Source organism: Caloenas nicobarica, chromosome 1, assembly GCF_036013445.1.
Source record: "Caloenas nicobarica isolate bCalNic1 chromosome 1, bCalNic1.hap1, whole genome shotgun sequence".
NCBI lineage: Eukaryota > Metazoa > Chordata > Aves > Columbiformes > Columbidae > Caloenas > Caloenas nicobarica.
Genome location: NC_088245.1, coordinates 48,956,702 through 49,028,790, shown reverse-complemented (window position 1 = coordinate 49,028,790; position 72,089 = coordinate 48,956,702). Strand labels below are relative to the sequence as shown.

At 37.2% G+C, this 72,089-nt stretch overlaps 1 protein-coding gene across 1 annotated transcript; it reads right to left on the bottom strand.

The window, feature by feature from the left end:
* Positions 1 to 12,719: 12,719 nt before the first annotated feature.
* Positions 12,720 to 52,291, bottom strand: DCN (decorin). The gene is made up of 8 exons (XM_065646712.1): positions 52,109 to 52,291; positions 47,840 to 48,072; positions 31,195 to 31,307; positions 20,976 to 21,189; positions 20,674 to 20,787; positions 19,336 to 19,429; positions 15,300 to 15,438; positions 12,720 to 14,243 (listed from the first exon to the last, which is right to left on the bottom strand). The coding sequence occupies exons 2-8, from the start codon at positions 48,042 to 48,044 to the stop codon at positions 14,049 to 14,051; spliced, it is 1,074 nt and encodes a 357-aa protein (XP_065502784.1). The 5' UTR covers positions 48,045 to 48,072; positions 52,109 to 52,291; the 3' UTR covers positions 12,720 to 14,048.
* Between the last annotated feature and the right edge of the window lie 19,798 nt (positions 52,292 to 72,089).

Here is a 72,089-nt window from a genome sequence, read left to right as displayed (position 1 = left end):
ATTTCATGGGCACCATAGAGCAAGACACTTAATTATAGAGGGGCAGTGTAGTGTTTATGCATGATGTTCTCCATATCTCTTAAACAGTGAATATATAGCCTGTTGCCCTATATATAGTGAATAAACAAAAATATTGTATTGGCTCAAATCTCCAGTAATATTTATACAAATGTTTTTGTGAAGTCTTGCGTTTTAAAAATATTACTTAAGGCTGACTCATATGAAATGAGTTCCACTAAAAACAATTCAGTTCTGGATTCTGAAGGATGTAGGTGCTTATTATTATTTCATCTGAAAACTTCCATTCCTTCAAACTGAAATTTTATTTGTTCAGTGTCTACAGTGCACTTACATGTTAAATGGAAAGTGTTAGAGCACATACTATAACCATTACAAAATTTGTGGTAATCCAAATTCTTTTTTTTTCCTGTCTCCTAAAAAGGAAATAACAGCTTTGGAAATTTACAAAAATGGTAATAGTGGTACGACCTATTAGCAGACCGCAACAGATATTTTAGTTGAGCATGGATCTTTGTTTTTGTCGTTCTGAAAAATTGCTCACTGCTTCGCTTCAAACTTGACAGCATCTATGTTCCAGTACTATTAGCCTCCTCCTCATTGTTTTTCAGACTGTTTTTGTACTAGACTGCACTTAATTTCATTCAAATTGTGAATGGGAAAATTCCTTTCAGTTCATTTGAAGATTCATCACACCTCTTTTATGTTAAGAACTGCATAGATGAAAGCAAGATGCTGTTTTTAAAACAGATTCCTGTACATATGTACTGTTCTTTGTGTTGCAGCATTTAAAATGTGCAAATCTATATATAAAAGAAAGCCAGGTGGCCCTGGAACATGAACCAAGTCAAATTATTCCTAATGTAAAGAATGCAATAGGATCTCAAGGAGCTGCTGAATTTGTGGGAAAGTTGTGGTTACAGGTAAAAATTATAGTAGCAGCTTTGTATTTTAAACAGTACAGATAATTTATAGGAAGAGAAAGAGATGGCCTTGGAAAACCTGGCTAGCTCTCTACCTATTGTTTGCACATCTGATGCTGTATCAATGTAGACCTCCTTTGAAAATCATTGGGTACTAAACATCTTCCCCTAATCTAAGCATAAGCAATGCCTGTCTGCTTTAAGAACACTACTTTATGGTCAGAAAGGATGTTATAACACACCATCTACCCTGACCTGCTGTATAACACAAACCATCAAACTTTGTCTTGTTACTTCTGTACTTAGTTCAACAAAACGCCTTTGACAACATATGCTCCAAACAACATATAACCCCGATCTAAGACTTAAAAAGTTTGGGAGTTTTCTAGTTTGGTGTAAAATTCTGACAATTTTTGCCCAGGACAAAAAAACAAACATTTTGTTTCAGGACCTGGCAGGTTATGACAGACACTCAACACTTTCCCATCTGTGGGCAGAGGGTTGCATCTTGGGGCAGCAGCTGACATGATTCAGACTGTCAGTTGAGTAGGGTTTATTTATCACAGTTTTCATCCTTGTGTCTGCTAATGTTTACTTGCTGGCAGCACCCAGAAGTCGAGGTCTGGTTCCCAGGCTCATAGGAAGGAGCGTCTGTTCAGTTAGCACAGACCCAGGATATCCACACTCAGTACATTTATCTTCTTCTGTTTCCACTTGAAGCACAAACATCAGGAAACTTTAGGCTTAATGAACACAACAGGGTTGCCAGCTGGTACAGGAACAGAAGCTCACAGGGCGGATGGTGAGGTCCTGAGGAGCTCGCTGCTTCTGTTTGTGCATGCAGGTGCAGTGGGCAGAGGCTGCTGGGACAGTCTGCTCTGGGAGACCTTGGTGCAGATGGGAACTGCTGCTTCCTGCAAAGCCAGTTTACTGCATCATGCTTCTCCATGAGATACTATCTCCCTGAGAGCTCCTATAACTGCAACCATTTGCCTAAAGTAATCCAGCAGTATGGTGCTATATGGTTTAGTTTTAGGTAGTCCTGTGGAGAGCTGGGAGTTGGACTTGATGATCCTTATGGGTCCCTTCCAACCCAAGATATTCTATGATTCTACATAGAAAGCAGCAGTTTGGTGTGCAGCCACATACCCCTTAGCTTTGAACATGATACCCAGACAGCCAGGACATAGCATTTGCCTTCTGCCCGTTGATGCAACCCTCTGCTGGAACACATCTACTTGGTGATAAATTGTCTTTGCCATGAAGACAGGACATTTTGGGAGCCGCTTAATGCGCAGTTTTTTAAAGTACTGTTCATTGTCATTTTTAAAATGAAACACCTTGGAATAATCTACTGCTACTACTAGAAGACCCTGTTATCCGCCAAGTTTACAACCTCATGAGCAAGTAAAGGCTTGCTAGATAATATCTATTATATCATTAGTTATCTGTTAGTATCTATTCTGACATTATTTGTCACTTAATTCATTACCAACTGAATGCTGTATCAGATTTTTGCATTCTTTTTCCTGGGACTCATGGCAAGTTAATAACCCTGAGGTATAGTATTTACCCATTTGTAGTCCATGAACTTAACAACGCACCGGTATTCTGGTGTTACCAGGTTCATTAAAATGGACTGTTAATGAACCAAAGATCTCTTGCATGCCTTCCAAAGACACTTCAGTACAAATTATTATGACAAGCCAAACTGAAAGTGTTTATCACTAATAAATATTATTTCATTTTTTCCTTTCAGAAAGAAGATGGTATTCCTCATATGATAAAAGTTCATCAGTCTGATGAAAGTAACTCAGTCTAATACTCCGCAAATGCAGAGAAACAATGTTTACTTACTTTTTTTTAACACATTTTATTTCTACCTGTTTTCTTGTGCCTGTTCACTTGTGGTTCTGTAACATTACTGGAATTTATTTTCCTCTTCATAAAGTTCAGCTTCTTCCAACTATTTTCAACCATGCTATCTGTGGATCCGTCACTGACATCTTCAGTGCAATTGAGTTTTGCTTTTGCCTTATTATTCATCTGCACAGAGACACTATTATGTATACTTTATGTTTCCTCATTCTCCATGTCTCATACTTTGTTGGTTTTTTTTTTTTCCCCACTTCTAATTGTGTTTGACTTTTCTATTGAAACAAATGAGCTTATGGGTAAAATCGGCCTTTTTTGGCTGTAAAATCAGGGAGGAAAAGGTATGTGAGGACAATCTCTTAAACTCTTTTTAAGTATAATTATATTTTTCTTCTAATTTTTTCCTCCCAGACAAATTTTCTCATCCTTTTCCTGTTTGGGGACACTGAGCTCCTCTGAAATACTGGCTGGAAATATGTTTTGACCATATTAAATTGTCAGCTTTGGCAACCACCAGATTCCAGTCCAGTGATTAACTTGTCTCTATTCATCATGAGAAGGTCCAGAGTGGATTTACCTCGTGTTGTATGTAATACCTTTTGTCTTAGGAATTGTGCAGTCTTGAGAAACTCTACCGATGCTTTATTATGGGCTGCATGACACTGCTAGTAGCATCTCACAAAATTAAATCTCCCATTAGAAAAGTTGTCTATTTCATAAGTTACTACATCTTATATCTTTTTAAGATTACCTTCACATTCTCTGTCAGATGCAGACCACCTTTTTATAAATGGTCTCAGGTTCTGTACCTCAAACTTTGGTCCTTAGAGACAGAAAAAATAGGTGTCTACATGCATGCTAGTAGTCCAAACACTTCTCATGGTCAACGGGGATCTAGTAAAAATAGTTATAGATCCTAGGGAGTGATTGAACTTTCTAACACAGACACAGTAACAGTATTCAGTTACCTAAATGTAGGCAACTGGTATCATTTGAGATGCTCTAAGGTATGTAGCTCATGTGTATGGATGATGAGAAAGGACTTAAAGACCTGTTCACTTTTCAACTGGCAGTTGATGACAAAGCACAGTACTCCACAGTGCCTAATAAGGCATCTGCATTTAGGCAATTGACTGTTGTCAAGGGGCGTCATTCAAATGGTGATAGAAAGACATCTACTGCTGTTTGACATGTCCTGGACTGTCCAGTACATCCAAGTGGGGCTGACTGCTATGACTCATGATCTTGAGGAGACCCATTCTGTCTTGAAGTAGCGGCAAGAGGCCAAGCACATCTAAACAATCTAGAATGACATTTAACACTTATGTTTTGATACCTGAACTGTGTCCTTGGAGCTCCTGTCCAAGAGATAACCAGTCTCCTAAGTGAGGTAATATCCTCACTTTGTGTAAACTGTCTGAAAGGTATTTTCTCCAACAATTTTCTCTGTAGACTTCTTGTAGCTGAGTATTCACCACAATGTCTGCAAAGAAATGTCACAGAAATAGTGCCAAGCAAAATGAGATGTAGAAGCCTAGAAACAGTCATGATCTATTTTCTCACAGGTATTTTCCATTTTCTTACTACCTCTAAAAAACATAATAACAAACAAGCCAAAATAAGGAGTTCTTCTTTGAAAAGTGAAATAAAAATTTAGAAAACAGATCTCTGCTTCCATTAGATCATCACCTGGGTCCTCACTGAACAGTTTTCTTTTGTTTTAGTCAAGCAAAGCTTTTCAATTGAATTCATATATAATTGTATAAGCTATAGACATTGGAAAGGACAGAAACGGTTTAAGAGATTTTGCATCACATGCTTTCATAGGCTTATTTTGAACTGATACAAGAGTGTTTAAGATCTGATTTGCTCTCCATCCACCCAAGAACGGACAAGCTGCACCAACATTTCCCTCATCCTGTGAATGAATACACTGCTTTCCAAGTATTCTTGTTCATCTTCCATAGATATTAGACCTCTGCCTACTTAGCCTGACTCTTTTTTTCTCTACCTTTTTTTTGTTTTTTGGACTTCAGTAAGCACCTAGTGATTGTCTTTGGATAATTATGTATCTGTATATTCATACACATGTATGGCTGTCTGACAAATGGCAAACTGATTTGGACCAAAAACTGGAATCAACATCTATCCCTTTAGCTTCCTTGTAGTATTTTTCATGTTTTCTTCATATTTAAAATTACTTTTGCTTATATAGATACGTTATGCTACAAAACAGAGTAGCATTTTCAAAGATGTTGCACCTTTTTAGAATAGCAATATTAAGCTAACCTAGAAGGAATTTCTTTCCTTCTCTCTTCAAATGCTGGATTGTAATTTCTTTTGGATTGTAGGTATGGAAAGTAAAACATTGCAATCAAATACGGTAATTCCCCCAAACTCTCAGATCAAAACTCCATGTTATCAGCAGTTCAAAGATATAAAAAGCCGGAGACAGACTTTAACATGAAGGGCTGAAGAGAGCATTCCAGCTGCCTGAGAACTAAAAATAGGAAAGCATTCAGATAGCAAGCAGGTAAAAGCATTCTCAATATTTGGGTAGATCAATGCAAAATATGAATGTTGCTGTACTTAATAGATAAGCAAATGGATGACTTCCCCTTTAGGCTCTACCTGCACTAGTAAATCGCATAGTGGCCTTGACACTAGCAAGTCATCTTTTATAGTATAAATTTATTAAAAATGGCTTTTTCATTATTCTGGCCTGAACTGAACAATTCCTGGCCTTGGTTTAGGACTTACCACTCTCAACGGACAGTTTAAATGAAGCCATCCTGTTTTGTGGGGTAAGATAGACTTACAGGAGAGATGGGGCTAAGTCATGCTAGTTGGTACAGAGCTGTAAAATGACATGATTTCACTTAATAATACAGATGCAGCTTTAGAGTCTGGAATATAACCTGAGCCATCAATAAGAAAATAGACATTCATGTCCTAAGGTCTGCTGACATTAGCTGATCAACCATGTGACTTTTATCAAATTATAATTTCAGTATTTTCACCGTTTTCTTGAAATGTATGTGTATTTGCATGTGTGTGCATATGTCACTCTTGCTTTACACTGAAGTTTTTAAGAATATACATGGATTATTTTTCATTTTCAAAAAAGAAATATGTTCCAGAAATAAGCTCTGATTCCAAGCTTTAGCAGAGTAATAATTTTTAAGTGGAAAAGCTGGTTTCGCTTGGAACTGCTGACACAAACTTAGCTATAGCAGTACTGGTGAGCAACACTGTAATTTAGGTCATGTTCCTATCCCATAGATAACTTTGATAATATGGCTAGCCAGTTGTGGTATAGCAAAATCCATTGCCCCTTTTCTGATCTCTTGAAAGCGGAATGAGACCTTTTTTTTCCAGAGCTGAGCACCACACATTTGTAATAACTTTGCTCATGAGTGGAAGGCATTTACTTTGTGTTTCAGCTGCTAAATATTTGCATTTATTTTGGAACTTTTAGCACAATAATTGAATAACTCTTAGAATACCTGATGTCAGAAAACAATATAAACAGGGCAATCACATTAGAAAGATCCATACCTTTTATAAAAGAGTTTTGGTGAGGCTTTCCTGCTTTTCTCCTATCCTGTTGAGGTTTACTCTTCCCCCTTTCTGGGACTAAGAGAGTTTTTTGAGACTGGCAAATGTTGATGAATGAGCAAGGCTGGTTCTGAGCATATGTGTGAGCCTACATCCTCATGTCTTCTCTGTCCGGACCCATCAGAGATTTGTGCTGTCTCACACTGGTGACTTTTCTATGGAACCGACATGAGCGTCATTCTTTCAAGTAAGTGGAGAATAGATGCACAGGTGATAGCCCACAACATTTTGATTCAAGGCACAGTGAAAGGAAAATGTGTTGTGGGTATGTTCTGCCTGGTTTTCTACCTCAAATTATTTTACTGACTTGATATCTGAGCTTGACCTTGGACCTGCCTCATCAACAAGGATCTGTTACTGGATGGTTGACCAGCCCTGGTTGCAGCCACTGAACCAGCTCTGCTCTTCTTCATTAGGTGCTGTGGGACTGTGCACTTTTCTCATGAGGTTGCTGCCTTGCCTTGCGTAACTACTGGCTCCCAACATTCCTTCTCTTGCACAGCTGTCCTCTCTTGCTGAACACTTACAATAAGCTCAGGGAAAAGACAAGGCTCTGATCTTAAATATAGCTGTCTAGGTGGGCAGAGGTTCTGGAAGAGCATGGTCATGATGGCAAGAGCCTCCTGGTGTACTTGGGGCCCTGGTACTGTGTATGGAATCACAGAATAGTTTGGGTTAGATGCGACCTTTAAAGATCATCTAGTCCACCCCCCTTGCCAAGAGCAGGGACCTCTTTCACTAGATACGGTTGCTCAAAGCACCGTCCAGCCTGGTCTTGAACACTTCCAATGATGGAGCATCCACAACTTCTCTGGGAAACATGTTCCAACGTCTCATTACCCTTAACACAAAGAATGTCATGCTTATATACAACCTAAATCTACCCTCTTTCGGTTTAAAACTGTTGCCCCTTGTCCCTGGCAAAAAGTCTCTCTCAGTCTTTCTTGTAAGCCTTCTTTATATGTATTATATATATAGATATGTTTTATATAAATATGTGTGTGTTTTATATATATCTATATATAGAATATCCTCTAGAATCACTGTAACAGGTCCATGTCTTGTGCTGGGAACTCCAAAACTGGATGTATAACTCCAGGTGTGGAGCGCCTTGACATGCTGGCCATGCTTCTTTTGATGCAGCCCAGGATACGATGGGCCTTCTGGGCTGCAAGTACATGTTGCTGGCTCATATCCAATTAATTTTCCACCGATATCCCCAAGTTCTTCTCTGCAGGGCTGCTCTCAATCCATTCATCACTTAACCTGTACTGACACTGGGTTTGCCTCCACCTTCATGAGGTTCACATTTTATACATTCATGTACTACCACACATGCTCTCATGCCAGCCTAGAAGATGTCTGTGAGGTTGCCAAGTGGCTAGAAATTGCTTTTATCTCCTCTCTCTCATTTGAACTGGGAGACAGGGTGGAGAGGGGTGGGAGGCATCCTTAGCTTCCTTTTCTGTAGGGCAGAGCTTGGGTAAATGGTACTCGTCTTCTCTGACTCTTATTGCTGCTGTCTTTTTCTTTCTCAGCTCTGCAGAATAATCTAAAATCATTGTGCAGTTGTATTTTTCCATAGTGTGAGCACATTCCTTCTGCCTAAGATGTAGGGAACACAACAAACCTGTGGGTCAGTATTCTGACAAGAAAGTTCAAAGGACATATTACCGTATCAGAGTTAATTTAGTCCTTTGATAGCAATAAGAAGCCTAACTACTTAACTCTTTCTATAACAATCAAATTATCTGCATCTGTTGAACAGAAATTCACAGTCTTCTCTATCTCCCTGTAGCCTACATGTGCAGCGACTCCTACTATATACCAAAAATTACTGAGATGTCTTTAAAGAACTTGGTGTTGGAAATGAGCAGTAAAGGATAGAAGAGGGAAAAAAAATACCCAAAAGGTTAATCTTTTTGTTTAATTTTGTTGATGTCATGATGAAACATTAAATCGCCTGAGGTTTACGGTCTCTCAGTCGCTCTCCATTAGCCAACACTTCAAAGACAGTGCTTTGTTTCAAGGATTCATTGCAACATATCCACTTTCTCTTTCCACATGAGAATGATGTGTATGGACCAACCTCTGAAGGATTATTCTCAGAAGTGAATAAGCGTTTTGAAGCATTTCATTTCCCTAGAGTTTCTAACATAGCCAAACATTATTTAGAATTATTGTGTCTTTCATGTTAAGATTATTTTATGCATTCTGAAATTCCGTTTTTTTTCCTGCACTCTAGAATTTGGTTTATTTTTCATAATCTTTTGATTCTTGCAAAGATTCAATACCTTGAAATTAAAAGATGAAAGAATGCATCAGCAGGATACTATGTGATTAGCTTAATTGGTTCTGAGTTTTCCTGTTGAAAGGGCTTTCTAACATGCAGTTAGTAGCACACACATGGTCCCATTTTTCCATGCCTTTATACTGGGATTTGGACACTTTCAAAAAGTTGCTGTGTGGAGAAGCACTAGCCTAATTCGTCTCAATTAAAGTCTTCATCTGGAAGCAATAATATAAGTTGTTCAAATCTGAAGTTTGGAAAAATAGTAGCAAAATCCTTAAAGCTTTTTCATTCAAATATAATATGCAGTTTAATATATTAGTTGAAAATGAATAAAAGGCATAAGTATGATTTATTACAAATCGTATACTTCGAAACTATAGAGTCAATAACATAAAGAATTGGGAAAAAAATGGAACCTTGAGTGATTTCCTGTCAGCTATGAAAATAGAAAGTTTTGTACATTGTGACCATTTGGACAGACTAAGCATATTCTACTGCCCATTCTGCCAAATGCTAGGAGCAACAAATCTACCCATTAATATTTGTGCATATAAGTAAAATAATATGCCATTTATCACCAGATATCGTTACTTGCAGGTGTTCATCTTCTCTCCATTTGGGTATGAGCCAAAGACAGTACCTGGGACAATTTTTTGGATGAAGCTTTTCTGGATGGAGATGGTTTAGATAATTTACTGTTTGTTTGTTTAAAAATTACCCTTTGTATTTAGACAGTGGATAGCATATTTGGTTTAATTTCTCTTCAAAACTAAGTGTCCATCTGTAGATTTCAGTTCTTCTGACTGAAAACACTGGAACTATTCATGTGAGTAAATGCAGATACAAGGCCTACAACATTTGCCATTTTCCAATAACTTCACTATGTTGCTTGCTGCAACCATACATGTGGATTCAGAAACATGACTATTACTATCACTGCTTTTCATCACACTGCAGAGTCTCTGATTTTGTTATTAGTTCCCTTTTTTTTTAATATTATGTTATAATATTAAAAATCTATATGATTAGAGCAATACCATTTTTTCATAGTTTTGTCTACTCTTTCTCCCACAGATATAAGTTAAGTCCCAGTTTAAGCAGGCAGTAACAGAGCATTAGCATTCTTCTGGTCTGGGGACTGAAAACACCCACACGGAGGTAATCTCCCAAGCTTTCAAGTGGCATAATGTACACAATGAGCAAGAGAACAGCCTGACAAAGCAGTTTCGAAGAAACCACAACTTTGTATCTCAGAAAGTTTGGAGTTTAAGAGGCAGGGAGAGGATGATCCTCAGGCACTTATGGTACAATAACAGCCTTGGACTTCCAGAGCAGGAAGCAGAGCAGGAGACCAAGGGCTGGTTTATGTCACTTTAAATGTATCCATTGATGAGTCTAGCCGATTGTTTGTGTTGAGTTTAATTCAAGCACTAAAACAGTTCTTGTGCCTTTTCAGGACATGCACAGATACTTTGTTCTATTACAGCTGGAGCTGCTGGAGCACTGTCAGGGTGATGTTTTATGCTAAATTTTATCAACTATTTTTAGTTCCACTGTTTCAGTTTGAAGTTGATGCACTTCATATTGAACATCTCACAGTTCATGTGTCCCCTTCAGTGCTGTGCAAACTTGTCACTAACATGAGCCTTGATTTCTTTTTCTTTTTACTGAATATATTACTTCCAACTAAACTAGCACTGACTAAACCCCTTCGGTGTTTTAAAATTTGGAATGGAAAAAATGCAACCACTTAGCAATGGCTTGGTAATGACCATGGAAAATAAGGCCATTTCTTTTGAGGGGAAAAAAAAAAAAAAAAAGAAAAAAACCCAACAAACAAACAAACAAACAAACCCACCAGAAATGTTGGTCAGTCCATGTAGCAAAACTGATTTCAGACCAATGTGTACATTCAGAGAGGATGAGCAAAAACACATTCATGTGCAAAGAGTATTTGAATGTACAAAATGGTTATTGATTTCACAGGTATGGACTTTGATTTAAAAGAAAAAAATAATCAAACAGCAGAGTAACTATGTGAATTTGTGTAGGCTCCTTTCATAAAGCCTCAGAAACATCTTCCCTTCTGGTTTTCGCAGTTTTGTTACTGTCCCTCTGTGACACTAGATGGCACTTCAGAGTAGTGGTAGAATCAGAAAGTCTTTTGTAATCTTTTTTAGTTATTTTGCATACAAGATATAGAGGCATTAAAATAATGCGAGCACTGAACAAAAGCAAATTTTCTCAGCTTTCTGCTAATTTTTGTATATAACTCTAAAGTAGCTAGTACTGTCTGTTTAAAAGAAGTAGCAAGCATAAGCAGAAAAAAATTATAACAAAGTGGTTCACAGGTAAGTCAAAAAAGCCAGATTGTGGGCCAAAGAGCAGTTTTTAGAGGATTTGAGAAGTAGTCTGAGAAGGGAACTGAAAAAATCTGTAGGCTTGGAATTCAGAGTAACATGTTATTGCCAGAGATTTAAGAGATGATCCTTTCATGGAAATAAAATTAGATTTGAAGACATTTATACATCACCAATCAGGTATATGATGACAGTCCTTAACCTGGTGGACTTTAAGAGAAACCATCCAGCTCCCTTCTGGCCTTAAGAGTCAAGCATGTATGAAGGAACTAATTGATTTGTAGTCAAGTTCTGAAAAATAACATCCTTTAGCAATATGTCTTTCTGCTAAAAAAAAAAAAGATACTACAAAGGACCTTTCCTTTCTTTTCTTTTCTTTTCCTTTCCTTTCCTTTCCTTTCTTTCCTTTCCTTTCTTTTCCTTTCCATTCCATTCCATTCCATTCCATTCCATTCCTTCTTTATTATTTTCTTTTTCCTTTTAAGTGGAAGATCCATCATTCTGTATTTATATGAAAAGCAGTCTTAAAAGCATTGGGCTTCCCACTGCTTTGAAGTCTTCACAGAATCTATGTGTGGCTAGGGTCTTGTCAGTCCGACATTGTAGGTATGGCTGCACAATTTATGGAAAACCAACAGTGTGTTTACCTTTTGAATTTGTCATGATCTTGCTGTGTTCTCGTGTTATAGGATTTGCTTATTCTGCTTTATCGCATAGGGCTGGGAATCAGGAAAGTCCTATTATCTTTGCAGCCCTCAGTTGTTAGAAGAGAACGTATTTAATGAGGAACAGCTTGTGCTTTACCACAGAGGGCAGCAATCTTGGTATGGGACATACCATAGGTGTTATAGAGGAGGACCAGGCTCAGATATTTTCTTCTGGACTTAAAGTTGCTTCTGGTTTGAAAGAAAAGCCTTAGTATGGAGAGATCTTAAAGCCACGGAGGTAGAAATGGGAAGGTAGTATATATCTTTAACGAAGTGTTAGATAATAAGTAATTGTTATTATTTATTCTATAAGTCTCTTCCTGTAAATTGTATCTGTATCTGATAACCTGAATCGTGTACATACAAACCCTGTGGAGCTGTTCAAGCTAAGGCAATGCCTTTGTTCTCTATTGAAATGCTAGTGCTTAGCTTTCTGCACGAAGTCTCTCTCTGAATAACAGCAGATATCTAACCAAGAACCAAAAAAATTTAACTGGTGATTTTCTCAGGGATTTCCCTCCAGTGACAGAAGGATATCACGTGCTGTTAGATTTATTCAAAAATAACACTCAGAAAATCTGAAATCCAGAAGAAAAACCAGATGCAAATGGGGGAAATCATTGGCTACTATATGAAGATAGCTAACAAGAGTGCAAACACGCTTATTCTATGTAATGGTTTTAGTGATTCACAATAGTTTCTAATTATTTACCACCTGAATAAATGACAACTCTAAAGAGAATATATTCATTTTCTAGAAAAAATACCTATGAGTGTTAGGCATGAAAAAGTTTCTTGAAGTAAGAGAATTTCACACGTAGTGACCATGTCAAAGATTTTCAGTTTTCAAGACTTAATAATAATTAAAGTTCTGACACACTGTGTTATGCTACCAAAACAGAAAATAAAGACAAACACTTTGGAGTTTGCCTGTGTTACATTATCCTTTAATATAAATGACATATAAGTTTTAAAAATTAGAGAGATTGACCTTGGAGTATTAAGAGGCTGCAGAAGATCCTTTTAAGGTGACATTTTTATTGAATATATGTTTAGCTTTGCAGATTGACAGTAGAAATGTGCAGCCTACCTTTGATGTGCCCATTGTTATGGGCTGATGAATCCCAGTTTGCAGAGGGCTTCAAATCAGTCTAAGAAGATACTTCTAGGAATGGTGTCCCAGCAATGTCCAGCTAGGCCTTGCAGTTATTTCACTTCATATTTTGCTATACCTATTATTTTGCTTATAATCTAAATGCCACAAATTCATCAGATGGGGAGCCTGCATATCTCTACTTGACAATTAAAAACATAGTTTAAAAAAACCAAAAACAGTAAAGGATGCTGACAAAGGTACCATGTAGAACAACTGAACAGTGAACTGCTATTATTTTTGGTTTAGAGATATACATGGATTTATGCCAATGACTAATACCATACTCTGCAAGGCAGTCTCACTGAAGTAATTAAAACTGCTCTCGTGACTAAGGTGAGAGGGTTTTGCCCTAGAGAAATGTAGTCATTGAGCTCCAGACATAGGTTACAAGTTTCGTACTGCAGACTACTCATTATTTTGTTCAATAGGATTATGTTAGGCTAATCCTGAATAGCATTGCTCTAGAAGAATGGCAAACTTAAGAGAAGTATGTGTACAATATGAATTTATCTTATTTTTCCCAAAATAATGACATTAGCAACAACTTTATTTGCCTCTGCTAAATAGATACATTCAGAATTAGCTAAGTGTTATAGCACATATTTTTAAACCTCCAGGGCCTGAAATAAATTTAAAGGAGGTAACTCTCACCTTCTCAAGTCTCAAGATGATTTGAGAGTCCTTTTTCCCTCTAGTATTCTTTTTTCTTTTTTTTTTTTTTGGTGTGGCTATAAAATTAACCGCAATTGCTATCTTTTTTTTTTTTTTTTAATATCATAGCTTGACAAATATTTACTCCGAATCTCATATACACTGGAATCTGAAAACCTGTAGCATTCAGCAAACTGAAAAATACCACAGAAAGCATGCTGGAAAAGAAGGCTGAAATAAGTCAGTTTAAAGCACAGTTGGCAATTCTTTTTGGTATGCTTGATCTTGTACATCTGTAATGATTAATTTATTCTAAATCAATGGATCATCTCCACTTTAAAGTGAAGCTTCTGGTATTTGGCATTATTTGTTAGCAACAATTTTTTGAACAGGCCTATTACAACAGGTACTTTAGCTGAAACAGAACCAAACGCCATCTTTAGACATCTATTTATAATTTCCAATCTGTACTGCAGAGCGTTCATGGATACATCGGAAAGCAGAGGGCTGGATTTCCCAGTACTGCACAGGGTTGCTGAAGAGACTCACACCAGAATAGCTTGCCTTTTTGGTATTGTAGCCAAGAGGGCAAAAGTCGTTGATACCGATGGAAGCAATTTTGTTGTTGTGAAGATAAACCACCTGAAAAGCGTAGAAGTGCAGAAGTGAGAATTAGAGCTGCCATGGCACATAAGATAAATAACTTGATGTCAAATGCTTGGTATGTATTGTGCAATGTTTTACAGAGTAAATACCATTTTTTCCAAACAAATGCTTGATTATGCTTTCCTTTTGAAATACCTAGAGTATAACCAGTTAAAAGTAATTTCTACAGAAACAGAAGAAACTGCAAAGCATTCTAAGAACATTACTATGATTTGATCATACTGTAACAAAAAAAGGAGTCAAAGATGTGGCATTATTAATACAGTGCTGTGGTTCAGAAGCATGTGCTGTGTACAAAGAATGTATTTGGTGCTAATTTGCTTCTCTACAGCTCTAATGCTTTTGCTCTCATGAGTGCAACTGTACAGGACTCAGAACCAAAGAAATCACTAAGAGTGATTTAAAATAGCTGATGAATATTACGTTGCTCCAGAATCACTATTTCTGACAATTTTTCCTAAGCTACATGCAAGTGGTGATTTACATTTGGGAATCTCCATTCTTTGGGAGCTTTCTGTCCTGTAAAGTCTTAGTCCAAGTGCAGAAAGATTTTAATTAGTTCCAAGAAGCCATATTTCTAGTTATCCAGCCACACAGACCTCAAAATACTGCATGTTGTGTCTCTTTGCCCTCCTAAAAGCATAGCTTTGTGAGTTACCAAAGGGACTCTTCTTGGGAAAGGTTGCAAAATGTATGTCAGAGTAGAAGTGAAAAAAAAAAATCAACACAAAAAATGTTATTTGAAAGCATTTTATAAGTAAAGAGGAAATTAATGTAGACAAATATACCCATATTTGTTGCATCCCCTCAGACGCACAGACATACAAATGCACACCTCCAGATCTATACACCTCCATAGCCACACTCACACAAAAATCTAAATGTGTCTTCCTGTTGTATGTAACTTTTCCATGCCTGTTCAACAGTTTTGCACAAATACTGTATATGTTTCTGTTCAAGAGTGAATAACCACACAAATACCAATCAGAATCTTTCAACTATTGCTCTTTGAGACAGTATGATAAACTTTACCTGGATATATTTGTGTTCGCCCAGCCCACCAGGTACTCTAAGAAGTTCGTTGTTGTTCAAATGGAGCTCTCTCAGATGAGGTACATTGTTAAGAGAGCCATTTTCAACTGAAGAAATACTGTTGAAGCTAAGACCCAATCTGAAAGAAAAAAAAAAAGAAAAGTTAAACTTTCTCACATAATCATCTTCCTTGGGTTGATTACTTCTACACACTACTGTATAGAACAGACCAGGCTAATTTTCAGAATTATATGTGAGGTACAGAGTCACCACAGAGAACTAGTCTAGATAAACATATTTAAATATAAATTTAATGTCTGATGTGAATTATCATAATTGTCATTATGTCATTCAATTTACGATCATGGTACTGCATAGTTTCATGAGCTATATGACTAATCCCACTGTAAATATGTACTGTGTATCTCCATAGGCACCAATCTTCCTTTAAAAGCTGAATAAGAGGTTCTTGCAGGACTTCAGGAGCACTGGCTGTAACTTTCTTTGTCAAACTGCATAACCCAGGGTGACCAGAACTGTTAAGCTTAAACCTTCACTACACCCTTCTAACATACTTATGTAGTTAGAGCCATGTTACAAACTGGAATCAAGAGCTGAGTCATATGTAATCATCTGTTCAGCAGGACACAGAAGTGGGTTGTACACATTTCTCCTGGGTTCCAGTCCACAGCTTTCACCACAAAATCATCCTTCCTGCTTTATATATCCACATGCTAGGTTTACTAGCACAATTTATGCCTGGTTTGTAAAATCTGGTCCTATCTGTGGATATCTGTATTAATACTATTTCAGTTTGTGAGTACAAAACTATGAAATTTTTTGAAGAGACTCTCATAATTTGCAATGTTCTGTGTTGCAGTAAGGAATTCAGTGATAACTCTACAGGAGTTGTCATCATAAGGAGTCTTGTCCTTTGAGAAAATTATTTCTATAAAGGCTAAACCTACTTGATCTAGGTTGCTTTATTTTTTTTTCCTTAAGCAATCATTTTTTTTCCCATATCTTTGGTAAATTTGGTGAATTTTTTCATTTAAAAGTTATCAGAACAAAACTCCTTATGACTACAAGATTTAGTAAAGCTTGGGGGATTTGAGCCTAAAGAGCAATTTGTTCTGAAGATATACAGAACGTCTACAAAGCATTTCAGTAATGGGTGCTTATAGTGAATATCTTTAAAAGAATTGGGTTAAAAAAAAGTTGGCTAAAGGCTATAAATTCTTGGCTGACACATATCTAAATATATGCTCACTAAATACACAGGTCTATAAGCAGATGTGTCACACCTAGGGAGATTAGCATGAAAAAAGCAGGTTTGACTTCCATGTTGGTCTGTTGAAGCAAAAGTAACCCCTTTACACACCATAAGGATGGACAAGATCAACTCTGGATTAGCTCATGCAGAGAAACTCTTTTAGGGAAAGAGTAAAATTGGAGGAGTCTGTAGAAAAGTGGCTCTAACTCTCACAAGCAGTGAAATCATATATAATTACATCTCATCTAAATGTGTTACAAACAAACTCTCAGTCACTTGGGGTCATGTTTACAAATGAAATAAGACAACATTAGTGTGTAAAATACAGAACGATAGAGAGTGTTAGGAAATAATATGGTCTTTGTCTCCTTTTTCCCATGGGAACTCAAAAAGTAAGAATTTGAAAAATCACTCTTGCCTAGTATATTGACATACTATTTCCTTTTCTATTAGTGAATACATAATCTATTTCCAGTGTTTTAGCTGATCTAGTTAGTGTTCTAAACCATTGAATAACATCATCAAAAATGTATCTAAAAGTTGAAGAAATTCTCAAATGTTTTTTTCACCTTCTTTTGCCTCCAACATCCCTGCTTGCCCATTCCCGCTTTTTTTTGTTACATGCTCTTTAACAAACTTCATGCTGCTCAAGATCATCGTTATTCAGGGCTCGATGTGACTTCCACTGTATGGAGCTAGATCTTTTCAGTAAACTTTAACAGGATATAAACTTTAGCAATATCAGTTGTGTAGTGTGTATATCCTCCTGTGGTGCTCATTCCTGCATGAAACCAGTGAAGCCTTTTTTTGGTTTACATTAATAAGTTGTTGTTTTCCATGGTAGCCTTATATGAAGACTTAAGAGCAATTTTACAAGGAAAGCAGACAAACAAAAAAGACAAATATTGGCATTTTGCTAGAACTCAAAATTCAGAAGAGAATGAGCAGTAGATCTACACCAATCTCACAGTTCAAAACACCTTAACACAGTCAGGAGAATGACCTGTTTCTCAAAGTCTAACTGTGCTTTAAGGCATCTATATTAGACTGTTGAGCATGTGTTGACATGACCCAGGAGGAGAGTGTGGTCTGACCCCGCATTGATGTTCCTGAAGTCTTAGATGTGTAAATAAAAGCTATGTTTTGGTACATTTTTTATGTGACATAAATGGCATGCTGCCCCTTAGATTTATCCCATATGCTATCTTGGACCTCTTCCGTAGCTCCTTCCTTTCTTCATCTGCCTACTCTGTAACGTCCAACGCCCTCCTTTTTCACCAAATCTGTGTTCTACCTTATTTTTCAATTTTACAAAAGAGGATTTCTGAGTATGCTTAAGTTGTTTGCTTAAGCACAGGCCAGAGAGCGGTTTGAAACTTCGTGCCTGCCTCTCACATTTCCACACCAATGGAGTATCCTGTTTCTCTGTACAGTACAACCACAATGGAAGCAGCCCAAGGTTGGATATTTTTAGTAGTCCATCAGCACTTGCTGCATAAAACTTTATGTCTTAAGAAGGACTCCCAACAGTTTTATCCATGTGATGTCACCTATAGTGTTTTCTAAATATTAATGTGAAAAAGCAGAAAAACTGGGTCATCTACAGGACAGCTGACATACCCCCACACACACACTTCACCTCCCCAGTAAAGTAATTTACTCTTTACCTGAGTAGTTATGATTTTGTTTTAGTTTTGGAAGTTTTCTTTATCATTTCTCTGGAGGATGTTACATTTTATACTAAGTCTGTATCATTAATAATAATGGCTTCATAATCCCCTAACCCATAATTATGGTATTTTTATTTTTTCATGAAAATCGAGGAGAAGACTTTTATTCAGTGGGGATTAGTCCGTGATCAAATATGAACATCAAATATGAACATCAAATATGAACTGAAGTGCCAAGCTCTAGAATGGTGTTCTAAGCCTTATCACCTGAAATTGCCAGATTCAAAATATGTATTAATTTACTATATATTCATTTCACTGAATTGCTGCCCAAGCTACTATAAACAGTGGTAAATTTAACTACCGTTGTTTAGTAATCTTTCTTTTATTTCCATTTTCTTCCTTCATTATGACAAGCAGAATGATTAAGATGAAGATCCAGGAATTAAATCCATCAATCTGACTAATAATCTTTTAGATCAATATTCCTTCTATTTTCTTACAAAAGTTTGAAAGTATCATAATATTAATATACTTTGTATTAAAGGCCCATGTTACCATTTCAACGTTATCTAATGTGAACTAATTCACAAATGATTCTGTATGCCTATAACTACTCTTCAAGAATTCTCCTTACATGTTTCTACAGTTAGAGAAACTTATTCAACGATATATTCACATATTAGGAAGGTACAAGCACCCTGAAAAAATGACCCTTTTTTCATTTATACTGTATCATTATGGTTTTTTTGTCATGTTCTTGGACTCATTGCAGACTTGCCTTTCTTGAGAAACAGAGGAAACACTGTTGCAAGAATTTTTGGTTCCCACATGCTTTCTTCCTCAGTTTCCAGAGGAAATCACATCAGCAATGCAGTCTCCCAAGAAAACTGCATAAACCAAAGATGGAAATAAAATGAAAGGAGCATGACATAAAATGCCTAATCGCTCTTTTTATCTTTTTTTTTTTTTTTAATCAAAAAAACAATTGTCCTGGGCATACATCACTCATCATTGAAAACAGCTGGAAAGTGTTGTTTGTGATTACAATTTCAACTAATATTTTATGTGAAAAGAAGAAATGAACTCTTACTTTGCCAAGTTGGTCAGTCCAGACAGAGCATCAGCATCAATTTTGCTGATTTTGTTGCCATCAAGGTGAAGTTCAGTAAGGGATGGAGGAAGGCCTGAAAGAGAGAACACCATAAAATTACTATTGATAAAACTGGGTTATTATCCTTCTTTAACGGACTTGTGTTATACTGAGAGTCTTTGTCAGTTAAAAAAAAAATAAAAAAGATTTTTTTATTAGACATGGCCAAGAACAATTCATTAAATGAAACAAAGAACTTTCACAATCAGGGAAACTGAAAACATCTAGTAAAAATTTGTTTAGCATGAAATATGACCAAGTTCCTAAGGTCATTACAGAACAGTTAATTCTTAAAAAATAGCTACATTAAATTCTTCCAAGATATGAATTCTACCCTTCATGATTATGTAAATAGGACATATATAATAGTGTAAGAGAAAAAGCTTTCATTTTAGCCAGACTATTCACATACATAAATCTACAAACCTTTGATGCCTAGATATTGAAGAAATAACAGCAGCAGAAAATGAGATTATAAAGATGAGGTAAAATAATTTTAATGTTATTTAAGGTAAGGCACATACTAGTTTGTAAATCCTGTTCATCATGGAAAAAAATTTTGAACCAATTATTTTAGCTATCCGAGGTACCTCAAAGGAACATCCAAAACAGGAAATGGGGGAAGAAAGAAATAACAACTAGTATTAACTTTCAAAAACTTTTCAGCTATTTCAAAACAAACTGCTCACTAAAGTATGAATAAATTGAATATAATTTCCTCTGGATTAGAACCATTCTGTTTTGTTTTGCTTTGTTTCAATGGGTTATATTGAAGTTGTTCTTATTTTGTCACAATTTGCAATCAAGTGCTTTTAAAAATAGCAACTATTTCTGTTTTGGGTAGAAATAGTATTTTTGGCTCCAAACTCACAGACCTGTGCAGGCTGATTTTATGCTTGTGGAACTTTAGTTCTACATGAGTTTCATGCAAATTCTACATGAGTTTACATGTGTATAATGTTGGTCAGGTTCACAAACCAGGGTTGGAGAGTGAAAACATTCTCCCACTTCATATTTCAGTGATGAGAGAAGAAAAGCAAAATAACATAAAATGGCTTACTTTTGACAGTGCACCTCTTGTGGAGCTTCTCATAATAGAAAACCAAGATTTTTCAAACTCACAAAACTCAGCAGACCAAAAAATGAAGTAGTCAAGTAATAGATACTCTAAGGATTGCCTCAAAAGATTTCCATAATATTTTTTTTTTCTTCCAGAAGACTAGAAGTCACTATACTTTACCTGTGCAAATCTCTTGAAATATTCATTGAATTTCTTACCTTTTGGGATGCTAGTAATGTTGGTGTCTGCGATACGGATGTAGGAGAGCCTCTTCATCCCCTGAAAAGCTCCATTTTCAATGCCTGTACTCTTGATTGGATTGGTGCCTAGTTCTGCCAACAAAACATGATCGTGAGCTGTGCTGCAGTGTAGCTAACTTTATCCTTCAGGTCAAAGCTAATTTGGAGGTACAATTTATTGGAGCATTCCTTGGCTTTCTACATAAAATCACTGATTGAACTAAAAACAACATCTTGAAAAAACACTGAGTGGATTTTGTTATAATTTCTCATGCTCGTACCTAAGACAATCACTTGATTCAGTCCATTAAAGACAGCTTTCCTCAACTTGGTGATCTCATTCTCATGAGCTCGTATCTCCTGAAGAGACTTCGGCATGTTTTCTGGGAGTTCCTTCAGGTTGTTCTTGGACAGGTAAAGTCTTTCCAGTTTCTTCAGAGGAGCAAAAGCCAGTGGGCTTATTTTGCTGATTTTGTTGTTAACAAGGATCAATGCCTGTGGAGTAATAATGAAGGACATCTCAGATGACCACTAGGGAAATTATTTTATGAATGAAAAATTAAAAAGTACCTATTCTTTCCTAGTGTCTTTTGATGTCTTGTGATGGTCAATTTAATGAGCTGAAGAAGATGTAATGCAGTACTAAAACATATAGATTAAGAAACTCTGAAAGATAAACAAGGCCTACATTACAAATACAAGTGTTATTTCATTGCTGGCATATATGCAACTTCTGTTAATGTCCATAATTTATATCGAAGAATAAGTACAACCCTTCAACTTGAAAGTTGAGAAGAAAAAGTCATTCACATAAACCCAACATTATTCCCCCCCGCCCTGGTTTTGTTTATTCTGAGGATACTTTTCTACCTAACCCATCATCACACAAACATCCTCACCATTTTTGCTGAACAGAAAGTGCTATGACTCAATACAAGGAAGGCACAACCTAGCTTAAAAAAATATGTATGTCATCACCTCTTTGCTGTTAGTCTTACAGACTGAACTTACTGTAAAGTAATAGCCTCATTTTTGCAGAGATATAAGTTATTTTTTTGGTATGCATAACTTGGTATGGATGGGGAGCAATCTGAGGCATCATACTCTAAGACCTGCAGTTGGGGATCATGGACCAAATTCATTCTACCTACTGTGTAGGTGCCTAGTCTAGTTCCCACTCAGTGTAACTCTAAGCAAATTACCTCTCTATACTGTCAGGAGAAAAAGGCATCCATAGAAGCTCTGTTACCTGTAGTAGGTGGTCTCCGCACTCCTCTGAACTTTTAGATTATTGCTGACTCTCTTTTTGATTAGCCAACCATGACAAGAAAGGAGAAGAAAGTCCCATTACTGCCAGAACAGTAATGCAGGCAATGGAAAGGATTTAAAATATAATACATATGAGAATGAATCTATCATTCCATCTGTTTGCTATCTACTTATCAGGCTACTTGTGCAGCGGCTTGGGTCAAATGGGCTGTGTAAATATAGATATCAATATCTATTTATATTTATGACTAGAGAACAGCTATATAACATCTTTGTTCACTAACTCCACTATGCTGTTTTCAGAAACAGAATACAACAGTTGCTGCTAAACCACAGATTTTTTATTTTGCATATAGTATATTTAACATTCAGTGTATTTTAATACACTTTTAATATTTTCAGAATTATACTGTATTCTGTTTCTTGGAGGAAAATTGAACATCCAGCTCCTTCCACAATCAGTTAAGTATTAAAAGAATGCCAAGAAATATACCAGCGTTTGTGATAGTACCTCTCTATCATGAAAACCAAAAAAGAGGTGAGAAGACAGTTTAAAATGGTATTTGATGGCTGTTTTTTCCCTAATGGACTCCTCTTGCAGCTCATCCTGAGCAATGCAAGCAGTGTGTTCTGTACGTGGTTTCAACTGAGTACACATAAAGCTGAGCATATCTGGTTTTAATTTTCTATGCTAGCTAGCAATAACACATTTGCAAGAGGAGGTAGAAAAGGTCACTCATAGTTCAGCAGAGTATTTCCCTAACAATAAGCCTCTCCCAAAATAAATATATTGGTCAGTGGAAACCATGGCCCCAATTCTCTTTTATTTGAGCCTGACTTATAAGAACTGCCATAAGAACACAGGGGGTACACATGGGGTGTGGTTTCCTAAGAGTCACCCATGCCAGAATTGTGATACAGATGTAGATTCTGCCTGTAGCGTAATACAGCTACCTGCCCAATATTAGGACACAGGAAACAATTCAGTTATCATGAGGAGTACATCTTGAATTATGCAGATGAATCTCTTTCATTATTTCAATCATAATAACTACATAACTGAATATGTTACTGATAATTACTACTTTTTTTTTTAATTTTACCATGGTGGTTTTTTGGTTTTTTTTCATAGATATCCAAGTCAATATTCAGTGAGTTTACACTCACCAGCACTTGAAATTTTTATCCTGCATCCTGTTTTGCACTACTTTGTCACTTATTTCAGCTAAAAGTCTGCCTTTTCTTTTTCTTTTTTATTTGATTTGTTTTAAATTCGTTGTCTTTTAGATAAAGAATGTTTTGGTTTTGATTATCACAGCTGATGATCTGATGTGAAATATTTCTTGCTGGAAACAGATAGGTATACATTGAGCTAGGCCCTGTTATATAAATATTCTCTGAGTAGCTGATGTTAAGAGGACTGTTACAGCTCTTCAGAGCAGAACTGATAGTCCTGACCAAAATCAGAAATTATCTAGGTATGTAGGATTAATCTGTTCTGCTTTCTCAACGCTTTCTGCTGAACATGATCATGTTATCTTGGGGAAACACACAGAAATTAGTTTTATTCAAACATTCAGAAAGTCTCTCACTTAGAAATGATATTATCTATCAAAGGTATGTTTAAAAATACTGATTTCACAGCGGGAACATATATATGGTAGTGTGAGATGGGAAGGTATCACAAGCCTGTAGTTTTCCACTTTTTTTGGTACCAGAATATCATTTCCCACTTGCACTCTGCTTTGCAAGTCCTTACTCCAAGTATTTTAAACCTGCATTATTTTTCCACACTGTTGTGCAGCTGTGAAGAAGGAAAAATAAATCCACACATCAGAATCTGCAAGAGAAGTTTTACTGTCTCCCAGAGCAACAGCAAATGATGAGGATAACACACCAGCACAGCACCTGGCAAGCCATACCCCTGGGTTCCTTCCCCACTTCACAATAACTCTATTATACACAAGGCTTAAAGAATGAGGTTATTAGCTGTGGAGCACTGCTGTTTACTTTCCTCAGAATGTGCCCCGTATGGTTTGCATGTAACAAAAGTTAAAACAAAACAAAATAAAATACTCCAGGGAATTTAGAGTCAGTGCAAACAGGAACTAGAGGAGAAAAACCTAGGGAAAACATCTGCAGGCAGTGCAATTGAGGAAGGGATGTTAGGCAAAAGCATGCCACATGGGCTAAGTATCCTGAATAAAGCCCAGATGGTGTGATAGGGCATTATATTCACCTTGTACATATAAAAATCTTGTACTGGGAAAAATAATGGTCAGCCTGACAGTGCTGAAAGTGTTGAGCCCTTGGCCACAGATAGCACTTGTAATGCTGCTAGTGTGAAATTATTTGGCATATTGAAGAAACATGGCAGCCTAGAACAGAGCCTAGGAATTGATACTTTTGTTCAAAAATCTTTCTTCCATGCTTCAATATTTGGTGGAGAAAAAGATATTTCTTTTAAAACAAACATGCTCCCCACACTCAAAAAAAAAAAAAAAAGAAAAGCATATCATCAATTCCAAGCCTGAGCACACAAATGCATGTTTCAGCATAGTTTGGTATGGATGCTAAGATATTTGAGGAAGGAAGGAAGGAAGGGAGGAAGGGAGGAAGGGAGGAAGGGAGGAAGGGAGGAAGGGAGGAAGGGAGGAAGGAAGGACGGACAAAATGAAGAGGTACAAATACATGAAGTATTAAAGTCATCGCTTAGTCAGGTTTACATGGTTCATAGCAATTTCCTGTGGGTAAGAGAAAAATTAGCTTCCGTCTTCATTTTCCTGAGATAAAGCCTTTTTTCTCTTTCATATATAACATGTAATCTTTGTGCTGTGAACATTGACTGTGTTATAGTATGGTACAGTGGTAATACCCATGGACCACCTTATAATGACCAGCAGTTTAAGCGGTGCTCAGAGAAGAAAAAAAAATCCAGGCTTTGTTACAAAAATGACTTACTTTTTACTGAAACACCTCTGATATTAGTGTAGTAAGGAAAAAGAAAGAATCACTGTATGACAAGAATAGATGCTGGCTCAGATGAAGTCAGTGAGAGTCTGGCCTTTTAGCTCCCTCTGGCCTGGTTTCTACCTCAAGTATTTATTCCCAAAACAAAAAGGAAGATTCACAATTCAGGAAAATTTTAGGACACTTGTTGGCAGCCTTTTGTCAAAATACACCCTGACAAACTGCAGAGGGAGTGTGTGGCAATCATGTAGGAACTAGCATAGGGTTGTTCTTCCTGGGGTTACCAAAACTTAAAATTTTTGCCCTGCCTGGGAGTGGAGAGCAGGGGATTTTATTTTTTTGGTGTAATTTCATTATGTGGGAATCTCAGGGGATTATTCTAAGGGGTTTTCATCCCTATTTCTGTTCTTCTTAGTTTAGAATAGTTGAAGTGAGAGCATTGCCAAAATCAGAAGTGAACTGTAAAATGATAAGCAAATTGCTGAGACGTAATACACAGTGATATATCTGTTTTGTCAGCTGGGGATGGTACTCTTACCTAACATCAAATCTTTAATGATGCATGCCTCCTTCAGGCTTTTAACTGAAAAGTCAATCTGCTGACTCAATGGAATTTCTTTAATTTCCTGGGTTATGTATTGCATTATTACCTGGTTTTTTATTACAGTTCTGCTAGAAACAGTAATGCCTTAGGAACTGTAAGCTCAGGAGTCAGGCATCCAAATAAAAATAAAAATAAATGGGGTCCTTTTTGTTTGCTTTATTGTTTTAGTTGTTAAGTCATACTTACGATCTGGACATACAGTCCAGCTTTTCTGACAAACTATTAGGAGTAGATGTACAATTATGAAAAAGAAAAAAAAAAAAAAAAAGAAGAAACACACAAGGACACACAAAACAAAAAAACAAAAAAAACCCCACCACACCAAAAATGTAAAACAGAACTTGACTTTCTTCTCCAATTTTGTTATATCAGGAGACAGAATTCTACAAAACAATAATAATTTTGAAATTAATTTAAAAAATCATAAACATTGGTAAACTTGAAGAAACCAAGGGCCCCTGAATCCAAGGAGGTCTCTGAACAGAATTCCAGATGTTATGTCTCCTGAAGGGCCCCTGATCTACAGTTAAGGCAGGAAAAGGATAAAAAGTACATAAAAAACATGATGGTGCACTTATTCTGTGTTTGTTGTTACTTAAACCCTTTGGTAGGGTTTGGTAGTAACCCTGTCCAACCTAGGATTGAGTGGACATAGCTATGAAAGGCAAGGAAAAAGGGATGGCAGAAAGAAGAGGGAAGAGATGAATGAACTGTGAAAGAAGGAGATGGCGAGGCACTGAAACAACAGCCTGCAGTATAAACGAAAGAAGACTGTGGAAACAGTTTGATCACATCTACAGCACCTTGTTGAATAATCTCTCAAAGCCAAGGAGCCTGCTGCAGATCTGGTTGGCATGGAGTCTCAGCTCTCACTGATAAGTATTGTGTAACGTGACCTGCACAGATGACCAGGGAACAGCTAGCTCTACATTTTCCTCTTCCAACAAAAAGTAATCTGAATGCTTTGAAGTTCTAGAGAATCTTTCAACCCTGTCCTTCCCTACTGAGGCAATCATTTTGGTCATTCATTTTAGCAGAATTTACTTGTTTATTTTTTTGTTGTATTCTATAAAATTGCTTTTTTTTTTTAATTAGCTTAGCATGCTGACTCTCTCCACAGTTTTGATGACCTCAGAGTATTTTCTTGTTTTTCTCACATGAAAAGACCTTTATCCTCTGCACATTAAAAATGTTTTGTATGCATGTGATGTGTTTATCTTTGTTTGTTTCGGTGGAAAATCTCATTGAGTGTTAAGCACAATGCAAAGGAGACTGTGAGGAAATAACATCTCTCTAGGGGAGTGCTGTATTTCAGAAAGATTAACTTTTTTCTTTCTGAATATTTGTTAGAAATTTACAGCTTTACCAAGTGGAAACAAAAAATTTAAAAAATAGTATTTCTCAGTCCTGTTAAGAATGTCTGCCACTGATGATAGTGGGAATTCAGTTCAGAGGTAAAAACTGGACAGTGTGCCAGCAGCTATGGATTCTTTATTCTGTGAATTGCAGAGCATTATGTTTACTTAAGTTCTCTTTTAATCATGCCTGGGAAAGGGAAAGTGAAGCTGCAATGAGTCATCAGAAGACTGTTCTTTCATTAAAATGTTTTGATCTGTTAGGAGTTTTTCTGTATCCCTGGAAGATGTTCTTAGGCTTTTCTTCAGTTAATCTGGGCTCTTGTCCTTCCATAGGGAGCTTTCTTTTGATTAAAAAAAAAAAAAGAGTGCATGAAACTTTTCTAATGTAATACATTACTTTTCCACTTGATATTACTACAAAAAGTATTTCAGTTTATTTACCTGTACATTTAGCGTTGATAAAACCTTAATGTGGATGTGGTCATAACCTTAAGTCCAAGTTTAAATCTTTTCTCTCATTATGCTGACCTCTTCTTTCAGTACTACAACTGGTTCTAGCACTGTTGTATGCACAACCGTGGCTTTGCGTAGCTCTGCCAGATTAAATTAAGCAATGTTCCATTTGATTTCAGGCCAGTAGCACATTCGTCTTCTTTTGCTGTACTAACACTGTGCCATTGAAAAATTCCTATCGGAAAAGTATGCAGTCACTATTCTGGTTTTTTTGTGCTGTTCTTACAGTGATCTAATACACAGTAGTTTCTTTTTACCTCTTTTTTCTGAGTGCCAGGCCTTATGCTGGTTTGCTTTGGCTTTGCCACACAGCTTGCAACTCCATGTGCTGTTTTTGTGGACTCTTCCTTCTCTGTGCATGAGAGAAGGACTGCTACTCATGTAGTATTTTGGACGCTTTATTGTGTCCATGGGGTCAAAGTACTGTACTCTATCCAGAAGTGTCAGTCTGACTGGAAAATTCTGACAGTTTCATAGACGATTTTTTTTTCCTGGCTTTTCCAATTGCACCTCACTGATTTTTTTTGCCACAGTTCGGAATCATAAGCAAATCTTTTACATAGTATAATAAAGTTTTCTGAAACCGCAAAATGCAGTCCTCAGCCCTAAAAAAAGATTGTCTTAATTTTTTTCCCTACTATCCCAAGTCCTCTGGTAAAATAACTTATCTTTCATTTTTAAATAGTGTGAAGTCTCACTGGGTTTTTATAGTACACCATTAACAGTTTAGCCACTTCTTCCTGGATAAATTTGAAACTATAAAAATATCCAGTGCACCAAAACTGTTGACTCTGGTGTTTTCTGGCAGACATCTATTATTTGCAGATAAATATACCCTTAGCAGCATCCTTTTCTAATTTCTTGCTATATTTCCACAGCTGCAAATTTAAACTTCTCTACTTCTCTACTTCCATACTCAGGAAAATTTTCTGATATAATGAATATTTTTGTAGGTACTAATTTTTTTTTTAGGCACTATTTTTCACTGAGAGCATAAGCAGTTACATTTGTGCTGAAAAAGAAGCCATAGGCAGGTTATAGGTAGATCCTTTCTTTTCTCCTTATTTCACCTGCTTTTTATTACAAGTTGAACTTCAGGTTCAGCCCAACTTCTTCAGGAAAATCTCTTCTGAAACTATCATACCCGTGACTGGTGATGTCTATGGGAATTAGGAAGGAATTTAAAAGCAATATTCAAAAGGAATAAACTGAATATACTGTCATTTTTTTTTCAAGATCTATGAAAATTGGGATTTAATGATTTTTTTTTTTCCTGTAAGTGACCACTTCGTGCAAGAGATTAACTGCATTTGCTGATAATTTTAGATTTTGGAACAATAATACTGGTAATTTATGTAAATCTTCCTTTTTTTAGTAGAGTATAAGAAGGTTTAGTAAAGTCTAAGAAATAAAGAAACTTTTGAATATCACATTGTCAAGTGTAATGCTAACACAAACCATGTTTATCAGGGAATATTATTAAAAAGCATATACATGATTATATATATATCACACACATATATCTCTTTAAATCAAAAGTGTCAATGGACCTGTGTCAAAAACAAAGCTTTTGGGTTATATTTATCTGAAAAAATATTCCCCTTTGACTCTGAACAATATTTAATCGCAAGGTGGGGAACGGGAATCATTCCCAGATATTACACAAGAAGAAGAATGATGCCTGCTGAGAGTGAAGATGGTGCCTAGTTACATAAATGTACTGCATGACTAAATTATTATTTTGGGGAGGAGATGAGAAGATAATTTTTTGTTCTTGAGTAAATCCAGGAAAACTGCATTGTTTTGAAGGTCGTTTGTTATAACTTATGTTACTGCTGTCTCTCTTCTGTATGATTTCCACTCATCCCTAAGCATGTACTTGGTACATTTAAGACTAAGAAAAACAAATAAACTCTTCCCTGAAGAGTTGCCTATTTAGTTCACTATTAAATTATATCTGCTGTAACCAAAGAAAGAAAAAAAAATCATAGAGTTAACCTTAATGACATGTCATAGTTCACAACAGCTTACCTCACAGCAGGATGTATAACAGAGACCTGAGCTGAGCGCCAAGTAGGTAGAAGTCACTGAGGCCAGTGATTCTAATCTGCAGTGCCATGTTCTGACTCATTTCATGCAGTGTCATGAAGAAGATTAATTTTACTGACAAGAATTTTCTCTTTTTTAGCACCTTACAGACAATCTTCACTGAAAACGTGGGACTTCTCTCCAAGGTAGAAGAAAACCGAAACAAGTGGACAGGAACTAAGGTGTCAAATATTTTTGGTAGCCAAATAGAGGAATTAAAAAAATTCTAGGCCACAAGTCATCTCATTCTAAAACCAAGTCAGATGAAATGTGATGTAGAAGCACCTACTTTGTTGATTGTAGAGGTTATCTATGTAACTAGCTCAAGTACAGACAGCTATGCTAAAATTAGATGACATGAACCTCATTATGATTTACTCATGCAGCTCCCTCCACTATGGACAGACTGGCATTGTGTCTACTCCTATACATTTTTTAAAACTTTTCTTCTTGATGTTGCATTAAAACAAACTTAAGAGGGAATTTGGAAGTAATTAAGGAGATCAATATCTATAGGATTTTATTTTCCAAGTATGAGTGGCTGAATGCAGATTCTTGACTGAAACAGTGCCTATTTGGGTGATGGCATTGCCATCATGAACGGATAAAAAGTAGGAGTTGGCTTCTTAGTTGTGAATGAAAACAATAGAACAGAATACGAATACGAATACAAACAGAACAGAACAGAACAGAACAGGACAGGACAGGACAGGACGGGATAATAGAACAAGGCTGTGAAGAGCCAGGAAAGCAAAGCCAAGTAGTTTATATCGGTTACAATCAAAAAGGATCAAATGGAATAATACACAGAATAAATTGAGTTGGTGAAAGGCTAGAAAAATATTTTCAAAAATATGTCTGTGTTGGCGTATTACTTTCAAAGGCAGAGAAGTAATAGCCTTTTTCTGATCTGGAAAGAAGGAGATATTTCAACAAAATTCAGGCAAGACTATGAGGTGTGAATTTTAAGATGTTGATAAAAAGTATAGAAATAAGGGAGGAGGACCACAGACAGAGAAACATATTTTGGAAGCAGAGGAAGGTAGTTGTCTGATGGAAAGTTGGAAAAGAAGAGGTGAACTGGAAAAAAAGGCCTAGTCACAGAAACCAGGGAAGGAAAATATTTCAGTAAAAAGGAAAATAGCGGTGTAGAAAGAAACTGGCAGGTAAAGGAGGGTGAGGATGGAGTTTTGCTACGAGAAGGTTATTGCAAAAACACAGTTTCATTGTAGTGTAGGGGGAAGAAGGATTATTTGAAATGATACTTGAACTAAAATTATTACAGAAAAACTGCTGACAACCATGGCATATACAAATCTCCATGAGCTCAGAGGTGGGAAGAGAAGGAATACAGTAATAATTGAGTGAGGTGGCAGGTTTGAGATGGATCTGCTTCTTAAATAGAAAGTCACTATACCAAAGGGACTGAAAACATAAATAAACAGATGAGAGAAGTTATGACTGAGATCAGGAGACTGAATGACAGGAGACAGGTATGAAGAGCTGAAAAGAGACAAGAAACTTCTGCAGTATGAGAAGAGAGAGGAGAGGAATGGGAAAGGAAATAAATAGGCTGGGCTGGTGGAGAAAGATCACAGAGTATTTAATCAGTTTTCTTTAAAAACCTGAGTACCAGGCCAAAACCACGTTTTCTCCTCATTTTTTTTCTGGCAAGCACTAGTTCATTTATACACTTACATGAAGATTCTTCAAGTTCTTGAAATCTCCTTCTTTAATTTCAGTGATCTTGTTGTTCTGTAAGTCCAGCAAAGTTGTGTCAGGAGGAAGGTCTCTTGGCACTTTTTCCAGACCTAGGGACAGTGAAAAGAATAAACAATTGACTTGGAAAGAAACTTTAAATGAGGGTCACTATTTCTCTTAGCAGCATTTACCTTTCAGTAAACACCATTTCTAAAATTAATTTCCTGAAGAAGCTTATGAAGACTTATCTGACTTATTTCTGTCTCCAGCCAGTCAAAGGGAGTTTTATTTTGCTATGTCAAATCAAAATTTATTTATTCCTATTTTCATTCTGCCCTTTTCTGAGAATATGTCTGAGTTATAGCTTGAAGCAAAGGATTGAGCTTGGGAAAATTATTTCTAATATGTTTAATTCCACTGAACTGTGAGAATAAAAATTGCTTTCAGAAAGAGGTATGGTATTTATTCATTTCACTGTGTGTTAGCTTTTGTGGACAGAGAATGTTTCCTGCTATTTAAAAGGTAGTCGGCTTTTTTGAAAGAAGTACGATGCTTAATTCTAATCATTTCCAGAAAAAAATACTTTGTTTGACAGTAACTGACTAACCTACAGTAAAGTCCACCTTAAAAAAAGACTAATCCACCTCCCCCCTTTTCTTTCATCTGAAACGATGTCCAAGCTTTCTGGAGAACAAATCTCTTGGTTTCACTTCAACTGCCAAAAAAACATCAGACAGTTTAAATTAAAGACTCTCTTTGGGACTATTTTCTGAATGGCTGATATGTAAGTCCGATGAAGTCATGGAAATGAAATTATTTAGTGTTAAATAACACTTGCCTTACCCAGCTTTCCTTTCATGCTGTGACTTGGAATAGAGCAAATCTTTTATAGTCATTCTGATTTACCACAAAATTAAAATGTTCTTTCCTAACTAGTTGTCTTTATTTTTTTTTTTTTTTTTTTAACAGAATGTGAAATCCTAAATGAATGGTTGGTAGGAAAAATGTATAGACACTACTAAAGTCTCTATATGGGCATCTAATAGGAGTGGACCTCTCTGGATAAAGCATCTTTTTACCAGTAAAGTTTTTAACAATTTTTTCTGAAGCTATATTTAAACTCTCCTGGGAAAGATCTCTCTGCAAGTATCACCAGTGTCTTCCCAGTACGATGATGGACTAGATGGTGTTCTCAAATTAAAGACATATACCTAATATGTCTATATGTATTTTTTTTTTAAACCTATATGTTTTAACCTCAAGGATGGCACTGCAAACACAGCGCAATATGCTTGCCCAGAAATGAGATATGCCTTTCCCACAAAGGTTGTGGAGTCTCTGTCCTTGGAGATACTCAAAAGTTGACTGTACACAACCCTAAGCAACCTGATCTCACTGATCTTTCTTTAGCAGGGAGGTGAACTAGTCAATCTCAAGAGGTGACTTCCAAACTCAATAATTCCTTGATTCTGTGATGTTTATGTTCATCACAAATGTAAGTGTTTTCACAACTGAAATGTAGGTTTCTTTGTCAAAATCCAATGCTAAGCAAAATCCCATCTCTTTCCATCCTTTTCAGAATATACACATATATATATATATATATGTATGTAGAGTAACATAGGTATGGTTGACTCTTATTTGGAAGGATTATGGCAAACCTTGAAAAGAAGTATATGTTTAGTACTATATTTAACACTTTTAACCTACATAAAGAGCATTATTCTATAGCTATTACTTTAAAACTTTACCATAAACTCTAGAGAGGCCACAGTGATGTGTACAGGAGCTTTTTACTACAATTAGTGAAGCACTAAGAATTCATTATAGATTTGGCCATATTCCGAAAAATACCTGCATGAAGCTGAGGCCTCCAATTCATCTTTAGGTGCCTGTTCTGAATCTTCCAAAGTGTTGAGCATCTCACAGATACCACTGGTACCTGTTACTACTGTTCAGTGCTTAGCTAATTCTGGAAAGAAGAATTGTTGCTTTTTTAGCTATCTATATATTGGTGCAGGAGACCTAAACTTTTGAAAAGTGTTTGCTCCTTTTAATCTTATTTTTAAATCAAAAATATTAGTCTGTATGGACCATATTCTCATGTCCCAAGATTACAAAAGTTTGGTTCCTGAATTTAAAAAAACCCCATCCTTGCCACTATTTCAAATTTATTTTCCCATTCATAAGTTTTCTAACATTAGCTAGAAAAATATTAAAATATTTGCATCTGATATTTTTTAAAACTGAGTACAGTATAGATTAACCTGGCTGAGTATAAATCACATCAGCATTCAAAATTTTTTAAAAGCATAACCTGGGATGAATTGATAAAAGCCTCTACTGTACATAAAGTGACAAAAGGCAAAGCTCACATCTCATCCTGTTTACCTTACTGATATTCAGTGCATGAATATGATACAAATTAAGATTCTTCATATTACTAAAATAACCTTTTCTCATTTGGGATTGGACTTCATTTTTACTGAAGGTAGTTGCAAAACCCTCATTACTTTAAGAAATGTAGGACTAGAGTTCCAAATATATAAAAATGTGATACCGTATAATTTGTATGTTGGTTGTCTTTGGACAGTTTCTGTCCTCGGTGGACAGGAATGATGTCAGCAGCTAAAAATTCTTTCCCAAAAAGCACTTCTTTTTCAAGATCCTAATTTTGTTATAAGAAGTTCTTACAGTCTAGCAGCTTTTATAGCATTTTTCACATACAAACACAAAAAAGGCTTAATTATTTGTATTTAAAGTAATGTTACTCTGTTCTGGTTGTCACTATATTTATATTAGTAGACTGTATAATAAGTGCTTATTGCAGAAACTAGGGCACATGAGAGCTATACAGCTGTCCTTTATGTGATGCCCTTGGATCATACTTTGTAAGAACACTTGGATTGCCACAGAAGGGATAATTTGCCAGCAACTAAACTTCAAACTACATTGCCAAATGTACTTTTCAAGCTACACATGTCAGCTTCTAAAAGTTCAAGTGCTATCCCTGAATAAGATAGAACTGACAGTTTATCAGTGATTAAATTAAAATTTAAAGGTTCTATATTTTAACAATAAGACAAATTTATAATGAGATATCCATTTGTGATAAGTGATTTATAAAACCTTCCTGTGTTGTACTAGAAACTGGAAGGATGTACAATACAATAATTAGCTTTGCGTGCAAAGAATATAAGTGCCATCCCTTCAAGTTTTAAACTTGTTTTCTTTCCTATCCCATGTATTTTCTGTTATGCATTTCCTGAAGCTTATTTAAAAAAAAAAAATGTTTCAGAAAGCAACTATAGAAATCTTTTTTTTTTTTTTCTTGTCTCGCCCGAGTTTTGAAGAGCAAAGCATAGAGGATGCACCCCTGATTCTGGAGAGACGTTGCATTATCATTAAGAAGTTTAGTACATCCTCCAGCTGAAAGCTACATCAACTGGAGCTCCCCAGTGGAGGAAGATTTTATGAATGGGTGGATCTGGATACTGCCTTGTAAAATCAGCAGCTAAATAATCCAGGACTAAACTGAGCTTGAGGTGTGGAATGGATCCAAGTGTTTCACCACTTGCCACATCTACATTGGCTTCAAGAGCTGTGCTTCAGCTTGCAGGTCCAGGTCTCTATATATGTAGGTGTATCTCCAGACAGATACATGTAGGAGGAGCACTGGTGTAGTGCAAACTAGTCCCTATGCTGGAGATTCCCTGCCTGCAGAGCAAACTTGCAAACCTTTGTGGTTAGGACAGGTCAATAGACAGCCAGTTCAGTTGAATGGAGGAGCCTGCACTAACATGACAGCATGACAGAATTTGAACTGAATCAAGAAAATTATAATCTCATTAGAAGCTGAAATGACTCTTGGGATAGAATTACCATTTCCCAGGAGGATTTTTTAATTCCTCTGTCTGGGAGACCGAGAAGTTTAGAAGGGAACTGTGGGCTGTCCTTACCATGCATTTCTGAGAAACTCAAGTGATGCCCACATAGTTCTGAAGCCATGTTGTACAGTATGACTGCATGTCTCCCTAAAGATGCCTTTCAGTGAAGTTCATGCAACACCAACTGAGAGGGAAACTGGTGTTGGAAAATGTTAACTGAGTCACCTCTCAATCATTTTAAGAACAGTTTACACAAGTTTTCCAGCTCTTGGCTGCGATATTTTTTATACCTTAAAGCTTGCCTCTTAAAAAGCCATACGAAAATCTCTCAAAACAGTCTTTTTATGTGAATAGTCAGTGCTACAGAGTTTGGCATTCAGTTTCCCGGAAATATTTCAGGCCTCTCATTCCTAAAATTAACTTATAACTGATTAAAGATTTAGATTCTTCTGCCTTTCCCATTGTGTGTTAAATTGAAAATACACATCTTTATTTTGGTCAAATAAAATTAAGGCAGTTGTTATTTAAGTTGGTAAATACATTTTAAAAAATTCTACTTATTCACAAGTAAGTAGAAATAGTATAGCTTCACCCTTCCAAAATATTTGTTTACACTGAAATTAAGAGCCTAAAGAGTCTGGAAATAGAAGGGATTTATTAAACCAGTTCACGTATCCTTAGTCATAAAGACAATTTCAATTTGCACTAAAATATTTCTTTGGGAGAAATCACGACTTTCTTATAGAAGCTGAATAGCCATCAGTTCCTGCAGCACAGGTCGGATCTGTATTATTCTTTGTAGATTTCTATAAGTAGAAATTTTCTTCTGTTCTACATTATCAGCCTGTAGCACTCATCTATTCCCACCAGTGTACATGCATGTGTGTAAAAATACGTGCATATGAAAACACAAAAAGAACAAAATATGCCATAGAACTACAAAATAGGGGGAAAAAAGCATGTAAGTAAGCTTAAAATATTTCCTTCTGTTACTCAGGATCAGCTGAAGTTTTATTATCCCTTGCAGAAGTTTTCCTAACTTTTTCCTATACAAGTCACTACACCACAGATTTTTAGAATAACAAACACAATCAAAATGCATTAAAATCCAGAAGAGCTGGATCATCAACAGATTTCTTTCATGCAGACAGCAAGGGCCTACACTCACTTTTGGAAGCTCTGAAAGTTTCATCTTTGATCACCTAGAAGATGTTTGGTGGGGAGAGGTTAACAGGACCAGGAATCCCTCAGTGGCAAGATGGAGAAGGTGGCAACTTTGCAGAAATCATGCTTGCCTCTATGGGATCCTATCTATGTTTTTTCTCATAATTTCTTAAGCAAATTACAGTGTCTGACTGTTTAGCTGTGATTGCCTCACCTCCTGGAGAAGACAGAAGGCTGCTGGGTCTGGAGATTTTATGAGACCAGAAATTAGGCAGAGAAGAGCCAAGGCTGGTATAATTCAGCCCTTTTCCAATCCCTGAGGGAGCAGCAATCAGTGGCTAGCCATCTCCTCTGCAGCACTGCACCAGCCCAACAAGCACATGCTGCCATTTAGTCAGCCAAACAGGTGTAGGAGATGTAGAAAGGATTTGGGAGGAGTGTGAGGACTGAGGGACGTTAGGGTATTTGGTATACAAGACAGGCTTTATTACTTTTGCAGCTGAGGGAGTAACCTGCTCAGCTCCCAGAGCTGTGATCAAGCTGCCGTGGAGTTGTTTAACCCACAAAAGGAGAAGGGTGGCTTTTGAACCCTCCTCGCTATGAAGGGGTTTTGGTCCGCTGCTCCAGTTTCTCAGAAGTGAGAGCCACAAGTTAGTCTGCAGCTTGGCATAGAGTCATGTTTCTGCTGAAGCCATACGACTATGCAGAAAAGGAATGTGAGATTTATGGGGCCAGCGAGGGAGACTAAGCAAATGGAAGTCTGAGTTTGTAGCCCAGAGATGAGGACACTTCCTTGAGAATCGCATCCTTGCAACACTGAGACCGCGTAATAAAAATAACAAATATGCAAACAGTGCCAATTATAAATAATGTTTACAATGGAACAGAGCTTGTGGTTTGATTTTTTTGCTTGTTTGTTTAGGGTATTTTGGCTTTTTTTCCCTCCACCTATCCATTTTACAACAAGCAGGGATGGGGCTTATTGCTCTGAATAAACCTTCCCTTCCTCAGCTGGAGGAAAGGGGCCAAAGGCAGAGAGAGACATCGGAACGCTGTAGCTCAGCTACACATGTTATTACATTGCAACACTCACGATTATTATCACAGGGGCCATAAAATGGGGCTCTTTTCAAGACTCCTCGAGTTTCCACAAACAGCTGCTGCCAGCTGAGGAATTTGGGCTGAACTACATGTAATTCCCAACCGTGATCATCAGCGGCTGCTCTCCCGGTGGAGGCAGCCTCTCCAGCAGCTGCCTGCTCTCTTCTGCTCCAGGTCCAGCTCTGCTGCATCCCACTGACAGGCAGCAACCCTCCCGGGGGTGAATGCCCTTAGTGATGCCCTGAGTGGACTCTGGAACAGATGAGGTGAATGGTAAGCTTACAGGGTCAGGATACTTAGTCATGGAAAATAACAGGACTCAAGGAGTGCTTTCTGGAAGGATGGCAAGTTGCTTGAGGCAGCCTTGACTGCTTTCACTTAGAAAAGTTCACTGGTGCTTTCCCAGGCTATGTTCTTCAGTGTTTACTGCAAAGTTGTTCTCTATTGTGCAGGATTTGCAAATAGAAGTAATTTCATTATTTGTGTCCTACATCCATAAAATAATAAACAATTGTCGTTCTTTACAGAGAAGTATCTACAGCCTCTTTCTAACACTTTTGAAGTAAAAGTTCGTTCTCCACCTTCTCACTTGCTAGAAAATCAGCAGTAATAATTAAAAAGAAAAAATTGCGAAAGCCTGAAAAATTAGAAAACTATCTCAAATTATTTTTCTAAGATATATAAAAAACCAGTGTCCATTGGAATGCATAAGACTACTAAAATACATTTTTAAAGGTTATTCTCAGCCATTTTTCAGACTTGTTTTCTGCTCAACAGTCTGTAAGAGTCATGTTGCATTAAGATCCATTTTGGACTTATTTTTATCACACGTTATTATTTTTATATAACTCTGACCCTTCTCATAGGAAAAAACAGGAAACTGAACTCCATCCCCTGCTGAGGTGGCATCTCACAAAGTCAGACATACTGACATGTTACTACACTGGGTTTTTTCCCAAATATTTACAACATTGCTTCCCAGAACAGAGTGAAGAACACAGAAAAACAGAAACAAATTCACACATTATGATCAAATGCATAATTTCCATTATCATAGTACTAAGATTTATAAAGGCCCCAGCAAAGGTTTACAAATTAGTGCATTGTTGTAACTGCTCTTTTCCATTTCCACCCACTCTGTGTCACGAACGCATATTTCAAAGCATAACGGATGTTGCATGCTACAGATGTTATGAATTATTTTTCAGTGCTAGTCACATTTTTGGTACAGATAGATTCAGCCTCCTGGCTCCAATAGCTAATACCTAAGAGTAATGATATATTCTTGAAACTAAAAATCAAGCAACTTCCTTTTCTGTGTTCTTTCTAACTGACTTTTAATTTCAAAGGTCTGGAAGGTATATGCCTTCTCAGTAAGCACAGAAATATTTTCAAAAAGCAGAAGAATATTCTGAAATAATCATGAGACTTCAGGGATTAAGACGTTCAGTAAAAAAAATCAAACATGAGTTCTCTGAACTCCTAGAATTGCCAGCTTTACATTTCCCACTGTCATGGTTACAGACATAAAACATCCCATCAGAGGACAGCAACTGTCCTGTGTGATTCATGCAATCTGCCAGCACCATGTGCATAATGGCTTTAGTCAAAGTGAATGCAATGCAGATTTACCAGTTATGAGTACTCATGCATTAAAGTGAAACATCTATTTCTTACGAGTATTTACAGTAGTCAGAAGAGAGCATTTCAGTAACTCATAAAAGTGAGCATTATTTAACAAATTACATTTTGAATTACCCTTTTGAGTAACATAATTTGATGTTTGCCCAATTTGCAGTTTTAAGGAGCAGGTAACAGACACTAATTTAAGGCTAGCTCCCTCAATCTGTACTTTGGGATTTACCAGAATTAGCACTAACATAATGGAATAGCCATAAAGAGTTATTTGGGGCGGGGGGTAGGGGGAGATATCTTCTCTGTTTTCAAGTAAACCTACCCCTTCCTGTTCTGACCACATGGTCATTGCACAGCCCTAGTTTTATTATGACCTAGGGGCAGAGACACGTTCCTGGTTATTTTGGGTACTTGCAAACATAACTTGGCCATTTTTAATAAATGTTGTAGGGTTGTTTTCAACCTAATTCCACACATGAAAACAATGGAAGGAGACACTGTGACTCTGTCTGGACACAGTGAATAACATTTAAATAAATGTTGAGAGAGAATTTTCTGACTCAATCAGGGAATCTGGAGACCTGCTAGTTTCCTCTTTCTACTAGATGATGTTGGATATCCTTGTAACTCCTCGATATTTTGAGCATTTTACTCTTTTATTTTGTTAGTTATTTAGTGATAGACCTTCCCCAGCTCAGCTATCACTGTAGAAGTCATCTTCTACAGTCCAGAGGATGTAAACTCTCTGCCATGGAACAAGACAATAAATAAATTTTGCCTCCTAACCCTGAAAATAGTGAGATTTCCATTCGGTTATTATTTTAAGTTCCTCTTGTATCTGAAACTTTCTGTACATCTCCTTTTCTAAACATTTCTGTTATTGCTTCCCTTGAAAAAGCAAGATTTTCCTTTCTATGTTCATACTGTCCCTTATTTTCTTCAAAACATTCCTATCGTGTCTATCTTCCTGGTCTTCTTCCACTGACTTTCTCCTTTTTCATTTTTATCCTAGAATATGCTCATTATCTAGTATCTGCCTTTTCTGTTGTTGCTTTCTGGGCTGCTGCTACTATACAAACTTTATTAGCACCTTTTGCCTTTCCATTTCCATTCTTACTTCCCAGTGGGAAAGAATTAGTACAAGCATCCCAGTTTGAAGGTCTGGAAATCAAAGCTGAAGATCTAATTGAACTTATGGAAAGAAATTACATCAGAGCTGAATGATAATATAGTTTTATAGTCCTGTTTGACTAACTCACTTATGTCTTTGCTCCTACACCTCTTAGGTAGTTATTCAGCAAAAGGTTTGGCTATTGCATCACTACAAACACTCTTCCTCCATGTCACCCTAAAAAATAAATACATTGTGAGCCTGTTTAGTTTCTGAGGCCCACACTGGAGCAGTGGAAGGGAGAAAATGCACTCCAGAATACAAACTGAGGTCATCCTAGACTTTCACACTTTAGATGGTGCAGGAGGTGCAGGCAGAAATTGGTTCTGGGACAACATATAACACATTTATTTTGTGTTGATGATGTATTATAGTACCAGACTGTAGCCTTATTTACACTTGCAAGTTTTAAATGCTTTAACATTTCTATAAATAACGTGTCATTTTTTCCTTTTGCCTATATTTCTCTAAAGTTGCCACAAAATTAGGTTACAGAAAAGGTTTCTTTTTAAAAGATTAGTATTTATTGCATTCCTTTTCTTATTGAAATCAAAACTGCAAGCATCTTCTCCTTAACAGATTTTTGTAGCAACTCAAAACTCTCCAAATAAATCCCAGGAAACAAACACAAATGTGGTATGGGATGCTATCCTGGGTGCCCTCTCAAGTGAGAGCATGCACACAGAGAGCACAAAAATTCTTTAAGTACTGCTTTTCACCTTTTTCATTCCCTATTGACTGCCTAAGAAGTATTCAATAGAGTTGCCTATATAGCAAATGTAACCCTTCTAACAACAAGGTCATTTGTACAGAGCTGTTCAAGTCCCATAATTGGTGCCATAAGTTGAAAACTACAACTCAGCCACCTCCAACTCCCAAAAAACCCTGTGCAGGCATGGTCCTTGGTCTTAAGATCTCTTTGTGTCTATGTTCATCATTTCCATCTCTTTACGTGCAGAGAAGTCAATAAGCAAGTTCTATTTCGTTTATTTATTTTGCTTTCATAAGGGACATAGTAGGACAACAATGCTCTGCATGAATGACCTCTTAAATATAATACAGCTAAAGAGACCAAGAATTCCAGTATTTGTCAATATTGTTTGTCAAGGAAAGCATGTGAAGCAGGAGAAAGAAGTTAAAAAAATTCAATGTATTTTGAAGGAAAAGATAAAATTTTATCCAGAAAAAAATACTGTTTTTTTTCCCGTGACCTGATTATCTTCTTTTGTACCACTTCCTTTTAATCAGGTCCAGGACGTGGGTAAAGTAAAATGCAGACCAGTGAGTCTAAAGCTGAGAAGGAGAGGACACTGTCAAGTCTGTGTTAGAGAGAGATGTTTTGAGAATCTGTTTGAAACGAAAATCTTTTCTAAATACCATGGTAACTGGACTCTGAAAGCACAGTTTTCCTGAGTAGCTGGAGGCTAGTATTGGCAGTTCCTTGTTGTTATCATTAGTGGCTTCACATAGGACCCAAATTTCTAGGCCTCTTCCCTGTTGGCAGAGGGTTTTCAGTGACCATCGGGAAGGAGCCTTTGAACTCTTCAACTCTTTCTAAGGCTTGGCTGCGAACCTTTCACTGTTGAATAGCACAGACTTTATGTTGTGAAAACACAGATAGTTTTTAAATAGTTACATGTCTTACCAAATAATACACTCTATAAAACTGTTAAGAACATAATACACATACTATAGATGTTTATAACACTAGTAGGTGTCACCAGTGATTTAGTATGTTTTAAGCACTGCAATCACTTTCCATGGCTTATAATAACTGACTCACATTTTACTAGCTATCTATTAGCTATTTCTTTGTGCATTGGGAAATTTTAGAAATTAACCCTTGTTACAGTGCAAAACAGAACAGTCATTTCTTGTATCACTTGGACTTGGCAGCCAGGATTTCCACTCCTGCCACTAGGCTTTCATAAATGGCATTGCCTAGCTTTAAGAAAGTAAACAAATCTAAAAAAAAATGAAAATAAAAAAATGAAAACACACAGAGTTGGTAACTGTCACCTTGGAGTAAGCAGCTAATAAATAAGGGATGTATTTACAATAGATTAATTTTCACCTAGAATCATGTTTATCAACCGGAACATCAGCAATTCAGGTTGCAATGTAACAAGGCCTGTCTTTCACTGTTACACTGGCAAAAGCTAATGGCATTTTGTTAATATAAAGCAGTCTATATCCAGGTCGATATATTTTTTGTCTTGACAACTTTTTAAGAGTATTTACTAATTATTGGTTTATTGACTTAATTTTTCAGGCTGTGCTGAGTACAGGGCTTTAATTCGTGCATCCAAGGCATCCCAAAAAATTGTATCTAAGAAGACTGTATAAAAAAATTTTAATAATTCATGGTAAATTTATTACAAAATAATGCTGGTAACCCGAGTTTATTTTTTCCATGCTTTAATTATATCACACATAACTTTATTAGTCTGAAAGCAAGTTGTATAGCCTCAAGTGGTCATTGAGGCCCTGTGTTGGCAGTTTAATTCTGCAAGAGTGATTTATCATTTCTGGCACTGACATCCAACTTAGACAGGATGAAAAGCCCAATTGGGCAGCTGCCTAACTGTCCCCATGGCTATGAAAGGAGCCTAGATGAATCGCAGATAGCTAACATCACCTGAGATCATTCCTATATTACAGATAATACCTGTAATCCTTCATATAGGTCCACCAGTCTCATTTCCAACATATTAGAGTATTACAATTGACCCAGCTGGCATGTGGAAATCCCAGTGATTTGTGTTTGACTGCCATAGTTATGTTTGGCTAAAAAATGTTGTCAACAAAGGCACTTGTTTTAAAGGCTCAGGAACTAGAATGCAAATTAACAAAAGCTTTTATTTAAAAATTATATTTCTTAATGTCTGGCCACTTATGGACCTGTGCTTTCTCTTAATTCATCTTTAGAAATCTGCAAGATTTTGAGCGAAACATTTAGCTTTAAAAATTATGGTTTTGAAAGGCTGGTAGAAAATTTAAATTATGGCAGGGATTCTAAAGCTAAGTATACAATACTAATTAATCCTATCTGATTTCTTGAACTCATAAAATGACTGAAAATGATCAGCAATGAGGTATGTATTATTTTTCCTTAAAAAGATTTTATGTTGACAGTAGAAGTTCACACCAATTTATATCCCAAAGGAGATAATTTCCTTTATAATGAGAGATGAGGTTCCTAAATGAAGTCATGACCAGAAAATGGGTGTTCAGATGTTTATGGAAAATTTTATACAAGGAGGTAAATCATCTTTTGTCAAAAAATAAATTAGCTGTTGTCACTTTACCATGGTTCAGCTGTTGAAGAGCCATCAGTTAATACAGTTCAGACACTGTACATGTTCAGATAAACTGCCTCATGTTACCAGATCTCTGGAATAATGGTTTACATATCTGTGTGATTTTCTCCCACTGGTCTCGAAGTGCTTTTCAAACCCACACTCCAACACCCATGCTAAGATTTGATGTATCCTTCTTTACTTTATGGCTGGAGAAACCCTGCATTTCTGAGCTGTGAGAAAACTTCAGCTTAAGCTGTGTTACTGCTTGGATTTTGATTACTGACATCCATCTCTTGCACACCTTTTGGAGACCACAAATCCTCCATGGGGGCAACAGGCCTGAAGGGAGCGTCCTACGTCCCGTGAAGTCTCCAAGGAAGGTGATCTCATTGCATCCTAAAGAATATAGGCACTTCTCACTTTGTAAGGGGCTGCCAGACTTATCTGAAGGTGAAATAAAGCTCTGACCACCACTTACAAATGCACATATAGAGCATTCTGCATCCGCTGCAGGGTCGAATAATCACACATGCATCTTCCTGCCTTCCAGGGTGTTCTAGGAGGAACCTGCTCTTGAGACTCCCTTTGGGAGGATGAGACTTTAAATGGAATGGTTACTCCTTGCTAGGGCTTTTAACGAGGCATATTTGCCTGGCCAACTGACTACTCATCTTCTCTGTATTTATTATTTTAAAACAGGAAGAGCTGCCTCTGACCAGTTGTATCAGCTACTGCCCACCTGTAGTGTGTGCTAACTAGGAAGATGTTTGTGATTTCTATGGAAAGTCTGGCTATAGCATAGTAACGCCTTATACTGAGGCACGATTAAAAAGTGAACCTGCGGTTCCCTTTTAGCAACAGGAGGCAGATTGAGAAAATGCAGCACTTTAAAAGATACTGCAGTGGCCTTCCTTGGTGAGATCCTTGAGCCTGTTGCACAAAGGTAATATATCTCATATAAGCTGAGCATGTGGGGTTCTGCTCTTGATCTGTCAGTAACCACAGCTCAGAGAGAATTCTTCTTCAGGGTGTGAGAAGACAGAGTTCTCCTTCCTGCTAACTCAGCCTTTGGCTTGGAGGCAAAATAAATTAATTCAGAGGTATGTGCTTAGGAAGATGTGACTGAAGCTTAAAACTACAGGAATGCAAAAATTCAGCTGACAAGAGTGTAATTGGACTACGGGGCATTTTTTTCACTGTTTTTCTTGAATTTGGATTTTTTTTTTATTATTCCCATTCAGTGTTCATGAGACAAAGGGCAAACCTGATCTCTGGACCCTGGATGTGACAGTTCTGTGGTTTATTCACCATCAGACAGTTGTCCTTTTCCTTATGAAGCAAGAGTTTAGAAATAGCAAATGTCCCTTTGGGCACAAAAAGGAGCATCCTGAGGAAGAGGATACCTCTCCATAGGTAGCCCAAATTATGGTCCCCCAGCTGACTTACCCTGACATGCTCTCTGCACCCAGGGGCTCATGGCTGCAAAGAGACCTCCTTTCACACCAGAGGGTGAGTGGAAGAAAGAATCCTGATCCAGATCTCAACTTTTCTTTGTGGGTCTTAATTTAGTAAGCTTTTAATATATCCCTGGGATGAGTCTTGTTATTGCCTGCAGTTTTTTTGTCAATTAGTGCCCATGGGACTAGATGACTACATTTGATAATTTTGGGGGAGAGAGGCAGCTAATTTGGTCAGGTCAGAAATGCACAGAGCTGAGGGGAGAGGCAGGCCAGGAGCGATGGTTTGCAGGGAGCTGGAACAGTCATCGCCGATTTCATGGCTCCCACCTGCACATTGTCTTCTTGATCACTGCGCCCCAAGCACCCTTCATAGAATCATTTTGGTTGGAAAAGACCTTTAAGGTTATTAAGTCCAACTATTAACCTAACACTAGCACTAAACCATGTCCCTAAGAACCTCATCTATGAGTCTTTTAAATACCTTCAGGGATGGTGACTCCACCACTTTTCTGGGCAACCTGTTCCAATGCCTGACAACCCTTTCCATGAAGAAGTTTTTTCTGGTATCCAATCTACACCCTCCCTGGCACAACTTGAGGCCATTTCCTCTCACCCTACTGCTTGTTACTTGTGAGAAGACATCAACACCCTCCATGCTACAACCTCCTTTCAGGTAGTTGTAGAGACCGATAAAGTCTCCCCTCAGCCTCCTTTTCTCCAGGCTAAACAGCCCCAGTTCCCTCCAGGAGCATACTAGGTTGTCCTGGCAGGACGTCCTCAGTTTGCAACAAAATTCTGAGCAGTTGGGGCCAGCTCCTGGCTTTCCTCAAGTCAGCAGGTAAATCTGACCTTGTCTGAGTCTCACACAGAAATGGATTCAAGGCCACAGGAGAATGGAGGACAGACTTGCCTGCGAGCTGGCAGGACACAACTGTCCTGTCCCTGCTCACAGGGGCAGCCATTCGACTTCTGCCCTGGTGAGCCACTTGGGCCACGACCCATCAGGGGCTGTCCTAGCCACATGTGACAAGGATGGATGAGACTGAAGGCTGGGAAACTCTGAATGATTATTTCTTCCTTGAGCTCTGCCAGGGAAATACTACCTATTTTTCAGGGCTGCGTATTTTAAGCCCAGGGAGATGTCTCTTCCTTCGTGCCCAGAGGCTGGATGTTATCAGCACAGCTGCTCCAAAATCAGAGTCTCTTTGTTGCAGTATCTGCAGCATGTGGGTTTAAACCAAGCTCAAAGTATACCTCTTATCATACCCTCTTGAAATTATCTGGGAAACACAGACCTGGGGCCTTAATTGGTGTATTTCTGGGTCTCCTTGTCAGTATCAGACTCTGTTAACCCAGAATCGTCTGTAGACAGTAGACTGTCATGCAACCCTTTGGAAAGCATGTGTGTGTGAAAAAGAACTGAATGAACATGGGGGCAAATACAGAAACAAAAGGTTCCTATGTGAATATCTCTACTTTTTGAACAAGTGGAAGCTCCTTACATTCTTCAGAGTTGAAGCAGAGTGGGGACGAGTTCCCAAAATAACTTAAATTCCATCAGCATTAGCCAGTGTAACAGTAAATCCTACGACCTTCATAGCATGTGAGGCAACTTCCTCCCCACTCCCCATCCCACATTTGCTACTTTCTGATACCTAAATGCTAAAAAAAAAAAAAAAAAAAGTCTTTCAACAGAGACAGTACTGTGAAAGCTTTATGAATGCATGGCTAGGTTAGTCCGTGCTCATTTGTGCAACTTGGCTCTCATTGTTCACTGGGCCTTTGCCAAACATATCTGTTGCGTAATTATGTGGCTCGCTTTAATAAATTCACAGAAGTTTCTAGGGATGTAACTAATGATTCCCTCTCCTTTCTGTAATTATACGACACCCATCACGATGAAACTTGGGTCCTAATTGGTGGATTTGTGCTATGATTTACAGCAATTATCAAAGCCGATGTTATAATATAGGAAAATAGAAACACTCAGCTATATATTTAAACAGCTAAGAGAAGATTTAAAAACCAATTAACTCTATAAAATCATAAGAGAAGTTATTTGTCTGTCCACCAAACAAATGGCCTAATTTCCTTGTGAGCAAACCCAACTTTAATTTTCTGCACTGCACACTGACTTAGACTGAAAAATACTGGCTTAAACCAAGAGCAGTCGCACTGAAGCCGACTACATTACTTGAGATCTCTGCATGGGAAAGTCAAATACAGTGATGCCAGGCAAGTCTTCACAACCTGGTGGTCTGACTGCGCAGACAAGCCCTTGTACATGAAAGACTAAGGGAAGTTTGTGAGAAAGGTTCTCATGGTTTTAGCTTGAATAATGTCTAAGAAAGATATTTAATAAGGAGCTCCAAAATGTGTTCATTGTTTTGGAGTCTTTCCAAGCTCTTTCCTCCAAAGAGCTGTTTCCAGCACATATGATTCAGGGCTGGTTATTCCATGCTCATATATTCCAATGGAAATGGGATGATTTCTATGTTGAGGTACTAGACAGTATTATTAAGGATGTTAGAGCTTAGACCATGCAATTTAGAACCTTTTAAAATGTTTCCATCCCCACATCGGACCTCACTGAATTTATTTAATACGCATTTGAAGGCATAGCCTTGAAAAGTTATTTTCTCTGCTACAGAAATCTGAGATATTTCAAAGAACAAATGAAATGTACACACACAAAATGTACATTAAAAAGTCAAAATTTCTTTGTGGTCACAACAAACATCCATCTTGTCAGGGCTTTATGGCCTACTTCATATAGTACATTCTAGTTAACAGTAATTGTAGGATATTTCTTTGACAAAAACCCAGTTATGGAGTGGCAGTGTGTAGCAACCTCACCATCCCAGCTACAAACCCCTGGCTAGAATGTAAGTACATAGCCTGTGAAGATACTCTTGGGCTTACCTAGGTCAGAGCACTGCACCACGCGAAGATGGCACTGGCAGCGAAAGGGGCACACTGGTCCAAATCCAGATATGACAGGGTCATCTGTTGGAGGCATATCAGCTGACCCTTCATCCTCCAGCATAAAGTCAAAGAGGCCCTGCTGGTGGAACGGCTTGGCCAAGCACGCTGGCAGCAGTAGGGCGAAGAGAAGAGCCAGCCTCATGGCTTAGTTCATAGACTCCGGGCACAACCTAGGAATCAAAGTAGGAGATTTACAAAAAAAGTAGCAGTTTCCCATAGCTGCACAGTTCCTGCTGAAGGAGGTCCAGCATATCCACCAATTGCATAACTGTTCCTTTCAATAAATGAAAACTGAATAGTGAAGATAGGACAGTTATGTGATAGGACACCAGTAACTGCTTGTCAATAGGCTTCTTTTTTTTTTTTTTACAAAGCAGTTTAAAGGCAACTGTAAACACATCTGTTTGCATATTTAGAGTAATATTTATTAGGAACAGGCATCACTGTCAACTTTGTTATGCAAGACAGTCAACACAATAAGCCACATTTTCCATGTGTCTGTTTTCTGCTAGTGTAACAGTCTATTTGATTTCATTAGTATTTGTTTCATAGCAATGAGTTTGTCCCCTGGGGATGAACCTGAGGTTCCCAAACTCACTGTAATGCAGTATTTCATGTCTTGAGAAGTATTTTTTTTTAAATGCAAGCTTCCTGTGTGTTTTAAATTATAGCCTAGTAAAACTGACTGAGAAAGAGTAGGATCTAGTGATGGGGTGGAGAGAGAGGGGAAGATCTTTAGTTGTTTAAACAAGCTATACTTCTTTCTCAGTTTAAACAGTACAATAAAATGCAATACAGTGTTGTGTTATATTGGAAATTCTTGGCTTTCCTTACAAATTTTTGGCTTGGGGATTTTATGATATAAACAGTGTACCCTGAAAATCCTTTGCTTTGCACTGCATAAACATTTGAATTGATGCTTGTGCTATTGTCAGCACACTTTCTAATGGAACTTCAGGGCCTCATTCTGCAGACTTTCATGCTCAGGAACAACTTCACAGAAGTATATATTGCCATAGAGATTAACAAGGAAAACTGCTTAAATACGTGTTCTCAGGACCTAGGCCTAAATGCATTTAAACACGCTGTACATTGTGCTACTTGTGTTGTGCACTAAGGAGAAACTACAAAACAGCTGTTTGCAGGTTTTGTATCAAGGCTGTATAGATCAGCTAACTTTCTGAAAATTATTTTACTATTTATTTTGTATAAAGAAACTTATATTTTACAAACCTTCACGGGTCTAAAAATGACTCACGAAAAAAATATGAAGAAAAGTGCCTTCAATATCCAAGTGACAGAAAGACAAACTTGTCCTTTATTTAGGAGCCTTTTCTTAAAATGTCCTGAATACAGATGTTACTCTTTGTAAAGAAAGCAAAAATGTCCACTTGCTTCTTCAGGTCAATAACTTCTGAAATGCCTTGTCTGGGCGCTAGCTGGGATTAATTTCTTTTTCTAGCAGAAGTTATCTAACAGTTAGGGGCGGGGTATAGCATTTCTCAGCTCTATATTGACTAATGGAAAGATAAAAAAAATGGGAGAGAGACAGAGGAGGAAGACGGTCTTACTCTTTACGTTGACATATGGAACCTACCAGGTAGGTGACTAACTTGGGCATCTGATGTTAGGCGAGAGTGGTATGCTGGGGCCTCTCTTGCTAGGATACTATATCCAGGTACTCTAACAGGTGTGGTCAGTATAAAAAAAAAAGAAAGCTAAATAAATAAAAACCACAGGCTTGGAATTAGATACAGTCTATATTGTGTCTGGGTTCAGTTTCCTTTATGAATTTTTACCTACAGTTGCCAATAATGCAATCCTGCAGAAACCTTCAGGGCTCAGTCTTGAGACAATGATAAGGTTACCTTATGAGATATGCTAGTGTTTTAAAATCATAGCTTACATTTCTGTAATCTACCTAACAAGAAGAGGAGTATCTAACACCATCAGATGTCCCAAACACTTCAAAGTGACTTCATGTGCAGTAAAACACCATTTCTGTTTCCTCTTTAAGAGGCATAATCCATTTATTAGCTGCACCTGAAAGTATTTTCTGTTTCTGAAGCAGACATATTACCTACTGCATGAACTGAGGGGTTTTGCAGACCCCACTGTCAACTAGAGCATGTCCTGTTAGCCCAAGTCGGTGCTGTGCAAACTCGTGCCATGTCACAGGGCCAGGCTGTGTGCCCGTGTGGGACATCCTCCTGCCCTCCTGCCTGCCCTGGCCACCCACCAACATCGGGGCTGTGTCCCTTCCCCAGGAACACCCCCTTGATGCTTGCAGAGCGCACAGGGACAAGTAAAGAAGTCACAACAAAGCAGTGTTAATACATGGTGATGAGTTCATACCGCGGTTTAATCTAAAACAAGATTTTTTAAATAATCATTGTTACGTTTGAATTATTGTAAAATAAAAAAAAAATAAAAAGCAATTTATTAATAAGATGAAGCAGGAAGACAAACTTGCTAAATCATCACCATTCATCCTAATAAACTGCCCTGTGAAAATGATCAATAAAACATTATCCCAGTACAAATTATTTTTCAGAATTTACATTAACATCAGTAAACATTGGGAATACTGCACACCAACCCTGGCATGAAACTGGCAGTTAGTACATTCTAAAGAGCTTCCCCAGCTCTTTTTTACATATTTGTATATTTTTAAAATGTTTTAAAATATTTAAAACTGCTGATATCCCCTCTCAGGGTCACTGGTGAAGCACCATTCATTTAAAGAGCCAGGATCTTATCCTGGAGTTAAATTACTACTCCTTAAAAAACTCAAAACAATGCAAAGGCAGTCTGGAAGTGCCTTCACGCTTCTCATTCACATTCATATTGATGATTTCACCTATCTCAGTTAAACCCTGTAGCAGGCCTTTTCCTTTGGTCCCTGTTCTGTCAAAATTAGAATAAAATCAGTAAGAGCTGTGTATAAATGAAAACTGTAGGACAACAAAGGATATCAAGGATCAGAGAAAATAGCAGATACAGGAATTAGGAATAGATATTTGTCTGCATATTTTTCTCCGTACATGTATTCATACTGCAGACACATACCTGTTGCTATTGTTTGCATGTGTAAATGAACATAAGCAGTTAGAGAAAAAAATATATACAAAACTGTACTAGTAAGAAATGTTTACATTTCACTTACAAAAAAAATAGAGAGGAGGAAAAAAATCTGAGCTCTTAAAGGTCTGTGACACAATATTTATGTCTGCAGGACATAACTGTTTAAATTTGCTTTAATTATGTGTTTACAATGAGGAAGACTTTTCCACAAACAGAGGAAACTATACCATAGACTTGGCCACATTTCAGTTTAAAATACCACTGGAAAAATGCCTCATCAGTTCACGTCACCACTGTATTGGTGGTCTTCTTGTCAGTTTACCTTAATATTAAGTTTTAAATATTAGTTCACCTACTGTCAGATATCTCTCAAAATGCCACGAAAGACAAGTTAAACAATATGTGCAGTTTTAAAAAAAAAAATCCTCTACATCATATGTTTTACCCATTTTGTGTAATAAAGTCTAGATGTGCAAAAACAGGAGCTGAAAGTTTTAAAGAGATTAAAACTGTATTAACAGGAGTTCCAACTCCAGGAATTTTCTATTATTTCATTCACAGAAACCTTCTTTACATGCAAGTCCCTTGTTTGTACACTGTAACATAACACTTTCTAACATTACAAAGGCATACACTGAGCCTGTTTAACTAACTACTATGTATTTTTTTCTCTGAAATTGAAACTATATTCATTAATGTTTGGAATATATATGAAGAAACACAAATGAAAGAGAAATCACAGATTGCAGTTTAAAACAGAAATGTAAGAACTCACACATTTTTTACACTCACTATATCAACAATTCTAAACACTGGATTGCAAACAGAGAATATACTGCTGCAAAAGTTTACAGCAAGGAAAAAGAAAGGGCTATAGCAGTGCTTATACAAATCAAAACAAGAGACAGAGCAGTCAAATAAACAGTAGGAAATCTGCACAGTTCTTGAGAATGCATACTCGTGTTCCCAAGAAACAAAAGTGCTGGATACAAAACTTAACATTGCTAAACATTTAGAAGGATTTTTTCCTTGCTCCTCTTAAAATTCAGCTAGTTCTTGCCGTAGACTTGCCTGAAGTTTTATTAGTGCAGCATAGTTCAGGAGAATTACTGAAAACCATACCTTTTAATCCAGGGATTTGCAACAGGAGCTCTCAAAGCTGAGATGTAATTAAACTAAATATTCAACCCAGGCAAAAGGCTTTGCAGGTGTGGAAAGGAGGAGGGGGTAAGTTCAGCTCAGTGACTGTCACTTGGTAGAAAACCCTCCTGCTTCTATTCCATAGCACAGTTAAAAAATAAGGTTTCTCTCAATGAACACAATCCAGGCTGACACCCACATTAGATCATATGGTAATGATATGTCTCCTGTATTGTAGCCAGAAACTTTATCAGGTCTTTTGCTTTCTTTTCCTCCTTTTTTCTTTTTCATTTGCTTTATTTCTTTTTCATCTGTTTAGAATCCCAAACTACTTGCACACTATAAGACAGATGCTTAGCTGTAATTCAACTTATCTTTTTTTTTATGTCCCTGTAACATATATTTAGGAAAGTTTTCTTGGTTTTAACTATGTTTTTTTTCTGACTCATTACTAAGAAAAATTTTTGGCTGTTCCTGTTGTTTATAGTATTTGTAATTCAAGGAAATGATATAAAATTAATCTTGGAGTTAGTAAAAGTGGAGATTAATATCAGAAAAAGGGGGTAGCTTTAGGTAAAACTATTTTAACTGATATCAACCTGCCTTTGCTCTTGCTATAATCATTGTCAAACCAAGTAGTATATAGTGTAATATACTATTATCCTGTCTAATAATAGTTTTTATGTATTTCTTGAAACTACAGCATGTTTTTGATATATATGAAAATCATGTTTTCATTAGTAGAACGATTCTAATATTTGTGGTTAGAACTGCTTTATATAAACTTTGCTCTTTTTTTACTGCTGTCTCACCAGGACAGCAAAGCAGAGGGGAAATTAGCTTTAACCAGGGTTTTGGGGTGGGGTTTTTTTGGGGGGGCGGGGGCTCAGTGGTTTGTTTTTTGGTTTTGTTTTTGGTTGGTTGGTTGGTTTTAGTTGTTTGGGGGTTTTTGGTGGGGTTTTTGTTTGTTTTTTCTTTTTTAAGAGACAGTGGAGCTTTTTTAAAAGATAAAAGGAAAAATGTATCTGACTCATTGTTCAGATTTATATTGTATTTTAGTAATTTCTGGTTTGATGCAAATACCAGTGGAAGCTAAACTGCAGTTTCTCTATTCCTGCACAATTTTACAAGTCTAGCAAGCTGAAAGGAGAGCAAATACAATATTTACTATTTATTTAGTAATCCAAACACATTGTGAACATGTGTAGTTTCCCTGTGCTGTTAGCTGTCCTATCTAAATACTGGAGGTTTGTGCCTCTGTGTTTTGACTTGTATCCTTTTATTTCTGCCCCTAGGCTAAGACCAGGTGCAAATCTGAAGTTAAAGCCTATAAAATGTGAAATGGTGTTTAAAAGAAGTCCGAATTTTTAGAAATGCAATAAACTCTTGACATTTTAGCTATTCTCTTCATTTAATTTCAAGAAGAACCATTAAAACTGCTCTTATAATTGTTCTCCTTTGGTGGAAGAAAACATGGTAGAATAATTGGCTGCTAGTTTTGGTCAGTGTAGCACAAAGGTCTAATCAGACATCTTACATTACAGCTTCTTTATATAGTTCACTCTAAAAGTTAAGGAAAATGTATTCAACCCTAGTCCATGAACTAACTTATTTCGCCTGGAACTAACTTCCTCTCCACTGGATTCAAGACTGCTAATGGTTTTTATTGTGACATTTTTCTACATATGATTAGTGGTGTTCCAAGCTTTCATGCTTAAAATAAAGACTTATCTCTGTCCAGAAGTGTCACCATGAGGCTTGCTGAACTCTTGGCTGCATCTTAGTAATGTCAGTTATTTGAACCTTGGTCACCAGCTGCATCTGGTGTTTAAAAACATTTCAAAGCAAGATTTTGATGAGGAACAGGTCAGGGTAAACTTCTTGTCGGTTTGCTTCACATAACCCATTTTCCCAGTAAAATCATACTACATTTGTTCTGATAACTGTTACAGGGTCTAAAGGTATTATAATTTAATAGCTTAGTCACCTCTTTGGAGGCACAGGAAGAGATGGACAGCCACTTCTCCATTTTCGTCCCAGATATTAGGAAGAGTCAAACAAAAATATAAAGATCAAGGTGGGAACAGGTGGAGCACAGCATGCTTATTGGGGTTACCATCTTTAGGAATTATGAAAACACTTGTGCTGCCTGTTGAGACCCAGAAGTAGAAGGGGTATGTATCAGGCATCCACTCTCTCTTGAAATGTTATGTGGAGTACATGGAGGTTTGAGCAACTGAATGGGACAGGACTTATGACACTGAATGTTGGTGCAGTACCCTATTAATTGTTTTGAGTCATTTATGTGTTTTCACGGGAATGTCAGATCCTTTCTGGTACGAATATTCCTTTAATCCCACTCTTTGCCCCCTGCGATGTCACTCAGAAGATAAACAACTTTGAAAAAAACCCAACCCAACAATAATATTAAGTCGCTATGTTATTTTAAGGCCCATGACCATACACAGGGCCTAGCATTGACAAGCTTTCCTTCCCAGTCTGATCTGCTTTGACTACAGCTTAGTCAGTATAGAAAAAATCATTATTAGAGCAATCTTGGTTTGTATATGACTTTATTATTCCAATTGAACAAACTTACAGGGCTACATGCTGCTCCAAATACAGATTCCCAGAACGTTACAGGCAACTGCATGTTAATGTTATTTATGTAACAGTCTTTTTTATTAAATTTTGATGGATAGCATCTGCTTCATTTGCTCACAGCTTATTTTGTGGACCTTTCAAAGGGCAGTGGCAGGAGAGAAGACAGGAAGCCTGCCTGCCTGCCCGCCTGCTGTTGACTGCTCTGCCCGCGTCCAGTGGACGTCTCTGCAGGAAGGAGACGAGCAGCTGCCTTGCAAGGAGCAAACATACCCTGGGGGAAGAGCTCCTGGAGCGTGGGGCTGGGAGAGAGGCGTGTCCAGCAGGCACCCAGCGCTGCCAGCACAGGTTGCAGACTCCTCAGAAGAAAGGAGAGCTGACATAAGCCACTCCTGGGGATAGAAAGAAAAGTGCTTTTTTAGGGAGCATGGGGGGGAAAAAAAGGGTAGCATTTATTGCAATCCAGAATGTTACTGGAATCAAACCAAAGCAGGAGGACAGGACCTGTCCTGCAGGAATACAGTGGCACAGAGATTCAGGTTCTTCCCCATACTAAGTTTCCATTACAAAAAAAAAGAAAAAGGGAGGGGGACATTTTTCTTGGGCTGCCTTCTAATAGATCCCAGATTCGATGATCAAAGACTGGCTAGCGTTGTTATGATTGTTGTGGTAAGGAAGAGGGGCAGGCAAATCTGCCTCATGAACCAGCTAGGTGAGTGTCAGTCCCCATCAGGAAGGGATGAAACAAGATCCCCTGTTCGGCTGTCCCTCAGGGGCCCTCTCCACCTCCTCTACCTCTATATTGTATGCCTGAACTTTACTAGCTCCCTAGCATGGCATCCTCTGCATTCTCTAATGTGCTACTACCTGTCTGTCCTCTCTTTTCTACACTATACATAATAATTTATTCCAGTCACCTGCAGTAAACTGTTCTTTACCATAGCAATGGAGTTCCTCTACTAAAAATGCGAGTAAATATTGACCTAAGCTTAATAAACATTGATCCAGGTAAATATTGACCCAGGCACAAATTGACAAAGTAGCTAAAGAGACAGAAATGTAATTTCTGGGTATTCTGAGTATCAAAGTTTCCTTCAGTCCTCTGTGACCTCAGAAATGATAGTCCTGAACATTTCTACAGATCAAAAGGACCAATGTATCAGGTTCTGGATGTGTGCTACCAGTAGCATTATTTTTCTGTGGCTGTGAAAGTGCTTCTTGAAAAACTGAACAAAATGCAACCAAACTTCAAAGAAAGAGCCCTCTCTTTGGAGGAATAATCTCTTCCGTCACTGTCTGTCTCCCCTTCTCTCCCTTTTCCACTCAGCAAGACCAATGTACTGTGTACCCCTCACAGTCATCTCTCTGCTCCCTTCTGAAGGAAGTCTGTGGGATGCACAGGTCACCCTAGGAAGCAAATGCAAACTGTCCTCAGTGAAGTGTCCGACGTGATCATGTCCATTACTTCGGTCTCTTTTTCTATGGAAAGGCCAATCTGTTCTGGTACTTAACGATGGCTTTCCTTCCCGCTGGCATTTTATTCTCTTCCAAATGAAATCTTTTTGCGCAGGTGTATCCAGCAGCTGCAGGAGCTAACCACATATCATTGTAGCCTTACTATTCACTAGGATTTCAAACGCTCTGAACTTCCGCTGTTGAAGACGAAGCCTGTCCTAAATATTCCTCATAGTTTTGCAGTATAGGCATGCGTTTTGAGATCACTGTTACCTCTCTCAACAAATGCAGAAAATATGTAAAACTAGACTTTATATGAGTCCTCCCAGCTTCTAGCCATCCTAGAAACAAAGAGTGAGAGAAAAGTAAAAGTGATAGTGGACCAAAGACTCCAGAACCTTGCTTTGGCTTTACCTCTTCACCTTTAATTAGTGGTGAAGAAAATATGCAAAAATGTTTACTGTCACACACACTGATAGCCTCTGTACTAGTACTCAGTACCATTTGCTGTGTTTGAGTAATAGACAGCATTAGATTTTGTTCCTGCCTGGCTTCTGTTTGAGTGTCAGCAGCCTCCTGCCCTCTGGAAAATCTCTTAAATGAAGGAAAGGGTGTGTGGGTAGATGTCCCTCATCAACAGTACCAGGAAGCTACAACTCCCTATGGAAGACACCTTCCCAGGGAAGTGTTACTCTGAGAGTATGGGCCGTGAAAGTGGGAGTGATGACTTCAGAGGAGAGAGGATTGGTTTAGGTAAGAACAGATGAAATTTCAAGTGAGCAGCTGTTTCATCAGATTTTGGCCTTTCTTTATATTTTGCAGTACCTTTAGTTGGAGTCCAACCATTGCCAAGGTTCAAATGAAAGATCCAAACCTTAATTCTCATTTTGATGGCCCTTAGGTCATGCTCTGAACAAGCCTCATCATCCCAGCTGGATTACACAACACTCCAGAAAAGGATGACAGTAATTCATGCAAATGTTGGAACTATACTCCTTGCATGTCCTCTGTTAGTCAGATGTTATGAACCAGCATTCAGAATGAGACACATCCTGTGCAGATATGAACATCCTATTCCCAGATTACGAAAAACATGTGAATGGCCAGGTCATCCTTGATTTCCAATTTAGTCATCACAGAGAGTAAACTTTTTCAGGGAGAGCTAGAGACTGTATTACCAAGGAAAGTCCTGAAACAGGGAATGGAACAGAAATAAAGGATGTTTACAGTAGGGTTTGTATCCATGTCTCTGTATTAAAATGCTCCTTTTTGAATGTTGGCAATCTACTGAGGAAATAAATAATTTCTAACTTCAGCTAAACATACAAAAAGATGACTTCCAAGATATAAGCAATAATGTAATAAAACTTAGCAGTTCTGTTTGGATTGTGTGACCTGACTATAGAGAGGAGCTACTGAGAATCTTAAGTTAGATGGCGATGAGTTATATGAGAACCAACCCTGTCAAATGCAAAAGACAACTCTAGAATCTTTGAAGTAACTCACTGCATTTGAGACAATTTAAAAATGTAATAGAGAAAAATAATGATGTGGGAGAAGGGTCCAAAAAGCACAGATGATAATCTAGCATTCAAGGTGAAGAAGTGACGATAAGAACACTATACACTTTATTCAAATTTTGCCTGATTTGAAAACATGGAAAAGTGGAATACAAGCTTCTTCAGGAAGGACAAAATGGAATTTTGTAAAGAAAGGGCAGTAGAATGATTTAAATTCATTTTCACACTATCATGGCTGAGAATTAAAAAAAAAAAAAAGACAGACTTGAATATTTTTTAAATCTTTTTCTATCGATATACTATCAGATTGTTTCCACTTCCAAGATCCCTTGGAATTAGGGTCATCAGCCATTAAATACTTCCAGGTTACAATATTGTTCACAGAACAGTCTTCAAAATATCTATTTCATTTCATAAAGCATTTAAAGACTTTAAATTGCCATTAACCAGATCTGGGCTTTCTTTTAAGTACTACTTAAAGAATTTTCTACTTTTATTCTTATAAATAAGCCCTTTACAGGATTGCTCAGCAGTAATTTTCCACAGTCAACCTGGATAAAACAGTGAGGTTTTCTGAACAAAACAGAGTTTAATTCTACATGCAAAAATTTCTTATGTGATGGCAATTCCTTCAGTACTTGAATTACAGTGGAATGTTTACCCTATTGGCAATCAGAAAAAAGTGAAGACTACCCTTTTTCTACATTATTCATTGGTTTATTTCCTTCTTTAAAACCTGTATTTCAGTTATTTCTTTGTTCTACACCATGTTACTGGAGCAACCTTCTGTTCCAAAAGGACCAGCTACTTTCTAATTTAGAGCATAACACATGTCCATTGTGTTTCCACTGAATAAAAGTTAAACTATGCTTTAATTATTAATATTCTTGTTTTGCATTTATTTGTTTCACTTTTGGTCTTTTTTGTTTTCTTGGGGTTTTTTGGGGGGTTATTTTAGATATACGTACATAACAGATGAATTTATGAGCATGCTGGGACACACCTCCAGGAGACATAAATCACACCATTTTATTGAAATTGCAGCATCCTGTGATGTATGTCATTTCAAAATTCAGCCGTTGAATTTCTTGACTCATCTTCAACTATCATAATATACCAGGAACACAAAACCTTAGAGATCTAAGTCAAGATTTGGAAGAGTGACTAACAGATTTCAAAAATATCTTTAATAGATTTTACTTCCAAAGAGCATTTTTTGGAAATCAGGTATTGCATAATGCACTGGAAGACAGACGCAGAAAACAACCAGGCACCCACACCGACTAATCACTTTTGAAATCTCAGTGTATTGAACTAGTTCGAATCTACTAACTAAATTTAAGAAATGAGTTACTTTGCCTTACCTGTAGAAATTAAACAGGATGTTTCAAAATGAATGTATTAGCTCTTTGTAACAAGATGGAAACCTTGCCTCTGAAGAAGCTACACATATGCTTGCAAGCAAAAATCTATTCATAGACTGTTCTTCATTTATAAAACCAAAACCACTGGAAGTTGGATCTTGAGACTTGGACAGGTTGGAACAGTCATTTGTCATGTTGTTAAAGGTCTTCCAGTGTGTTCCTGCACTCTGTGTCTCCTCCAAAGTGTTTGCATCAGCTCCACAAGAGAAATTACCTGTCTTTCAGTCATGATTCAAAAATTCAGGTCTCCAAGGAGTTCACACTGTATGTAAGCCATTCATAGACTGAAATGCCATTTTTGTGTCACTTTAAAATGACAAACATTTGGCAAAAGAAGCAATGGAATTAAGTCACAAAAATAAACAATTGTTTTACAAATTATAGGATATAAGAGAGAAAAACGGGTTTTAAAAATACATCCAAGAAAATTCCAATAATTTAGAGGACTTTGTAGAATCTTTCAGGCCTAACAAAAGCCTTACTTTTGTGGCTTTATTGTTTTAGGGGTTTTTTTCACCTCTCCATTTATGGATGTAATTTATGTTATATTTTATCCTAAAGGACACCTGCTATTTAGTCTGAGGTGCCTATCTGCTAATCAGAATCTATTTGTCAACTGCGCATCCAGGACAGAAACCCATATGGTTTACAAAGAGTCCATTTTGCAACCTCAATTCTCCTTCCAGGTCCCAAAGCTCCAACAGAATAAACCTCTGGATTACGGATTACAGCAAGTTTGCAGGGGCAATTTAGGGTTACTTCGGGCTAAGATTGCTTTAATACATCTTTATTTTTTTACATGGCCTTGAAACACTAAACTTCAAATCACTTGAAGTCACTCGGCTCTCTTGTACCCTTCGTTATAAGAGTTACCAGGACATACAGGAGATGGCATTGCTGGGCTGAGAGACTCAATGGCCTGACCAGTCTGAGGAGCTCAAGTATTCAACTATAACGACAATAAAATGTGTCACTCTAGGGTTAGATCTCTATTTCATCTCTTGCTACCACTTCACTTAGCCTTATTTCTCAGTATATTCTGACTCCTCTGTACAAACGTTACTGGCCAGCCATTTTATATGAATTTAGAACAAAGTTATGGAGTTCCCACCATCTACTGAAATTACCTCTCCTTCCCTGCCACCCTCTCCACAACCTCTTAGATTTTTTGTTCATTTAAGCAGTTTGGTGCTATTTTCCAAAGCAAACAGCTTCCTCATATAGTTTCTTTTTTAAATGGTGAATTGATAATTTATTATGGTCTGTTTCAGATTAAAGGAGAGCAAAATTGGTGGCACTGAAAAAGTACAAAATGTCTGAAATGTAACTGCCAAATACTCTAGAGACAGCAAAATGGTTTTTGTAGTTTTTAAAAGTATTCTTTGAATCTTGAAAGATGTTTCAGACTGAGATTATTATTTTTTCATGGTTTCTCTTACATTATACCTCAAGATATTTTATTTTTAAAAAATGAAACCATAATATGATCTCCTGTTTAAAATAAAAGATTGGTGGCTGTAGAATATGAAAATCCACATTCTTGTATTTCAGGTCTGAAGCTTTTAAAAATAATGTCAGATATCTTTCATCAAGGAAAGACAGAGTCAAATTACTGCTTTATAATGGAAGTTTGTACAATATTTATTGTAGCTTGAATTTAGTTTTCTTACTAGAATGAGCATTGCTCATCCTGTTCTAAAAAAAAAAAAAAAAAAAAAAAAAAAGTGAATTTGGCTTTTACAGATTCTCATTTTTCACCAAAATAAACGTTTAAGTGTGTATTTTCTTCTTGTTCAGTCAAGAAGTGATGTGCATTTAAGAATTTGCCATTTTGTACTCTTAAGGAGAAGGAATTGCTGCTTGATAATGAGGAGAGATAAGCCTCATGCTGGGTGCTAAGACTATAAAAAATATTGTGGCGACCCCATGATTCCTACGACTATAAACTTTTGAGTCAGGGCTGCTGGCAATTATATAGCAAATTAGGACAAAATGTAACTTAATTATTTAATTAATATGACATTTCTAAACATTCAGAGTACTTTACCCTCTTTTTTCCTAATTTCATTTTGTTTGTATAAAGCTGGTGAACAAGAACGACCGATATGACATACGAAACAGTTTTACCAATCTCTGATCCACAGTGTGCCCTTTGCCCAGACTTCCCAGGCTTCAGTATAAACGCTTGATTTTAGTTTAGTTCTCCTGCTTACTGAATATTGGATTTTGTGTTAGCTTTTCTGAACTCCAAGAAGTAGTCTGAGAGCAATCAACTCATGATTACAGTAAGTGCAGAAAACTGTGCATCAGTTTCTTAATTCTTCCAGTCTCTTTGCTTTTGGAGAACAGTGTACTCTGTATAGGCACAAAAATATTCTCTATCACCATGAGCAATGGCTTTATATCCAGATGCATTTTTATTTAGAAGCTTCAGAATTACATTATTTTATCAGAATATGTTTTTGCTTTTCTTTATAATCAACCAGCTCTTTGAAGAGAAAAAGACTCAAAATCATTAGATAGGAATTCTGATTGTCTGAGATGTGTGTATGAAAAAGTTCAAAAGTATTTAACAGGAAACTATATTGGTTTTTAGTATTTTGAAAACAGCCAACACAATCAAATGGAACATTTATGGAAAATTATATCGTTACTATAGAGCTCTGTTTTACATCCTGTTCCATGTAAAAATTCTGTTGAAAGAATCTCATTCATTATTTGGTTCTCTTGGGTTTTGAGTCATTTCTATAAAAGCACATTTGTTTTATTCCTATTTAACTCAATAAGCTTTTTTAATGAGAGTGACCGTAAGCTGAAGTCCCACATCTCTTTTATTTAAATGAACATTACTCATTAACCAGCTATATATTACATAATAAGTATGACACAGTTGACATAGTGTTTACTGGGGTGCCAAACATAATGGAGTGGTTTCCTTCAGTGTTCATTAACTTCTGAGGAAAAAAGTATATTCTATCTAAGATAAGCTAACACAATTAATTTGACACAAGTATCACGGGTTGTGGGTCTGAAAAAACTGTAGACACCAGTGTGATCAACAATCTTTTGATGCTGATATGCTTTTGAGCTGATAACCCAGCAGCACTTTATAAAGTTTAGGAAGTTATAAAGCTACCTAAAGTTATAAAGCTACCTCTGTGAAGCAGAATCTCCAGCACACATTTTCTCAATCATGGTATTCCACTGCAAGCTTGTGACAAAGTGCAACATGACAATCACACTAATAATAGCAGTGTAAGAGAGAGAAAAAAGGAGATCATTTAGTCCGTCTTCCCACTATGAGGAAGTGCTGAATGAAACACCTCTCAGAGATGCTGATTCTCTCACTGTGGCTGTTTCTGTTCCCTGTGCCCAGGCAGATCCAGGAGGTCTCCACTCCCCGGCACTGGATCCTATTACTCAGCTCTGCTGATGTCTGTTAAAGCTTTCCCAACAGCAAACATGAATCTCTGCTGCAAATTAAGCCACTCTTTGTTCTACTTCTTGTGGGACAACTCATTGCAGTCTTCTTTGTAGCAATGTTTTGCGTACATGGAGTGTCATCATTTCCTCCCCAAGACTTCTCTGAATAACTGCTGATCCACTAATCATTTCTCTTAAGTTACAACTTTTTTTTTTTTTTATTTTCCCGATCCTCTCATGATTCATTTATTCTACCACAGTTTCTCTGAATTTATTCTTAAAGTGGGATACCTAACACTTTATATGACTTTCACCAGAGCCTAGAAGAGTGGAGTAATCAGCCTTTATGCCTTGTCTGCTACACTAGAAAGTCTTGTGCTTTTATCTCTGTGGTGGTATTTATTGACGGTAACGAATTTTCAAAAGGTTTGACTGTTCATCTAGTTACCTTTTCCTTGAAAGTAATTAAATATCTTCTTATTTTTAGCCTTAACAAATTGAAAGGAAAACCTGGTTTTGGTCAAACAGACCTTTCTTTTTTTCTTTTTTTTTTTTTTTTGAATGAATATTTGTCACTTTATTATGTTCTCTTACATGTCTTCGAATTCTATGAAAAAGAGGAAACCTCTACTGTCATATCCAATACAAAGGCACCATACCACCTACAAAGTGAAAATGACAAATTATCTCAGATTATCACATCTTGTAGCCTGGCTTCCCCTTTTTGTGGAAAAACGATGACACTGACTTTCTGTGAACAATATTCTTGACATTGCCAAGGATTTCCATGTCTTGGTGGCATTATAATCACATTTTAAAGAATTATGAGATGGATTATTTGAATGCCTGGCCTTCCCTCACAGTCATTAATTAGCTCACTTAGAGTAAGGAAACAAGATCTACATCCAGTGGATAATTATCCTACTTCAAAATCCAACAAAATAGTTCACAGATCAAAAAGAATGGCTTCTCTAAAACCCAATTCTGAGATAAGAAGGAAGAACTGACACATTATTCTCAGGTTAAAATAGTGTAAAAATCGCTGTCTTGAATTCTTGGCTTTTTTGTAGACTTCAGGATTAGCTGAATCAACAAACACGAGTTCAGCTGTTGAAAAGCTAATGTAAAAATACCCTTCTCCAGGGTTGACAGTGAACATCAGTGCCAAAGCTCTGAAAACTGTCCTAAAACTAGGGCTAATAACATTGTATTCTGGTTGGTTTTGTCTAATTTGGGGTACTGATTGTGTGGGCACACAAATCAGTGATAGGAGAACCCAGTAAAAGCAGCTCTGATCAGATTGGAGCCAAACTCCATTGTGTCTTGAAGGTAGAGTAAAAGATCAGCAACAAAAATATACATATAATCTGCCTATTTGTGAACATTATTCTGAATTTAACAGAGAATGAATGAAACTGGACATCTACTTCAAATGTCTGGAGTAGCAGATCTTTCTGAGACTGCAAAAAAAAAAAAAAAGTCATGCACAAAAATTAGTGTTGTCCTCGAGCAACTAGACTTAGATTTCTTCAGTTTGCCTGGTGTAAATATTGCATTTAATATAAGGTTATGTTCAACCTACTATAACCAGATCAACAGCAGTCATTTAAATTGGACTGGTTTAGGTTTTTTTACTCTTGCAGAAAGCATTTATAAATATTTCAGGTGAGGTACATATTATTTCATAGAAGTCTTGTTGTTTGTTTAATTTGGTCCAAAGAAAGATTCCTGTCTTTTCATATGGGTCTGAAGGAAGAAATTATAGAGTAAATTCGAAATGCTATTGAACCTGGGTTTTCCTCTTCACTGCTACAATAAAAATGTGGATGGAAATTTTATAGCAACCCATTCCACATGAACCAGTTACTGAGAGAACATATTAATACCAAGACATGCAATAATGTGATTTGTAGATGTGAAAGAATAGCCAGGCAACTTTAAAATTGTAGTTGAACAGGATTGTAGAGTCATATAGAGACAGTAGAGTTTTTTCTGGCACTGAAGAGACTGTTGGCAATACAGATATTTTCATGTGAAATCCATTCTTGGAGAGTGGATATGGAAAAAGAAAAGTAGTTATATTCATTATATTTTGTACTAAATGTTACTAAGACATTCCAGTATGCAAAAATGTGTATCCCTTGAATATCTGAAAAGTTTATGCTCTATTACATAGTGTTATAAATAATAAGTGGTATATGGGAATGAGCATCTCTTGTGAAAAAAATACATCACTTGAATAAGATTGAACATGAATAAATAAATGGGGGGAGGGGAGAAGGAAGACAGAAAAAGGGGGAAGGAGAGAGGTAGGTGGAAAAAGATTAAAATTCAAGCTACGCCTGTTGCTTACCAGACCAAATCATTTAAAGTTTTCCTCTCCTAGCACATATATTTTTCTGACATCTTTTCCCATTTTTCACCAACGAGACTTAAGAAATACGTACGCTTGAACACCCCCACAGGGTTTTACTTCGACTTTCTCTCATGCTGAGAAATTTATTCAGTTGCTTCTAAAAAAAGGAACCTGTATTGTTACAAAGCAAATTCTATGTCCAAAGTTTCTTAATTTAAAAAATAGGCTTTTTAAAAAATTTCTAAATGGCAGATAGAGTGGACTGAACACTGGAATAATATCATTAGGTACTAGAGTCCTTTCAAGCTTGTATGTCACACAGAGGCCACTGAAAGCAATCTGGCTGCTCACTGACCTCTGCCAGAGCAGGCTTTACCTGGATATTGCAGCTGGGCTGCCCTGGTGTAGTTGTAGGTATACGCCAAGTATGATAAAGGCAGAAGAGTAAAGGCTGTCACAAGCATGTCAGAAAGCTTGTGCAGGTGATGTAGGATGGGCCCAGAGGGAACCACAAGGCTTGGGGGCATTCATAAATTAGTAGGCAAATCTGTTTACTAGATATGCACTTTTTTCATAAGGTTTGTAAATCAAATATTGATTTCCTTTATTTAACAATTGTTTATTTGCTTTATTTAACAAATAATGCTGCTCTTTGCAGCGAGTTTTTTTGCCTCCAAATACATTCAGCTTTGCACATAGTTTAAAAGCAAACTTCTTTTTTTCACAAGAAGCAGGAAGTTCTAAATGCTTATTTAAAAGAGGGCAATGAACACTTCCCAGTATGATGTAAAATAAATACCATTCTCAGTCACATATTGTCCAGACAGACACAGTATAAATAGAATATATGCAAGACCGTGAGAAAACTGCCTGAATTAAGAGGCTGAGATATGAAAATAGTTTGAATAGCACTATTATTTACTCAAGAGTATTTTTCTTTTTCTCCAGATCCACCTCTTTTGCCTTATGACAGAACACTGAAAAATGAGCAACTTTTTTCTCCCAAATAGTTTACAAGGGCAATTCTGTGTGACATTCTGAATAAGAAATATTGCAATATTTTAATATCGTTGCAATTTTAATGTAATATTAAAGTAATATTGTAATATTTTTTACCATTGTTATCTATCAACAACCATTATGGTAAAAAAGACTTAGAAACACATTTTCCAAAATAAGTGCCAAAGATCAGAAACAAACATTTTCCTCCAAAACCAAACTTTTTTACCAAATTCTGTTCAGGCATTTTAAATGTTCTTCCGATAAACTTGTGTTTGAATGGGTGCCCAGGTTAAAGGACTTATGCTAAGTCCTTCATTTTACTGCACACAGAGAATTATTTTTTTTCTTTAATTTCAGGGGATGTTGGATATGACCCTAAACAAATAGGTCAATTTTGTGCATCAACTCAGTTGTGTTTGCTCAGTGGGAGATGTGGGAATTCAGCACTTCTAAAATGAGGCCACATATCGGGATACAAGTATTTATTTTGGGAATTGTATTAGAAAATCTAAGCTACTGTGAAATCATGTATGAATAAAACATTACGGAAAGAGTAACCAGATATTTCACATAGTGAAAAACAAAATGTTGGCTCGCATACACTTTAATAAAGATTTGTACTTTACTTCTGCAGAACACATTTAGAAGCATCACTAATTTCACTAATATGGACTTTGTCCATACTGCATATATTCTCCACGAATGGTGAGAAACCGTACAGCATATCCCAGCTTCAGTATCTAGTATTTTATCTTTCCTTGGCATGGGATTGGACTGATATTCTTCATGTAGGGATATTTGGGAAATACATGCAATATACTGCTTTGTGTTAGTTACAGTTGAGTTTTATTTTATTACCGTACGGATGCAGAGTATCTGAGTAGGCAGAGTACCAGTCAGTGCCAGTGAATTAATATTCACTGCATTAACCAGACAGAATGCACAGGCTTCTTGGCAGCATTTCCCTTTGCTAATAATATCACTTACAGCTTTTTAATGTGCTTGGAGTACTTCTAAATATCAAGTAGAAGAGGTTTATATATGAGAAAACATATTTCTGCCATCTTAGAAGTTGAAACAATAGAAAGTTTGAGGTTGTAAAGCTTTTGATTCTATGACTATAAGTGTTTCTTAAGAGGTATTTATCTAGTAACAAGAAAATAAGGCTTATTTGTTATGTCAGGTCTCTAGGAGCTATAGTATAAATCTTAATATTAAAATGACATGTATTTGAGTGACATTTTAAAGACTGATTTTTATGTTCCATATATGTGATCTTTTTGAAGGATGCCATTAGTTTGCATACAGCAGCACTCATGAAACTACAGAGATGTTGACAAAAGCAAGAACTTGAAAACAACAAAAATCACTGAACTCAAGTAACTTGTTCTTGGCAAATAACCTGTCTTTCAAAAACAAACCATTTCTGCCTTTGAATTCTTCAGTGTCAGTGATTTTAAAATATACTGATATTTGTTGTAATTTCTGCTGAGCAAAGTGTTGAGAAATTATTGGAGGTAACATTCAGCTGTTCATTTGAAACAACTTTCACATATACATAAGTTCTGAAAAAATAGATACCTAAAGGAATGTAATTTAAAACTTGTGAGAATATTCGAAAATATTTTGCCCTCATAGATACTCAAATGTGATAACTCAGAGCTCATTGCAGTTTAAATACTCTTTACGCCCAGCAGGTGTGAAATTTCCAGCTCACATGTTTTCATATAGAGATTTCACGAGCGTTGACTCTTCTCTTAGAAACGACTTCACATTTTCTGAATATTCTTACAGCTGTTTAAGATTTTGGGTATGATTCATGTAGACAAACAATCTCTAGGATCCTACAGATAAATTATTGCTTGCATTATTCTGTGTTAAAATTATACCTTATAAGACGGTCATAAATATTAGTCAATCCACTAACTGTAAATATTAGGTAACATACTGGTCTTGACATGCATGTTCACATTTCTTGATACACCTTGTAGATATATCCAGGAAGTGTGGATGTAAAATGGAATTGAAATTGCTAGCAGGGAATAATTTTCTTCTCCAATAAAAGACATAGCTAAAACATAAACCACCTATTATTAGGTATGTTGTCTGAACTCTTAACACAGTAATTTTTTGCTCATTACTAAACAAACCTGCTGGACCAAATTCTTGAGGTCTGCCTCTTGAGCACAATAGCCAAGAGTATCTAATGGGAAAGGGTCAAGAAATTACAGGGCCTGTAACAACCTCATCAAACCTTTGAGTTCCAGGCATTGAAACATATCCCAGAACCCCCAATTATGAAAAAAATAATGAAGAATCTTCTTTATACTTGACTCTTTGATGATATTTCCTAAATAAACAGGTATCATCACTTACTAACCATTTATGTCTTCTGTGCAATGATTCCTGGCTTACGGGTAAGGACCGCGGTTTCTCTTCTATAAAGAAACCTGCAGCTGGGAGGGATGCAAAGACACACACTTCCACCTGGAGCTGGAGGACAGGGCGAGCTGTAGCCACGTCCCTCCAGAGATGCACTCGCCCAGCCCAGGGCACTTAGGACCATCAGCAATGAAGGTCCTACAGCTCTCCAGGCAGCCAACTCCAGCAGCAGAGAGGTGACCTTTCCTGGCAGTTCAAAAGGATTTTTTCCCACAGTCTACCCTGAAGATTTCTTGCTGCAGCAAAGACTGTCACTTCCTTCTCTACCACCACTGAAAAGGAGACGAGATAGTCTATTTTGTAATTTCAGTAGTTTGTAGACCTTTATCTGTGCAGCTCTTTCTTTTCTAGCCGCCAGTTCTATTAGTGTTTCTACACAGACCGTGATTTATTGTCCTCTGATCTTTCTCAGTGATATTCTGGCTTTTTCATGGATTCACATCTTTACTAAAATGCGGTGCCCAAAACTGGACTCGATTTGATGCTCTACCAATGCTGACTGTATCTGTAGGATATAAAAATTATTTTGTACATCTCACAGGCAGTATTCCTGTATACATATCACAGACTCTTTTGCTTTTTTTTTTTTCACCTTTTCTCCTATACTGTGACATAGCTGACTCACACCAAGATTCTTTTCTGCAGAATTAGTACCAAGCCATTTGTTCTTTATCCTCTGTGTTGTTGTTCATCTAGTGTAAGTCTGGATTGCTTCACGCAATGGAAACCTGTTTGAATCTGACAATTAGGGCATTTTCCTGGGGTTTACTGATGATTTCCTAGCAGCTGAGTACACCATTGAATGGATGGTTTCTCTTTATTTTAATTAAGAGCTGTTGAATCATTCTTCAGAGTACTGTGACCACAGCAGTGTTGGTTTAAAAAAGGTGCTCTGAGTGAATAATTGAATTTACATCCAGATCTTCAACACATAAATACTCTAGCTGTGTACTGCTGGTACACATATGAGCTGTCAAGGTGTATCTTAGTACTAGAGGCATTTTATTTTTGACAAAATTTGGCCAGTCACAGTTTTTTTCCCCAGTTTCTTTCAAAGCCTTGGTAAAAGGATGAAAGCTGAGAAGGTAAGAGCCGGAAGTCTTCCTGGCTACGTGAGAGTGAATCATAGAATCATAGAATCAGTTTGGTTGGAAGAGACCCTTGAGATCATTGAGTCCAACTGTTAACCTAACGCTGTCACCACTAAACCTTGTCCCTAAGAACATAATATCTGCATCTTTTAAACACCTCCAGGGATGGTGACTCCACCACTTCCCTGGGCAGCCTTTTCCAATGCCTGACAACCCTTTCCATGAAGAAATTTCTTCTAATATCCAATCTAAACCTCCCCTGGCACAACTTGAGGCCATTTCCTCTCACCCTATTGCTTGTTACTTGTGAGAAGAGACCAACCCCCTCCATGCTACAACCTCCTTTCAGGTAGTCATAGAGAACGATAAGGTCTCCCCTCAGCCTTCTTTTCTCCAGGCTGAACAGCCCCAGCTTCCTTAGCTGCTCCTCATCAGACTTGTGCTCCAGACCCCTCAAGAGCTTCATTGCCCTTCTCTGAACTCTCTCCAGCATCTCAGTGTCTTTTCTGTAGTGAGGGGCCCCAAACTGAACACAGGATTCGAGATGCAGCCTCACCAGTGCTGTGTAGAGTGGGACAATCACTTCCCTAGTCCCGCTGGCCACACTATTCCTGATATAAGCCAACGAAGAAGTCTGGCCGGAGGCTCAGCCCGGGGCTGCTCCTGGGAGCAGCACCGATGTCCTGTGCCAGGACACTCCCTCAGCAGCTCATGCAGGAGATGCATTCAGCTGCAGGGAGAGCAAGGGAGGGTTTCCCAGAACCACGGCTGCATCTGCAGAATGTGCATGAACTGAAGCTTCTGCACCATCAGCCACAATGGCAGGTGGATGCTTGTGGCACAGGGCACAGCCAGGGGTCTGTGTCACCATCCCACGCTCTCTGGGGTCCTTTCACATGTGCAGTATAGTGAACCCAAGTATCCAAAGGATTAAAGTTGATTCACACTTTCTGGGCAATTAGAAACAGTCAATTTGGAAGTTTTTGTATTGATTTTTATTAGGTGCCAACTGCCTTTTTACAGCTAGTTTGGCATGACAACCTACCTCCACATACCATCCAAAAAACTAAAATCCAAACAGGCAGATGGAAGGCTGCAAATGATTCATGATTTCATGAAATATGCCTAGGTAAATTCTGCTGTAAGACAATAAGGTGCCTGGTTTAACACCTATAGCACTGCAAATATGCTGTCTTCATAAACCTCCTTTGGAAAAGTTTTGCTGCTAATCCTTCTGAACCTGCATAAACATCATTTGTAAACAGACACAAAAGAAAAATCTATCAGTTTACTAAACAGTGTTTGGGTTTACTAACTAAAATTTTATTAGCATTCTGTATGCTCCCTTAAAACTAATTAGAGAACAGACAACTGACAAGCTAAAAGTAAAGCTAAAAGATTGGGTACTATTAACAGAAGGCAAATGAAAAGCTATTTTACTCCTTTGTACTATTGAGAATCATAAAATAGAACTAGTACTATAACAGTTGCTTAAGTATTTAGCAGAATAATACAATTTATGCATGACAGAGTATAAACATAAATATAACTGTTGTCAGAAAAAAGTACAACAATAAAAAACCTGAATTTAAATTGAAGCCAGAAGTATGGAGATGTTCCATTGTCCTCTTTTCCAGTGCGGGGTTGTTTTGCATATGCAGATATCAGCAGGGGACTTTGGCCTCTCCATGGGTGTAAGGGTCTGCTCTGTTTTGTCATTTTTAGGCCTGATGCCATAGGAAGTGACCTATTTCATCATTTGTGCCAAATGCTTCTTATACTGATTAGTGACTCAGGGCTCTCTGTCACTATAAGCAAAATTTTATCGTTTCACCTTTTCCAGCGTATACACAGACAGCTTTCCATTGTTTTGTGTTGCTATGGGAAATGGGATAATTTCATTTTTCATTTATAGGAAAAGAGAAACAAGAAATGAAAAACTGCAAAGCTAAAAAAAATGGAAGACGACTGAAACTTCACTTGACTTCTTGAAGTCGAGTGGACTTCAAATGAATATTGCCCCTCTAAGGCATTGTTTTTTTCCTTATGTCAAGTAAGGAGGACCATTAATAGTTGTTAATGTAGTGAAACAGTTCTTCAGTTTCTGCTATGTTCCAAGCAAGTATAATGAACAGAGGTTCAATTTTTTTCTTATCAAGAAAGGAATCAAAACAATAGCACTACTACCCGAACCTGAGAGACCGTTTGCTGCTTGAAAGGAGACTGAAGTCACATTCCCACAGAAAAATACTTTGTCACAGCAAAAGTACTTATTTCTGAGTAAGACCAAGGGCATTTTTGAGCCTGTGGGAGGAGGGAAACGCCAGTAGCAGTGCCAAACACTGTATGAAACCCCTGCCCACCATTCCAGAAGAGTCAACTTCAGTTTCCTTTGCAGTTCTCTCAGGCTTCATATCTAATTGCACAACCTTTGTCTTTCAGTAAAACAACATAGTATTTTGTTTAAAAAATATGTGAACTGAGGACAAATTGGCAGCCTTAATTATAAATGTTCTGCCTGTCTGTTTATTGATTTAAAATATTTCCTGATGAAGTATAAAGACATTTTGTGCCTCAATAGCATGAGTACAATATTCATTGTTTTGAATGACTTAGATGTCAGAGGATTGTCTGAGCAGCTGTAATTTG

What these genes read in the sequence shown, in the direction of transcription:
- DCN (XM_065646712.1), bottom strand. Translation starts at nt 48,044, where the DNA reads ATGAGGCTGGCTCTTCTCTTCGCCCTACTGCTGCCAGCGTGCTTGGCC. An exon ending in GGTGCAGTGCTCTGACCTAG is followed by an intron (nt 31,308 to 47,839) that starts GTAAGCCCAAGA and finishes CACTGTCCCTAG; the next exon opens with GTCTGGAAAAAGTGCCAAGA. An exon ending in CATTACTAGCATCCCAAAAG is followed by an intron (nt 19,430 to 20,673) that starts GTAAGAAATTCA and finishes TCTCTCTTTCAG; the next exon opens with GCCTTCCTCCATCCCTTACT.